The 72,089-nt window shown below is 46.1% G+C and overlaps 1 long non-coding RNA gene across 1 annotated transcript; it reads left to right on the forward strand.

Moving 5' to 3' along the window:
• The first annotated feature begins 38,857 nt into the window (after positions 1-38,857).
• LOC141117508 (uncharacterized) lies at positions 38,858-53,441 on the forward strand. Its single transcript, XR_012237167.1, has 3 exons — positions 38,858-39,102; positions 41,112-41,202; positions 52,965-53,441. It is a non-coding gene; the product is annotated as an uncharacterized lncRNA (long non-coding RNA).
• The last annotated feature ends 18,648 nt before the right edge of the window (positions 53,442-72,089 follow it).

Consider the following 72,089-nt stretch of genomic DNA (forward strand, 5'->3'; position numbering starts at 1 on the left):
GGTGAATGTGCCCTTGCAAAGGTCATTATGCCCCTCCATATCTTAACTGAAGATACCCCCGATACATACACTGACCCAGCACACAGTCAGAGGAGGAAGCGAGCAGCTCTCTCCGGAAGCTTTGACCCTCATGTATACATAGATGCCATAGGGGTCCCAAGGGGGGTACCTGATGAATTTAAAGCCAGGGACCAGGTAAAAGCTGGTTTTGAGTCACTGATCCCTATAATAACTGTCAATAAGAATGTAGATTGGATTAATTACATATACTATAACCAACAGAGATTCGTAAATTACACTAAAGACGCCCTCCAGGGAATTGCTGACCAGCTAGCCCCCACTTCCTACATGACATTCCAGAACCGGATGGCCTTAGACATGGTGTTAGCCGAGAAGGGGGGTGTCTGTAAAATGATAGAAAAAACAGGAACTTGCTGCACATACATTCCTGATAATACTGGCCCAAATGGTAAGGTTACTTTAGCTATAAAGAAATTAGAAGATCTGTCACTGGAGTTGAAGAAGAACTCAGGTATCACAGACCCATGGGACCAATATTTTAGCTGGATGAGTGGGTGGCAGAAGGTGCTCGCCCAGATAGGGGTAACGGTATTAATAATCCTGGTTCTTTTAGCCCTGATTGTATGCTGTATTCTACCTTTTGTAAAAAAGTTAATGAGCAAGGCTGTAGACAATAGCACACCTACATTTATCCACCAAGAAGAAGAGGACCTCCTTATGATGGAAGATGACAAACCCTTCACTCCTCTACAGTCACTCCCTGTCCATAATCTCACAGTGCTATAGGGTTATAGGGATAGATAGCGCCTGACTGCACCTCTCCAGCTGTATCGAGGAGGGAAGTGAACAGTTGCTGCCCAATTCTATATACAGCCACTAAAAGAGTTGCTGAGGAGAAGGGCCAGGCTAAAAAGTAGGACCTTTAGTATTAGGGACAGAAAAGAGAAAATAGTCATTTTAGGGGGGATTGTGAAGGAATGTGATGTAGATAATAATAATAGTAATCTGAAAATGTCTATTTTCTTATGTGCATACATATTTTTCTCCTTACTCATTATATAAGTATACAGATTTGCTCTGTTCCTATATTTTCTCAAGATGGCGATTACCCCCTGCATCCCACACACAGAAGAACGCGGAACTGGAGATAAGACCAAAGAGAGCCAAACCTCGTTATGAAAATTATGCATCTTCTTTTCTATCTTAACCAATGAGATGTACCTATTAGACTAACATAGCAATGACGTATTTGTGTGTATAAAACATTAACACCGCCTTGAATAAATTAGAAGTGTAACAGTAACAAACTGAGCGTGTCTCAGTGTGTTTACTTTTATATGCATGCATATCAACACTTTTCAAATTAGAGACAGCAGCAGATAACCTTGAGCTCGATTGGAGCTCTTAATCATTTCCATAACACTTCCTCAACAAGCAGTGATCTAGAGGGTGGTGCACCTCCAATCTTCTATGGATGCTGTGCCCGGGTTGGTAAGCTCCTCGCTTATCCTCGGACTGCACTCACACAGGACATGCAGCAGAGCTGCTCCTATCCGCGCTGCACACAGCTGAGATTCTTTGACAGACATTCTGCAGAGTGTGTAGCTGGCTGTTTGCAGTTCTGACTTATAGAATCCTCAGATCAGAAAGGCAACAGAGCTGCAATAGCCAGCTACACACTGTGCAGACTGAGGCTGTGTCTGTAAAAGAATCCAACCTCGGCCGTGTGCAGTTGGGAATAGCAGCACTGCTGAGAAGCCAACAATGACCCCATACTCTGCCCTATGCTCTGCTACCCCATCCTCTGCCCCGCTGACCCCTGTCCCACATAGCAAACAGAGACCCTACATAGCCCAGAATAGCCACTTTAGGGTAGGGGTGGATGGGGGAAGGGGCGTCCGATTTAAGTCTTGGCTAGGGCAGCACAAAACCAAAATTTTGGAGTCTTACCTGCCTGTACATGGGACTGCATATGAACAGCTCAGTCTATCATTTTGGCAATACCAAGATGAATAAACTCTTGCACATGCGCAGGAGTGAAGTTATCTTGACCTGGCAAATAAAACTTGGAAGCCAACCAGCCAGAGGTGTCTGTGGTTGGTGGGGAGCTCCTGGGACACTGCGGCGCTGTATTCCTGTCTACTTGGGTCATGCTGCCACCTTAATGTGAATAGACACTGAACAAAAAGTCAGGAATTTTGTACCCAAGCATATTTGCAGACTGGCCCTGCCCCTTCCATCATTTATCATCTATGTGTATTATGTGCTCCAAAATACATAAAGGTGGTTCTAAAGCCTAACATTTTTACCTAATTTGCATTGCTTGCATTAAGGTAAAAAATGTTTAGACATCAGTTTACTGGAGTCCTCATTCGATCTAGCACTGTGCATGTCTGCAGCTCTTCTCTCCCCTCACTCTTGGGTTTCGCTGGCTTTGCTGGGGCACCCGGGAGCCATTGGCTCCCAGTGTTGTCAATCAAAGTCAGTAATGAGAGAGTGGGGGCGGGGCCGAGTCTCGCTGTCTGTGTCAAAGGATGCAGCGGCAGGGCTCGGATGCGATCACACACAAGTGCCCCCATTGGAAGCAGCACTGGACAGAGGAAGGAGGGGCCAGCAGTGCTGGTGGGGGACCCGAAAGAAGGAGGAGGTTCTCCTGAGTCTTACTCCTTGTTGGCAGAGACTCAGCAGTGGGAGCCATTAGCTGTCAATCACAGCCTGTGGGGGGGTGGGGCTGAATCTACACTCTGTGTGTCCCATAGACACACACAGGTAGTTCGGGAGCGAGCACACATGACTGCCCTCAGAGGGGCCAGAAGCACCACCAGGGGACCCGAGAAGAGGAGGATCGGGGCAGCTCTGTGCAAAGCCATTGCACGGAGTAGGTAAGTATGACATGTTTGTTATTATAAAAAAAAAAAAAAAGCTGAACTTTTTATAATCACTTTCAGTTCTCCACCTCTGCTCACTATCAGCCACAGGAATAAGGGTATGCAGAATAAAATAAGAGGGCTCATTGCATAAAACTACGAAGATTTAACATTATAATTTAAAAAAAACATCTGCAAGTATGTGTACTCAAATTTTCAAATGCCTCCACAAAACCAGCACAACTAACACTAACTTAATCTTGTACAAAGAACTTCCACTTTCTGGTCCTGTAGAATGCACACCAGCTCCTTGCAGATCATGGCGGCAGCGTTCTTTGTACATGATTAAGTTTTTGTTATTTTGAGCTTGGCATTTGAAAACCATGTCACGTGCTATAAGGCCTGGTTCACACCTATGCAGGCTGCAGTTTGCAGTTTCCATATTCCAGGTGCATTTTGCATTTTCAATATTGAAGTCTATGGAACCAAAAACCATTAAAAAAGTCCCTGGCCCTTTCCATAAAATATAGAGATGTGAACGTGACCCATAGGAAACCATGTTAAATGGACTGTAGTGTGTTTCTGTAAAACTGAAAACGCGCTAAAAAATGCATAGCTATGAACCAGGCCTTAAAGTGCACTGCAACGCGTCGAAGACAAATATTAGCACATCAGCAGAACAGAACAATGTGGTAGAGAAAGGAAGATGAGTATATATAGCTGGGGAGAAGGAAGGGGGTCATTAAAGCATAAGCAAAGTCATCAAACCTAAATTAGGCCAAGGCCCCAACCCCTTCTTAAGTCACTGTACATTAAATTTTAACTTTTAAATATTTTTTTTAAACCATTTTATTTTAAACCTTCAGTCACCTGACCATTTTGATCACTTTCTTCCTACTTTTCCCTATTGTATGGCCGGTAGCAGCTCAATGGCATCATCACAGTTTGCACCTGTGCTGGGTTCACAACTCCTTGCACCTCTAGCTGCAAGATGCATCGCATCCTTCTTCCTTTGGGTGTGACTAGCGCTGCCATTAATGCCACTGGCCTGCCTAAAAAAAATTTTGCTACAGCAAATGCTAATGTAAGTTGGTGGTTTTTTTTTTTTTTTTTTTTTTTTTTACACCAGAATTTAATATCACTTTTAAGAGGTTATTCAGCCTGAGCCACCTCTCTTTAGCCCATGGCACAGTACTACGGTGAACGCTACATTCGCTTAAACGCTCCCTTATAGTGCTGGATAGCGATGAGCTTGGGCATCCTATGAACCCATCTCTAGCCACACTCATTCTCCTTTTCTTTTCTTTTTTTTGCTCCAGTGAGCTACAGGCTGGGTCATTCTCGCAGCAAAGAGGTGGTCTGCGGGTCAGGAATGACCCGACTCACCACTCAGAGTAATAAAGAGCAAGTTTGGCTAGAGATGACTTTGGGGGATGCCGTGATCGATTGATTACTTGGGAAGAAGTGAATTTACTCCCTAGATTATGGGTCGGTACTTGTCCTTTCCAATAATATATGTCTAGTAATCAAGCATAACGTGAAAGCTAGTGTAACTGTTGGCAAACATAATTGACTATGCAGAGTCCATACATATAGAATAAGAACACAACATCCATACAACAAATGCAAACAGTCCCACAAAAAGTAGATCTGGAAAAGTCCTACCATTCGTAGAGGATTGCCTTCTTCCTTGCTTGAGTTGAGCAGATTCATCCAGCTTTTCTGAGGGAACATCTCACCTTCCCCTCCAGGCTCTGAAGGAAGGTTTACTGGGTCCCTGGAATGTGTTGGCCTCACGTCCTGAACGTCTTTGAGTATTAATGGTTTGAAGTTGTACACAGAGAAGAGATGCAGAGCTTCATCTCAGATTTTCCACACGTAGCACACCCAAAGTGTGACACTGCTCTGGTTGGCCAGGTGCCGACCGAGGCTCCCTCAGTGTGACATGCAGATTCATACTGCCCTCCTACTGCGAAGTATCAATGCTGCACTGCTCAGAAAATCAGATGCCAGCATTCAGCTCCACTTGTCAGAGCCAGACGTGCCCCCTCAGTCCTGTTTGCTTATTGGTTGCAAGTGTGTGGCCCCACTTCTAGCCAAAGCTGCCCCGCTCATGCAATTTAGTTGTTTATCAGGTATGGGAGCATGATCCTGCCTCTCATAGACCTGGCCCTTATTTATCACAAGAACTGACCCCTTCGGTCCTATCTCCCATCCGTGACTGTAGAATATATAAAGATAGTGGGAAGAATTTAAAAAAAACAAACTGCTGCACCACTTTTGTGATAGATTGATGAAGCATTTGTGACCCTTTTGGTTCTGACAGTAACTGGTGCTGCAAATTCAGATTGCTGTGAAATGCTTCACTTTTACATTGTGACGCAAGGAATGCGCCAAATTAAAATATAGGCAGTTTGTATCCTATGAAAGTGGAGCTAATTTACACTAACTCTTCTGGCATACAGAGAGAATCGGGCTCAGACAGATTTTACTAAAGTGTCTGGTGCATTGTAAAATTGGCACAGTACAAGTTCTAGACGGGTAGAAGAATTTTGCACCACTTTTAGAACACACAAGCGACAGTTTTGCAAAATCTGTCTGTTCCAGACATCTGAATTCCAGGCAGTGGCGGAACTATAGGGGTCGCTGCAGTCGGACTTGCGACTGGGCCCTGCCATTCTGCCGCTGTGGGGGGGCCCAAGACCCGGCATTTCCCCCTGCACCTTTGGCTTGCCGTTTGGAATGCAGTGGGGGGAGGTGGGAGGCAGCGATCGGCAGCTCTATTGTTCCTGTGGGCGGTGGGATCTCCCTGCAGCTTGTAGTTCTTCCCGAGTGTATACAGTGGGGAGAAGAGGGGAGGGGCCTCTGACCCGGGCAGGTATCAGTTTCACTTTCAGTGAGTCGGCTCTGCTTGTACACTGCTGCTGATACATGCCAGGGTCAGAGGCCCCTCCCCTCTCCACTGTATACACTCAGGAGAAGAACTACAAGCCACATGGAGATTCCCCTGCCTGTGGACACCATAGAGCTGCTGATCGCCGCCTCCCACCTCCACCAGCCAGGTACATGGGAAACCTCTTGAAGGAGGGGGGGTAAGCAGTCTGGGGACCCTGATGTAGGGGGGGCTCTCTGGGGACCCTGATGTAAGGGGGGCTCTCTGGGGACCATGACGTAAGGAGGGGGCTGTCTGGGGACCCTGACGTAAGGAGGGGGCTGTCTGGGGACCCTGACGTAAGGAGGGGCTCTCTGGGGACCCTGATGTAAGGAGGGGGCTGTCTGAGGACCCTGATGTAAGGGGGGGCTCTCTGGGGACCCTGATGTAAGGAGGGGCTCTCTGTGGACCCTGATGTAAGGAGGGGCTCTCTGGGGACCCTGATGTATGGGGGGGGCTCTCTGGGGACCCTGATGTATGGGGGGGGCTCTCTGGGGACCCTGATGTATGGGGGGGGCTCTCTGGGGACCCTGATGTATGGGGGGGCTCTCTGGGGACCCTGATGTATGGGGGGCTCTCTGGGGACCCTGATGTATAGGGGGGCTCTCTGGGGACCCTGATGTATGGGGGGCTCTCTGGGGACCCTGATGTAAGGAGGGGCTCTCTGGGGACCCTGATGTAAGGAGGGGCTCTCTGGGGACCCTGATGTAAGGAGGGGCTCTCTGGGGACCCTGATGTATGTGGGGCTCTCTGGGGACCCTGATGTAAGGGGAGGCTCTCTGGGGACCCTGATGTAAGGGGAGGCTCTCTGGGACCCTGATGTAAGGGGAGGCTCTCTGGGGACTCTGATGTAAGGGGAGGTTCTCTGGGTACCCTGATGTAAGGGGAGGTTCTCTGGGGACCCTGATGTATGGGGGGGCTCTCTGGAGACCCTGATGTAAGGGGGGGCTCTCTGGGTACCCTGATGTAAGGGGAGGTTCTCTGGGTACCCTGATGTAAGGGGAGGTTCTCTGGGGACCCTGATGTAAGGGGGGGCTCTCTGGGGACCCTGATGTAAGGAGGGGGCTCTCTGGGGACCCTGATGTAAGGAGGGGGCTCTCTGGGGACCCTGATGTAAGAGGGGCTCTCTGGGGACCCTGATGTAAGAGGGGCTCTCTGGGGACCCTGATGTAAGGAGGGGGCTCTCTGGGGACCCTGATGTAAGGGGGCTCTCTGGGGACCCTGATCTATGGGGGGGGTCTCTGGGGACCCTGACTTAAAGAGGGGGCTCTCTGGGGACCCTGATGTAAGGGGAGGCTCTCTGGGGACCCTGATGTAAGGGGAGGCTCTCTGGGGACCCTGATGTAAGGAGGGGCTCTCTGGGGACCCTGATGTATGGGGGGGCTCTCTGGGGACCCTGATGTATGGGGGGCTCTCTGGGGACCCTGATGTAAGGGGGGCTCTCTGGGGACCCTGATGTAAGGAGGGGCTCTCTGGGGACCCTGATGTAAGGAGGGGCTCTCTGGGGACCCTGATGTAAGGAGGGGCTCTCTGGGGACCCTGATGTATGGGGGGGCTCTCTGGGGACCCTGATGTATGGGGGGGCTCTCTGGGGACCCTGATGTAAGGGGGGCTCTCTGGGGACCCTGATGTAAGGGGGGCTCTCTGGGGACCCTGATGTAAGGAGGGGCTCTCTGGGGACCCTGATGTAAGGAGGGGCTCTCTGGGGACCCTGATGTAAGGAGGGGCTCTCTGGGGACCCTGATGTAAGGAGGGGGCTCTCTGGGGACCCTGATGTAAGGGGAGGCTCTCTGGGGACCCTGAGGTAAGGAGGGGGCTCTCTGGGCACCCTGATCTATGGGGGGGCTCTCTGGGGACCCTGATGTAAGGGGAGGCTCTCTGGGGAACCTGATGTAAGGAGGGGCTCTCTGGGGACCCTGATGTAAGAGGGGCTCTCTGGGGACCCTGATGTAAGGAGGGGCTCTCTGGGGACCCTGATGTAAGGAGGGGGCTTTCTGGGGACCCTGATGTAAGGGGGCTCTCTGGGGACCCTGATGTATGGGGGGGCTCTCTGGGGACCCTGACGTAAAGAGGGGGCTCTCTGGGGACCCTGATGTAAGGGGAGGCTCTGGGGACCCTGATGTATGGGGGGGCTCTCTGGGGACCCTGATGTACGTGGGGCTCTCTGGGTACCCTGATGTAAAGGGGGGATCCCTGGGGACCCTAATGTAAGGAGGGAGGCTCTCTGGGGACCCTAATATAGGGGGAGGCTCTCTAAGGACCCTGATGTAAGGGGAGACTCTCTGGGGACCCTGATGTAAGGGGAGACTCTCTGGGGGCACTGATGTAAGGGGGGCTCCCTGGGGGCACTGATGTAAGGGGGGCTCCCTGGGGGCACTGATGTAAGGGGGGCTCCCTGGGGGCACTGATGTAAGGGGGGCTCCCTGGGGGCACTGATGTAAGGGGGGCTCCCTGGGGGCACTGATGTAAGGGGAGGCTCTCTGGGGACCCTAATGTAGGGGGGGGCTCTCTAGGGACCCTTATGTAAGGGTAAGCTTTCTAGGGACCCTAATGTAAGGGGAGGCTCTCTGGGGATCCTGATGTAATGAAGGGGCTCTGAGGACCCTAATATAAGTAGGGAGGCTCTCTTGGGACCCTGATGTAAGAGGAGGCTCTCTAGGGACCCTAATATAGGGGGGGCTCTCTGGGGACCCTGATGTAAGGAGGGCTCCCTGGGGACCCTGATGTAAGGGGGGTTCTCCGGGGACCCTGATGTAAGGGGAGGATCTCTGGGGACCATAATATAGGGGAGGCTCTCTAAGGACCCTGATGTAAGGGGAGGCTCTCTGGGGACCTTGATGTAAGGGGAGGCTCTCTGGGGTCCCTGTTGTAAGGAGGGGCTCCCTGGGAACCCTGATGTAAGTGGGGGATCTGCATTCAGATATGTAACTATATATATACATATATATTATATATATGTGTATATATATATATATATATATATATATATATATATATATATATATATATATATATATATATATATATATATATATATATATATATATATATACACACACACATATATATATTATATATATGTGTATGCCCGCCAAAGTGTATGACTTTCCTTACTTAGCTGCTATGGGCTCTAGCCCGCGATTTTTTGTAGACCTAGCAACGCCACTGGTGGGGGCCCTTCATGGTTTCTTGCATCGGGGCCCTGAAGATTCTAGTTACGCCTCTGATTCCAGGGAGTGTGTCATGTAATCAGTGTCTGACAGAACCAGAAGACCGCATAGGTGTTGTCTGAATGTGATGTCTAACATCAGCTCTTGTTCTCTCCAATCCCTAATTTAACTACTTAAGCATCGGGCCCATTTTTCAGATTTGGTGTTTACAAGTTAAAATCATTTTTTTTTGCTAGAAAATTACTTAGAACCCCCAAACATTATACAGGTGGTCCCCGGGTTACAAACAAGATGGGGTCTGTAGGTTTGTTCTTAAGTTAATTTTGTTTGTAAGTCGGAACAGGTAAATTTTTAAGTTTAGCTCCAGCCAAAAAAACGATTTTTAAGCTTTTTGGATAGCATAGAGAAGGGTAATAAAGGGAAAAACACGAATGGGAGAGATGTATGCGCTGCACACCCTGAAGCAATATATTGGCAAGAAATGGACAGTTTCCCCCGGTGGGGCTTTAGACAGCAATATCTTAAAATCAGGAATAATCTAGGATATATAACCAGTAAGTGCATTTATTTGAACAATAAGCAAATGTCATTTGCATTATAACATATAAAAATTGGCCAAGTGATACAATACATATTCCACAATATAAAGTTGACACATTTTCACAAAAGTGTATACAATACATATCCAATACATATCCGGACTGTTGACAGTATAAATCCCCAATGCGTTTCGACCTATGGACGGTCATCATCAGGGGGATAATTGGGTCTATAAAACACATTAAACAGCTTCAGAATTTAAGAACATATCATCATAAATCTCATTGTAGGGTTAAAATGGCGATATATTTACCGCTGGAAAGTAGAGGGAATAATCCCTTGGCCAAAACTGTTAAAAACCGTAAATAGATCCGGAGGGCCCCATGGTCGCCCCTGCCTCCCCAGAGTGCATGAGTCCAGCCCAAAGGGCTTACAAGGAGCCACATTGGTGCCCTCCAGGGGAAGGGGAGAGTCCGCACCTGCGACAAACACCCAATAAGTCATAGTGAATTAATTAGGTTTAAAACAGAGTGTATGGGCTAACTGCAATCATAATGATCAATATATATTCAGCTGGTATCCTAAAATCTCATAGACATAATTAAATATAATGTGGCAAAGCCATAATAAGGTAGAAGAAATTGTAGTATAGTTATAAGGTTATTTGAATAGTGTGGTGTGAAAATAAGTGGAGGAGAAGTGGTGTGGGGTACTGGGAATATAAAACCCTTAAGTGATAAAGTAAAATAGAATGGATGGCCAGCACAATGCTGGCTAAAGTGCCATGTCAAGGTGAATGAATGTGTGTATGGTGTCAGCCAATGTGTGATAAAATAAAAGTGAAAACAAATCAGAAAAAAAATATATAAATAAATAATTAAATAAAATCAAACAATCGAAAACACATGTGAGGGAAGTAGACCAATTATAAGAGTAGGAATATAAATATAATATTGTAGTTTACCTTATGCCACAATGTGGCTGGTGTAGTATAGAAAGTTTTACTTGTGTAAACCAAACTGCAATGAAGAAAAAGAGGTAAAGAGTTGGAGCCAAGAAGAATGTATGCAGTGCCATCCATTTCTTGCCAGCATTGAGAAGGGTTAACGCTCCTGTAACATTTGTTTTGCTGTCTGTGCCCCTGTTCAGAAGATTTCACCTCACTTTCTGTCCCAATAACAATTGGATTTTGAAAATGTTGGGTTGTTGTGGAAACAAGCCAACCATGGTGATAAAGCTTCAGTGGAGGTACCTTTTTTTTTCATAATAGCTCTTACAGGAGTGAATTTCCTTTCCTGGGGTAGATTTCCTCTCACTTCCTGTTGTCTCCCACCGTTTGTAAGTAGGAGTCATTTGTAAGTCGGATGTTTGTAACTAGGGGACCGCCTGTGTGTATGTATGTATGTATATATAATATAAATAAATAAATATTATATATATATATATATATATATATATATATATATATATATATATATTATATTTTTTTTTTTTTTTCAGACACCCTAGATGAAAAAAGTGATGGTCATTGCATTACTTTGTCACAACGTATTTTTGCAGGGGTCTTACAGGCAAATTCTTTTTTGGAAAAAACACAGTTTTAATTAAAAAATAAGACAGCGGTAAAGTAAGCCCAATTTTTTTTATATATTCTGAAAGATAATGTTACGCCGAGTAAATTGATACCCAACATGTGACGCTTCAACATTGCGCCCGCTCGTGGAATGGCGACAAACTTTGACACTTAAAAATCTCCATAGGTGACGTTTAAAAATGTTTACAGGTTACCAGTTTTGAGTTAGAGGAGGTCTTTTGCTAGAATTATTGCTCTTGCTCTAACGATCGCGGTGATACCTCACATGTGTGGTTTAAACACCGTTTTTATATGCAGGCGCTTTAAAAAAATTTTTTATTTTACTTTTTATTTTTTTTACACTGTCCTTTAAAAAAAAATAAAATTGGGGTCACTTTTATTCCTATTACAAGGAATGTAAACATCCCTTGTAATAGAAAAAAAAACATGACAGGACCTCTCTAATGTGAAATCTGGGGTCAAAAGACCATTGGGCGGAAGTAATGTTTGATGTCGCTTCTGCCATCCAATGGTGTTGAGCCGATCGGGGGCCATATTTCCCTCACTCGGCATCCAGCCTGTGAGGGGAGAGGACCACCCTAAACAATAGCACCCCTCACCGCTTCTCCACCCTAAACAATAACACACCTCTCCATCAGTGCCGCCTCAACAGCGCACATCAGTGAAGGAAAAAATTACTTATTTACAAAATTTACTGACAGTAACTAAGAAAAACTTTTATTTGTTTTAAAAATTTTCGGTCTTTTTTTTTTTTATAAAGTAAAAAATAAAAACCCAGCAGTGATTAACCCCTTCCCGACCGGCGCACGCCGATGTACATCGGCAGAATGGCACGGCTGGGCAAATGGACTTACAGGTACGTCCATTTGAATTCCCCGCCGTGCCATTGCGCGCGCCGGCCGGGAGCTTCATGAGTCGGGTCGCGGGTCCCGCGGACTCGATCGCCGCGGGGATACCCGCGATCGCCTCACGGAGAGGACAAACGGGGAGATGCTGATGTAAACAGCATCTCCCCGTTCTGCCTAGTGACAAGTGTCACTGATCACAGCTCCCTGTCATCGGGAGCAGTGATCAGAGTAATGACACTGCTAGCCCATCCCCCTACAGTTAGTAATCACTCCCCTAGGACATACTTAACCCATCCCCGCACCCTAGTGGTTAACCCCTTCACTGCCAGTGTCATTTACACAGTAATCAGTGCATTTTTAATCGCACTGATCGCTGTATAAATGACAATGGTCCCAAAAATGTGTCAAAAATGTCCGACATGTCCGCCATAACGTCGCAGTCACAAAAATCGCTGATCGCCGCCATTACTAGTAAAAAAAAAAAAATTATTAATAAAAATGCCATAAAACTATCCCCTATTTAGTAAACGCTATAACTTTTGCGCAAACCAATCAATAAACGCTTATTTCGATTTTTTTTACCAAAAATATGTAGAAGAATACGATCGGCCTAAACTGAGGAAAAAAAAATGTTTTTTTATATATTTTTGGGGGATATTTATTGTAGCAAAATGTAAAAAATAATGCTTTTTTTAAAAATTGTCACTCTTATTTTGTTTATAGCGCAAAAAATAAAAATCGCAGAGGCGATCAAATACCACCAAAAGAAAGCTCTATTTGTGGGAAAAAAAGGATGTCAATTTTGTTTGGGAGCCACGTCGCATGACCGTGCAATTGTCAGTTAAAGCGACGCAGTGCCGAATCGCAAAAAACGCTCTGGTCAGGAAGGGGGTAAAATCTTCCGGGGCTGAAGCGGTTAAATACCGCCAAAAGAAAGCTTTTTGTGTGAAGAAAATAATAAAAATTTCACATGGTTACTGTAACCATGTGTAGCGTGACTGTGCAATTGCCATTCAAAATGTGACAGTACTGAAAGCTGAAAAATGGCCTGGGCAGGAAGAGGGTGTAAGTGCCCTGTATTGAGGTGAGTAGACACTGAACAAAAAATCTGAAGTTTTCTACCCAAGTTTTTCCCTCACTCCCTTTATACCCGAGTCCTCATGTGATCCAGCGCAGTGCCCGTCATTGGCTTCCGCTGCTGTCAATCAAAGCCAGTGACTAGAGACTGGGCCGAGTCCCGCTGTCTGTGTCAGTGGATGCAGTAGTGGGGCTCGGTAGCGAACATGCATTAGTGACCCCAGGGGAAGCGGCTTCCCATGGGGGGTACTAGACAGAGGGGAGGAGCCAGCAGTGCTGTCAGGGGACCCGAGAAGAGGTTTGCAGCCACAGGTAAGTATAGACTTGTTTCTAATGGTAAAATCTAAGAAAAAAATAAAATAATCTTTGTCAATCCAATGTGTGCAAATTATCAATAGAAACTGAATAATTTTCCTGCAAATAAAATACAACGTGCAAAAAACAAGTGCTTAATGTCCTATAAATAAAGTGCAAACATGCAAAAAATGAACAGTATCTGTGTCTTTTGTCCTTTAATATCCTCCAGATGATAAATAATGTGAAAATGTACCAAAAAAGTGCCAAAAATTTAGTGCAAACTGAATATCTTTAAAAGATAGTTCTTCAGGCAATTAATATACTAATTGCACTTTTCTTCACCAATATTTAAGTGCTCCACATGATAAAGTGCCAGGTGCTCATTACATCCCCTAGGCTAGAATGACTTACCAAAAATTAAGGACCTTTTGATTAGAAAAAGATCTATAAGCGCTTGGGAATGTGATCGGTTATCAGCCTTCAAGTGGTTGGAAAGGCTGAAGATAAAAAAACCTTCAGAGTGCAGCCCCGCCCCCTAATACTTACCTGAGCCTGATCCAGTGATGTGCACGAGAGTAGAGGCTCTCTTGAGTCTCTCTCCTCATTGGCTCAGACAGTGCTGTCAATCACAGACGGTGAAAAGGGAGCAGGGGGCAGGGCTAAGCCATGCTCTGTATGTCCCATACACACAGAGCTGACCATGTGGATGACAGGTCCGTCTCCGCTCACGGTGCAGAGATGGACCTGTCAGAGTCCGGCTCTCCTCTATAGGGAGATCGCATGAAAACAGACTGCCTGTCCGTTTTCATCCGTTCCGGAAGACGGATGGAAAAAAGGGTCACCATCCACCTGGATTTGGCGGACAGGATCGGATATCAGCAGGTGTCAGCGGACATGTAACCACTGACATCCGCTGCCCCATAGGGGTGAATAGAGTGCGGTTGCGGCTGGTGCGCAAAATTTTTGGGGGGTTGCAAACAAACTGAAAAATTCTGCACAATTACCACCCCCCCACTCTGCATAATTACCCCCCCCCCTGTCTGCACAATCACCCCCCCAGTCTGCACAATTACCCCGCCCCGTCTGCACAATTACCACCCACTAGGTCTACACAATTACCACCCCCTCGTCTGCACAATTACCCCCTCCCCAGTCTGCACAATTACCACCCCCGTCTGCACAATTACCCCCCCCAGTCTGCATAATTAACCCCCATCTGCACAATTACCCCCCGTCTGCACAATTACCCCCGTCTGCACAATTACCCCCGTCTGCACAATTACCCCCCGTCTGCACAATTACCCCCCGTCTGCACAATTACCCCCCATCTGCACAATTACCCCCCATCTGCACAATTACCCCCCATCTGCACAATTACCCCCTCCCCAGTCTGCACAATTACCCCCTCCTGCACAATTACCCCCCCTCGTCTGCACTATTACCCCCCCCAGTCTTTACAATTACCCCCCAGTCTGCACAATTACCCCCATCTGCACAATTACCCCCCCAGTCTGCACAATTACCACCCCCTTCTGCACAATTACCCCCCTCAGTCTACACCCCCCATCATCAGCACAGACCCCCCAATCACTCACTGAGTGAGTGGGGAGAATGAGAGTGGGCAGAGCACTGCAGAGAAGCGCAGGGAAGGAAACCAACTAACAGTGAGGGAAGGGTCCACCGTCCAGGCCTCCAGCCTCCAGGGATTAGTGTGTGCGGAGCAGAGGGGTAGCTTGCGTGCCGCGGCCACATACAAACTGACTGAGTCAGCTAGTAGCTAGCTAGGAGGAGAGAGAGAGACGCCGTCTGTGACAACAGATGGCCTGCAGCGGTTTACATACCTTAGAAGCCGACAGCGAAGCTCAGGAGTCGATCAGGCTTTCTTCACTCCAGTCACAACATGCTGCCAAACACAGTGCGCCAGAAACCGGAAGTAACGCGGTGCCGAAAAAAAAGCACTGCCCACCGTCCTCCGCTCTCGGCCATCAAAATAAAAGAACAGGAGCTGCAATGGCAAATCACTGGAGATTTCAGAATGGGGGAGTGTTTGTAGGCGCATCACTTGCGCCCCGGACACTCCCTAAACGTGGGCAAATCAGCTTCCCAGCTTGCAATCAGCTGATTGCAGGCTGGGAAGCTTCCCATAGACCGCCACATGTCTGACTCCCGGTCACTCTTAAAGTGACAAGTTTTTTTTTTTTTTTTACAGATTGGGGGGGGGGGGGGGGCGCCCGAACCCCCTATGGACGGGCTGCTACTGGTGGAGTGTCTGCTCAGGTCTGCCTGAAAGACTGACAGGCAGACCTGATCGGAAAGCCCGTGTGAAAGGGCCCTTAGTAACATGGTACCAAAGCTGAGCTTATCCTTGAGAGAGCTTACAGTCTAAAGGCCTTGTCTCACATATATACATGCGCACACACTGACTCACAGGGTAGAGCCCCACCTGCCCACACAGACAGGTAAGGTGAGGGTGTAGAGACACTGACAGTGGCTGCTGTGCAGTTGAAGGATTTGGGGCTGCCACTCAGAACACTTATTGCGATTTTTTTTTTTTTTTACCAAAAATATGTAGAAGAATAAATATTGGCCTAAACTGATAAAAAAATTAGTTTTTTAACCACTTGCCCACTGGGCACATAAACCCCCTTCCTAACCAGACCAATTTTCAGCTTTCGGTGCTCTCACACTTTGAATGACAATTACTCAGTCATGCAACACTGTACCCATTTCAGATTTCGTCTTTTTTTTCCACACAAATTGAGCTTTCTTCTTTTGCTGGTATTTAATCACCGCTGTTTTTTTTATTTTTTGCGCTATAAATCAATGAAAATTTGGTAAAAAAAAAAATTCTTTGTTTCTGTTAAAATTTATTGCAGAGTATTGGCGAGTATTGGCAGAGTATTGCATAGTATTGCAAAGTATTACATAATATCGCAGAGTATTGCATAGTATGGCAGAGTAATGGCAGAGTATGGGCACTGAGCAGCGCTGTGGGCTGGATCTGTAGTGTCCACATTGCTGCAAACGATCTCTCCTTCTCTCCTCTCACACTGTACTGATTGGAGCGATCACGTGGTAAACGGCCGCTATCCGTGATGCGCAGGGTCCGGTCACAGATGTTCCCGGGTGCGCGCCCCAGAGGGCGTGCGGAAGCGTGATTCTGTGAGGACGTCCCAAGGACGTCCACCCAGAATAAGCCAACCGCGCTGTAGCTGTCTTTCGGCTATGGCCCGGTCGGCATGTGGTTAAAAACATTTGTGGGGATATTTATTACAGCAAAAAGTTTAAAAATTTTTTTTTTTTCAAAATTGTCGCTCTATTTTTGTTTATAGCACAAAAAATAGCGCCGCTTTATCGCTGACATCCGGGGGGACATACTAAACTGCATATTGGGATGATTGGATTATTGGCTGCAATACTGAGAACTCTCACTAGATGTCAGTGTACTATATACACATATATATGGTAATGACTCTGTTGTTTCTCAAAATATGTTATTCTTTCCTGCAGTGCTTGATACATGTTGTAAGAAGCAGTTGCTAATGTTTAACTCTTCACTTGCTGATATATATGCAGCTGTACAACAGGATACAGAAGTAATTTAAAAATTACATTTGACCTGTTTTTGATGGGAATATGGGTAGAATTATTATTTCTCATGGGTATTATTGGGGGAATATCATATTAACACCCGACAATGAACATATTTAACCCATTACTAATAATAATATGCATATAGTTTTTCTACATGGGGATTATGGGTGGAATATTGTAGTTAGACATACATAGAAATATATTAAACCTATTTCTGATGTAAATATGTATATCATTATTTTTCTACATGGGGATTATTGGTGGAATATTGTTTATAAATATACATAGCAACATATTAAACCTATTTCTGATATGAAAATGCATATAATTATATTTCTACATTGGGATTATTGGTGGAATATTGTTTATAAATATGCATAGCAACATATTAAACCTATTTCTGATATGAAAATGTATATAATTATTTTTCTACATGGGGATTATTGGTGGAATATTGTTTCTAAATATACATAGCAATATGTTAAACCTATTTCTGATATGAAAATGCGTATAATTATTTTTCTACATGGGGATTATTGGTGAAATATTGTTTCTAAATATACATAGCAACATATTAAACCCATTTATGATATGAATATGCATGTAATTATTTTTCTACATGGGGATTATTGGTGAAATATTGTTTATAAATATACATAGCAACATATTAAACCCATTTCTGATGAGAATATGCATACAATTATATTTCTACATGGGGATTATTGGTAACCGATCAGAGTGCGCCTGTCCACAGACTCGGTTGATCGGCTCACCTTCATAAAAATGAATCAGTCAGAAATAGGTTTAATATGTTGCTATGTATATTTATAAACAATATTCTACCAATAATACCCATGTAGAAATATAATTATATATGCATATTCTCATCAGAAATGGGTTTAATATGTTGCTTTGTATATTTATAAACAATATTCCACCAATAATCCCCATGTAGAAAAATAATTACATGCATATTCATATCTTAAATGGGTTAAATATGTTGCTATGTGTATTTATAAACAATATTCCACCAATAATACCCATGTAGAAATATAATTATATGCATATTCTCATCAGAAATGGGTTTAATATGTTGCTATGTATATTTATAAACAATATTCCACCAATAATTGCCATGTAGAAAAATAATTATATGCATTTTCATATCAGAAATAGGTTTAATATGTTGCTATGTATATTTATAAACAATATTCCACCAATAATCCCCATGTAGAAATATAATTATATGCATATTCTCATCAGAAATGGGTTTAATATGTTGCTATGTATATTTATAAACAATATTCCACCAATAATTGCCATGTAGAAAAATAATTATATGCATTTTCATATCAGAAATAGGTTTAATATGTTGCTATGTATATTTATAAAAAATATTCCACCAATAATCCCAATGTAGAAATATAATTATATGCATATTCTCATCAGAAATGGGTTTAATATGTTGCTATGTATATTTATAAACAATATTCCACCAATAATCCCAATGTAGAAATATAATTATATGCATATTCTCATCAGAAATGGGTTTAATATGTTGCTATGTATATTTATAAACAATATTCCACCAATAATCCCATGTAGAAAAATAATTATATGCATTTTCATATCAGAAATAGGTTTAATATCTTGCTATGTATATTTATAAACAATATTCCACCAATAATCCCAATGTAGAAATATAATTATATGCATATTCTCATCAGAAATGGGTTTAATATGTTGCTATGTATATTTATAAACAATATTCCACCAATAATCCCCATGCCGAAATATAATTACATGCATATTCTCATCAGAAATGGGTTTAATATGTTGCTATGTATATTTATAAACAATATTCCACCGATAATCCCAATGTAGAAAAATAATTATATGCATATTCATATCATAAATGGGTTAAATATGTTGCTATGTATATTTATAAACAATATTCCACCAATAATCCCCATGTAGAAATATAATTATATGCATATTCTCATCAGAAATGGGTTTAATATGTTGCTATGTATATTTATAAACAATATTCCACCAATAATCCCCATGTAGAAAAATAATTATATGCATATTCATATTAGAAATAGGTTTAATATGTTGCTATGTATAGTTATAAACACTATTCCACCAATAATCTCCATGTAGAAATATAATGATATGCATATTCTCATCAGAAATAGGTTTAATATGTTGCTATGTATATTTATAAACAATATTCCACCAATAATTCCAATGTAGAAATATAAATTATATGCATATTCTCATCAGAAATTGGTTTAATATGTTTGCTATGTATATTTATAAACAATATTCCACCAATAATCCCCATGTAGAAAAATAATCATATGCATTTTCATATCAGAAATAGGTTTAATATGTTGCTATGTATATTTATAAACAATATTCCACCAATAATCTCCATGTAGAAATAAAATTATATGCATATTCTCATCAGAAATAGGTTTAATATGTTGCTATGTCTATTTATAAACAATATTCCACCAATAATTCCAATGTAGAAATATAATTATATGCATATTCTCATCAGAAATTGGTTTAATATGTTGCTATGTATATTTATAAACAATATTCCACCAATAATCCCAATGTAGAAAAATAATTATATGCATATTCATATCATAAATGGGTTAAATATGTTGCTATGTATATTTATAAACAATATTCCACCAATAATCCCCATGTAGAAAAATAATTATATGCATTTTCATATCAGAAATAGGTTTAATATGTTGCTATGTATATTTATAAACAATATTCCACCAATAATCTCCATGTAGAAATATAATTACATGCATATTCTCATCAGAAATAGGTTTAACATGTTGCTATGTCTATTTATAAACAATATTCCACCAATAATCCCAATGTAGAAATATAATTATATGCATATTCTCATCAGAAATGGGTTTAATATGTTGCTATGTATATTTATAAACAATATTCCACCAATAATCCCCATGTAGAAAAATAATTACATGCATATTCATATCATAAATGGGTTAAATATGTTGCTATGTATATTTATAAACAATATTCCACCAATAATCCCCATGTAAAAGTATAATTATATGCATATTCTCATCAGAAATGGGTCTTATATGTTGCTATGTATATTTATAAACAATATTCCACCAATAATCCCCATGTAGAAAATTAATTATATACATATTTATATCAGAAATAGATTTAATATATTCCTATGTATGTCTAACTACAATATTCCACCCACAATCCCCATGTAGAAAAAGTATATGCATATTATTATTAGTAATTGGTTAAATATGTTCATTATCGGGTGTTAACATGATATTCCTCCAATAATCCCTATGAGAAATAATAATTCTTCCCATAATCCCATCAAAAACAGGTCAAATGTAATTTTACATTACTTCTGTATCCTGTTGTACAGCTGCATATATATCAGCAAGTGAAGAGTTAAACATTAGCAACTGCTGCTTGCAACATTGTATCAAGCACTGCAGGAAAGAATAACATATTTTGTGAAACAATTACCATATATATGTGTATATAGTACACTGACATCTAGTGAGAGTTCTGAGTATTGCAACCAATAATCCAATCATCCCATCATCCCAATATGCAGTTTAGTACGTCCCCGGACGGGGCAGCTCAGTGTGAAAGGGGTCTTAGTGGTTAATATACAGTAACACACTGACGATTGGAAGAAGCCAATAATAATAGATGGATGCTAATAATAGTATAAATACATAATTATGAACATCATTGTAATCTATTATTATTCGCTTCTATTATTATTTATCAATAGCTTCTATTATTATCATTTATTAGCTAGTCTTATATTGATCATTATTAATAGAGAATACGCGCTGCCCAGGCGTGTTCATGTTGGTGAGGGGTGGATTTGTACATGTTGGGTGCGGATTTTTTAAAAGATAGGCACGTCCCGCAAGTGTCCAGGAAAAATAGCAGAATTAATTTGGTTTTGCAGCACTGCCCATCATTTAAAAATCCGCCCCTCACCGACATGAACACGCCTCGCCAGCGCCAGGCACAATCTGACAGAAAAATGTCTTCCATCGGCCATTGTGCGCAGGCGCCGTCACAACAGCTGATCGTAAAATCAGCTGTTGTGCTATTCCGTACGGCGCAGGCGCCGTACATCCCGGTCACTTCTTGCTAGCAGGCACTATCCGACAGAACACCTGCCTAGACCCGCCCATGGTTTCCTCCGATCCTGTAGTAAAAATGTCCGACTCCGCTTCAGTTAATGCCCGCCCCTCTCTCTCCCCCTAGTGACAATCTCCGCCCTCTTAAAGTCCAGCGGTGATTCTGTAGTAAGAAATGAAGGTGGGCGTGACAGAGAACAGCCGAATCGCACTCCTCCTTTAGCTGGGCGATCGCAGACTGATCCTCCCCCGAGTGACGCAGTAAGGTAATGTCCTTCCGCCGTGCGCTCGCAGTTGATTGGCTGTCTCTCACAGTCTCCAGAGAAGACTCCGCCCCCTCTCTTTAGCTATCAGCTTTGAACTTGCGGCTCTGCTATTAATCAGTAGCCGTGGCCTATGTACTCCTGATTGACAGCTTCGGCATCCCGGCTCCTCCCCCACATTCTCCAGCCGGAGATAGTCACAGTACCTACAGGTAATCCTTATTATAGGATTACCTGTAGGTATAAATGGGTAAAACAGTTCACAACCACTTTAATAGAGAATACAGATAATGACAGGGCCTTTTCCATGGTGGATATTAAAAATAAATGATTAGATTGGGGGAGTTACCGCTCTTCACTACACTGGTGACATCGGTGGGTGGCGCAGCTGGTCTAGATCCGCCCATGATTTCCTCTGATACTGTAGTAAAAATGTCCGACTCGGCTTCAGTTAATGCCCGCCCCTCTCTAAATACCCTAGTGACAATCTCCGCCCTCTTAGAGTCCAGCGGTGATTCTGTAGGAAGACATTAAGGTGGGTGTGACGGAGAACAGCCGAATGGTCCTCCTCCTCTAGCTGGGCGATCGCAGACTGATTCTCTCTCCGAGTGACGCAGTAAAGTAATGCCCTTCTGCCGCGCGCTCGCACTTGATTGGCTGTCTCTCCCACTGTCTCCAGAGTAGGCTCCGCCCCTTAATCCAGCTATCAGATCGCGGCTCTGCTATTGGTCAGTAGGCGTGGCCTGTGTACTCTTTATTGACAGCTTTGATGGCCCTGTCTCCTCCCTCCACATTCTCCGCTCAGGGCTGTGAGGACAGCAGCAGGGCTTTATAATACATACAGAGCCTCCGAATCTCCTTCCTATCGCCTAATCCACTCCTCTCCTAGGGAAGACGGCACTACAGCTGTGTCTCGTATCCCCTCTACTGGACCTGACCCTCCCCTGTGTCCTCCCGCCGATGTGCCTCCCCTCCTCGGGCTCCTCTGTGGGCGGTGCCGGGTGAGTAGTGTGTCATTTACTGAGCCAGGCTACCCTTCCCCCCCCACCTCTGATAACTTTCTAATGCTGCTGCAGAACTTATTAGAGGGGGAGGGGCGGGTCTGCTGGGTGCTGTAGTGCAGGGCAGTGAGTGGCAGCTGTGGGATTCCTAAACATCCCTCTCCACCCCTAAACTATACCCCCCCCCCCTCCCAGTGGCGTCTCCAGCTTTCAAATTTAGGGGGGGCACATGGGGGGACAGGGACAAAAGTAGGGGGGCAACTATAAAATGCATATATCTATATATAGATATATATATATATATATATATATATATATATCTCTCTATATCCTGGGGCCCTTTACTACGACCCCACAACGGGCCCTTTCACATGTTCTGCAGTGAGCTCCCTTCCTACTGTATTGGGGTCCCCCAGGGTGGCAGAAAACAAGATATATATGTCACCAGCATATCAAGAAAATATAAGGATCCAAAGCAGTGGGAGAACTATCAGGGTTGCAAAGGTTGTCTTGCCTCCGGGCCCTGGTGTTCTGCCACTGTGGGGTTCCCCAGCCTCCTCTTGCTGTCCTGCCCCTGCTATTGACAGCTCTGGTCTGGCATCTCTTGGAATTTACAGGCTGGTCCTCCTGTCCTAAGGACGGGAGAAATCAGTCTGTTTTTTCAGTAACTGAAAGTCCTGGTGGAGTCCTTCCTGCAACTCGCTCTTCTCCCTGCCAATGAGGATGCAGGTGAAGGAGCAGATCAGGCGGCCGTGGTTGTGTGAACGCTCACATTATGCAGTGTCAGCGAGCAGGGGAGGGGGGAGGAATCACCCGCAGGAGCTGACTGGGGACTCTCTCCCTCTTAGACATTGATTTTTTGTAAAAAAAAAAAAAAAAATTTTATTTTTTTTGGGGGGGCACATGGTGGGGCACAGCATAATGTTGGGGGAGTCAGGGCCCCCTCTGGCCCCCCCCTAGGGTCGCCATTGCCCCCTCCACCCTAAACATCCCTCTCCACCCCTAAACTATACCCCCCCTCTCCACCCTAAACAATAATTCCCCTCCCCACCTCTTGACCCTAAACAATAACACCACTCACCACCTCTCCACCCTGAACAAATAAACCCCCCTCCCTGCCTCTTCACCCTCAACACTAACCCCGTGTTTAATAATGGGGGCAGTATGGAGGAGGGGGTCCTGTGTAATTATGGGGGGGACTGTTTAATGGAGATAACATGGTGAAGGGGGTCCGGTGTAATGATAGGGGGGCAAAATTGCACAGGGGGCCAAATAAAATGACTTTCCAGGGTCCAACCAATATTAAAGATGTCACTAAGTGCATTCAGTGGTCAGTGAGGGGCCCCATGAGAGGTTCCTGTCGGCGGTTGATGCATTGGCCCTGGGAGAGGAGGAAGGACTTGTGCTGGCTGGGATGAGAAGGGTGATGAAAGCCACAGTCCACATCATGGAGGGCCACAGTCCACATCTCCACTGTGGGGAAAAGCAAGTCTGTGCCAAGAAGAGAGCCGGAGGTGGCAGAGTGTACAGAGCAGCAGTCTGCCTTGTGTGCAGCTCAGTGATCACCAGCAGATTAGTGTGTGCTTCATTCTAGAACAGGCTCAGTGTGACAGTGACTGCTCATGTACTACGTGTTCTACCCTATACATAACACCGATCTCTATACACTGAGTGCTATTATCTATCTCAGTGTACAGATACCAGTGTTACATATAGGGAATAGCACTCAGTGTATAGATATCGGTAATTTATGCACTCCGCACTCCTCTCCTGCACATACTACCCACCTCCATACACTCCGCACTCCTCTCCTGCACATACTACCCACCTCCATACACTCTGCACTCCTCTCCTGCACATACTACCCACCTCCATACACTCTGCACTCCTCTCCTGCACATACTACCCACCTCCATACACTCCGCACTCCTCTCCTGCACATACTACCCACCTCCATACACTCCGCACTCCTCTCCTGCACATACTACCCACCTCCATATACTCTGCCCTTTATATTCCCCATTTAACATTACTTACATAGTGCAGAAGGTGGTAATCTCAGACTCTAGCCACACGCTCTTCAAGCCACACCCACGACTTAAGCGCATTTTAAAGCACGCCCACTTATTGCCGCAGCATGTGCCACTTTTTTCCTTTTTGCTCTACACAATAGGGCCCACTTTTGATCTTGCACACAGGCCCGCTGATTTCATGATACGCCCCTGGTGCATTCTGTGCGATTCCCGGTGTAAACTGGCATTTATATATGTTTTCAGAGAGCACCTAGTATGTGAGTCAGAGCTGGGGCCTTTTTATTTTCATAATTTAAAAATTGTCAGCAGACATTTATAGACTGACATTCTTTTTGTTCTATAATCCTGTAGCCTCTCTGATGTCTGTCACTGTCGGAACATTTCAAAATGTAGAAAGTGTAATTATACCTGTTGTGTTTGGATTGTTTTTTGTTGTTCAATGAACATTTCTGTGGGCATTTTTTTTTGTTTGTTTTTGTTTCAATAAACATTTCTGTCCTCAAAGTCTGGTCTTATTTTCTTGTCTTGTGACATTTATTTTCAGGTTTGGTAGACACTGAATTCTAAGGACTTCTCTCTGGCCGTAGTTCCCATAGGAATTACTTTACCCCCAATTCAGACATTTTTTGCACCCATGTAAGTAATAGTAACCACTTGCTGACCGCGCCTCTTTCCATGCTGAGCTGATCTCCTATGTATAACGCTGAGGGTGTAAATGTATACTCCTGTCGAAATAGGATTTTGGTTTTCATACAATATCTCTCTGGTGTAGTTTTTCCTTTGTTCTAATTATTACTTAGAGTGACCCTACACTGTACAATCCTTCGGGCAGCATACCCGAGTTGAGCATCTAGAAACTTGGGTGTAGTTTTAGCTATATATGGCTTCCCTAGAGGGAAATGAGTGCTGGATAAGCTCCTAATCATACACAGATTTTCCAGTGCAATCAGGTGAGCATTCCCTCTCCAGCTGATCCTACATATGTGGGCCAGCTCACACCAGATGCAGTCCACTGCATTTTTTTTCTACATCAAAAATGCATTGACAGTTGGTTATATGGGTTCCAAATGGCATAGTTCACACAAGTGCAGTCAAAAAAAAATAGCGCATGCATTTTTTTTTTCTGCACTGGAAATGTGGCAAAACTCCTCACAGGAATGCATTACAGCAGAAAATAAACCTGTAAATCTTACAGAACACAAGAGTGGAAAAATGTCCTGGAATGCACTCAAAAACACATGCAGAGTGCATTTTTAATTTATAACTATAAGCAAAAATGCATCCGGAGTGCGTTTGTGTGGTGTGAACCAGCCCTCAAGGACAAGCAAGTGTCCTACAAGCCATCATCCTCAGTGGGACATCTACCTGTCAGATTCATTTTCCTGTACACATAAGCAGCCTGTTGCGCAGTTCCATGGCTTGATCATATTTATATTTTGTTAATCAGCTGTAAAAAGTATCGATTTCTTGCAGCTTTAACCTGTTCTAAGCATAAATAACATAAACGTGAAAAGGAGTTTTTAACTTTTAGGCTGGGTTCACACTAGTGCGATGGCAGACATAACGTGCGATGCAAATTCAGCCATACAGATTGTATGGCTATAATTGCAGGGCCCTTTTTTTTTTTTTTTTTTTGTCCGCACTGGAATCGGATCGCATGGATGTTTACATCCATGGGATCCGATTCCTGTACTATTTCACAGTTCGTACTGTAATCTGCAAACCCATTTGGGGTGTCATTAACTCTACATTGACACTCCCAGTGGTTCGCAGATGTCAATGTAAACCGGTGTATGATGCGGGAACCTGCGCAGGAATCGCAGGGTTTCCTGCATTGCAGCAGTGTGAAGCGGGAATTCGAGTAATACTAAGGTGGTGGCAAATTAGCAAATAATAAAAGAAGGTGTGTTAGTAATTTTGATTTGTGAACCCATTTGTTCACACTGGTGCAACGTGACTTTAATGAATGGGATCTGATTTTTGATTCAACTGAGAAAATAAAAAATGGCATGGGGTTCCCCCCCCAAAATCCATACCAGACCCCTAATCTGAGCATGCAGCCTGGCAGGCCAGGAAAGGGTGAAACGAGCGAACGCCCCTCTCCTCCTCCTGAACCATACCAGCCCCCCATGTTAGCTCCAAAATTAATCATGATGTCAGCTGCTGAGTCCAATAACCCTTTCACTGCCAGGTCCGTTCGCTGTACAGACCTACAGAAATGCCTGCAGGTACGGACCTCTTTTCTCCCTCTCCTATAAGCTCATGGTCACTTCAATTATCTCAAACTTATATCAGAATTATTCAGCAGACTCTGCTGAACAATTCTATAACTCTGATTAGTGGATTGCAATCTGCTGATCAGAGTTATTAACCTCATGTGACCACCGCCCCACCCATGCTGCTGCTTTCCTGTTCCCAGCCTCTCCACCCCCCTCTGCTAACTTTCACCTAAAACTGCTCCCCTCCTTTCCTATCCCCTTCACCCCCAGCGCCGATGATCCCCCTGCAGCTACCATCATAAACCGGCATCCCTCCTCTGCCGCTCTCGTTAGCTTCAGGAACTGCATGGGGCTTGGGGGGGATCCAGACCTGTTCCCCCCCGCCAGTCAGATCACCCCCTGTACTGCCCCGGCACCCTCAATCCATTCCTGGTGAGAGCAGCATCCCTCCCTCCCACTGCCTGCAGCTGCTGGCCGCACTGAACTCCAGCAATCTGTCATGCTGAGAGCTCAGAGGAGGAGGGTGGGGGTGAAGTTGGGGCTTGGTAAACGCACTCGGCCTCTCCACGGTGACGCTCCCCCTCCCGCACTCACCCCTCCAAGGTGATGGTCTTACCCGGCACTCACCCCTCCTCGGCTTCTCCTTCTGGCCAACCTGATCAACCTCCTGTCCTGGTTGGCCGGAAGACAATAGCGAGTATTGATTCACTATTGTCACAAGTGGGTGGGTTCAGGGCATGATGCTCTGCGCCTCAAGCCCAACCTTTTTCAAGCCAATTAGAGTCTCAGGCTCTAATCATGTAGCTTGTGCAGGGGGGCAGCGCCCCTAATGGACCGGCCTCTCCTGGTAAGAATTGAGTCTCGCTGGCTTTGCTGGGGCACCCGGGAGCCACTGGCTTCCAGTGCTGTCAATTAAAGTTAATGCTGTCTGTGTCAATAGATGCAGCGGCAGGGCTCGGATGTGAGCATGCACAAGTGCCCCATTGGAAGCGGCACTGGATAGAGTGGAGGGGCCAGCAGCACCGGTGGGGGACCCGAAAGGAGGAGGAGGTTCTCCTGAGTCTGTCTGCTCATTGGCTGAGATAGAGCAGTGGGAGCCATTAGCTGTCAATCAGCTTGTGGGGTGGTGGGGCTGAATCTACACTCTGTGTGTCCCATAGACACACACAGGTAGCTCGGGAGCGAGCACACATGACTGCCCTCAGAGGGGCCAGAAGCACCACCAGAGGACCCGAGAAGAGGAGGATCGCAGCTGCCCTGTGCAAAGCCATTGCACAGAGTAGGTAAGTATGACATGGTTTTTTTTTTTTTAATAACAAAGCTGAATTTAATAACCACTTTCAGTTTTCTACCTCCGCTCACTATCAACAGCAGAAATAAGGGTATGCAGAATAAAATAAGAGGGCTAATTGCCTAAAACCACAAAGATTTAACATTATAATTATAAAAAAACATCTGCAAGTATGCATACTCAAATTTTCAAATGCCTCCACAAAACCAGCACAACTAACACTAACTTAATCTTGTACAAAGAACTTCCACTTTCTGGTCCTGTAGAATGCACACCAGCTCCTTGCAGATCATGGCGGCAGCGTTCTTTGTACATGATTAAATTTGTGTTACTTTAAGCTTGGCATTTGAAAAACAAGTCACGCGCTATAAGGCCTGGTTCACACCTATGCAGGTTGCAGTTTGCATTTTCAATGTGTTTTTGGTCCATTGAAGTCTATGGAACCAAAAACCAGAAAAAAGTCCCTGGCCCTTTCCATAAAATGTAGAGATGTGAACGTGACCCATAGGAAACCATGTTAAATGGACTGTAGTGTGTTTCTGTAAACCTGAAAACGCACTAAAAAATGCATAGGTGTGAACTAGGCCTTAAAGCGCACTGCAACGTGTGTCGAAGACAAATATTAGCACATCAGCAGAACAGAACAATGTGGTAGAGAAAGAAAGGCTAGTGTCTATATAGCTGGGGAGAAGGAAGGGGGTCATTAAAGCATAAGCAAAGTCATCAAACCGAAATTAAGCCAAGGCCCCACCCCCTTCTCAAATCACTGTACATGAAATTTGAATTTTAAATATTTTTTTAAACGTTCAGTCACCTGACCATTTTGATCGCTTTCTTCCTACTTTTCCCTATTGTATGGCCGGTAGCAGTTCAATGGCATCATCACAGTTTGCACCTGTGCTGGGACCACAACTCCTTGCACCTCTAGCTGCAAGATGCATTGCACCCTTCTTCCTTTGGGTGTGACTAGCGCTGCCATTAATGCCATTGGCCTGCCTAAACAAAATGTTGCTACAGCGAATGCTAATGTAACTTGGTGGGTGTTTTTTTTTTTTTTTTAACAGAATTTATTATCACTTTTAAAGAGGTTATTCAGCCTGAGCCAGCTCTCTTTAGCCCATGGCATAGTACTACGGTGAACGCTACATTTGCGTACACGCTCCCTTATAGTGCTGGATAGAGATGAGATTGGGCATCCTCTGAACCCATCTCTAGCCACACTCATTCTCCTTTTCTTTTTTTGCTCCAGTGAGCTGCAGGGTGGGTCATTCTCACAGCAAAGAGGTGGGCTGTGGGTCAGGAATGACCCGACTCACCACTCGGTAATAAAGAGCAAGTTTGGCTAGAGATGACTTCAGAGGATGCCGTGATCGATTGATTACCTGGGAAGAACTGAACTCACTCCCTAGATTATGGGTCGGTACTTGATTTTTCCACACGTAGCACACCCAAAGTGTGACACTGCTCTGGTTGGCCAGGTGCCTCAGTGTGACATGCAGATTTATACTGCCCTCCCACTGCAAAGTATCAATGCTGCTCTGCTCAGCAAATCAGATGCCAGCATGCAGCCCCACTTGTCAGAGCCAGACGTGCCCCCTCAGTCCTGTTTGTTTATCAGTTGCAAGTGTGCGGCCCCACTTCTAGCCAAATCTGCCCCGCTCATGCAATTTAGTTGTTTATCAGGTGTTTTTTTGTTTTTTTTTTTTTTTTTTTCCCCAGACACCCTAGAGAATAAAGTGGTGATTGTTGCATTGCTTTGTCACACCGTATTTGTGCAGAGGTCTTACAAGCAAATTCTTTTTTTGGAAAAAATACACTTTTCTTTTTTAATTAAAAAATAAGACATTGGTAAAGTTAGCCCAATTTTTTTTTTTTTTTTTTAAATCTGAAAGATAATGTTACGCCGAGTAAATTGATACCCAATATGTGACGCTTCAATATTGCGCCCACTTGCGGAATGGCGACAAACTTAAGACACTTAAAAATCTCCATAGGCGACGTTTAAACATTTCTACAGGTTACCAGTTTTGAGTTGGAGGAGGTCTTTTGCTAGAATTATTGCTCTCGCTCTATCGATTGCGGCGATACCTCACATGTGTGGTTTAAACACAGTTTTCATATGCGGGCACTTTAAAAATGTTTCTTTATTTTATTTTATTTTTTACACTGTCCTTTAAAAAAAATAAAAAATTTGGGGTCACTTTTATTCCTATTACAAGGAATGTAAACATCCCATAATAGGAAAAAAAAGCATGACAGGACCTCTTTAATGTGAGATCTGGGGTCAAAAAGACCTCAGATTTCACATTTACACTAAAATGCAATTAAAAGAAAAAAATTCCCCCTTTCAGACTGTTGGGCGGAATTAAAGGGGTTGTAAAGGTAAAAATTTTTTCACCTTAATGCATTCTATGCATTAAGGTGAAAAAACTTTTGACAGTACCGCCGCCCCCAGGCCCCCCGTTTTACTTACCTGACGCCTCGAATCTTCGCTCCTCGTCCTCGTCAGCTTCATTGCAGCTCAGCCTGGTCGCTGATTGGCTGCAGTGGATGGATTGAAAGCAGCGCAGCCATTGGCTCGCGCTGCTGTCAATCACATCCGATGACGCGGCGCGCCGGGGGGCGGGGCCGAGTGATACAGCCGGCGGCTATAGCCGCCGGCTGTATCACGGGAGCGCGCCCGCAAGCACTCACCACCGTGCGAGGGAGCTCGCATGAAGGTGGTAAATGCTTGCGGGGAGGAGCTGAAACAGCCGCCGAGGGACCCCAGAAGACCAGGTTCGGGGCCACTCTGTGCAGAACGAGCTGCACAGTGAAGGTAAGTATAACATGTTTGTTATTTAAAAAAAAAAAAAAAAAAAATAACTTTACAACCCCTTTAATGTTTGACGTCGCTTCCGCCATCCAATGGTGTGGAACCTCACTGGCTTTTCTGTGGCACTGGGATCTTGCTGGCTTTGTTGTGGCACTGGGAGCCATTGGCTTCCGCTGTTGTCAATCAAAGCCAGTGACTAGTGGCTGAGCTTGAGTCCCGCTGTCTGTGTCAGTGGATGCAGTAGTGGGGCCCGGTAGCGAACATGCATTAGTGACCCTAGGGGAAGCGGCTTCCCATGGGGGACACTGGACAGAAGGGAGGAGCCAGGAGCGCTGTCAGGGGACCCGAGAAGATGTTTGCGACCACTCTGTGCAATTCAATTGTACAAAGCAGGTAAGTATAGACTTGTTTCTAATGGTAAAATTAAAAAAAAAATAATAATCTTTGTCAATCCAATGTGTGCAAATTATCAATAGAGACTGAATAATTTTCCTTCAAATAAAATACAACGTGCAAAAAACAAGTGCTTAACCACTTAAGGACCGAGCCTCTTTCTGAGATTTGTTGTTTTACAAGTTAAAAACAGGGGTTTTTTTTGCTAGAAAATTACTTAGAATCCCCAAACATTGTACTTTTTTTTTTTTTTTTTTTCTAACACCCTAGAGAATAAAATGGCGGTCGTTGCAATACTTTCTGTCACACCGTATTTGTGCAGCAGTCTTACAAGCGCACTTTTTTGGAAAAAATACTTTTTTGAATTAAATAAGACAACAGTAAAGTTAGCCCAATTTTTTTTTAATATAGTGAAAGATAATGTTACGCCAAGTAAATTGATACCCAACATGTCACGCTTCAAAATTGCACCCGCTCTTGGAATGGCAACAAACTTTCTCTAGTCATCTTCCAGGACGGCACACCTGAGAGAGATGAGAGGCTCCTCCCTACAGGAAACACAATCAATCGACAGCTGTTTTAAGTCCCCACCCTTCCCCTTGATCCTCAGTTTGTAGAGAAGTACCTCCTGAACCTGGTTTATAAGGGAAATCATTCCTCATAGGCACTCACCTTCTAGTGGTCTACAATTTTCCCTCCTCCAACGGGCGGGAAGTAGGCCTGCCATCCTGGAAGATATCCTAGAAAATCAGTTACCGGTAAGTAACTGTCAATTTTTACCCTTAAAAATCTCCATAGGTGACGTTTACAAAAATTCTACAGGTTGCATGTTTTAAGTTACAGAGGAGATTTATTGCTCTACTGATCGGGGCGATACCTCACATGTGTGGTTTGAACACTGTTTTTATATGCGGCCGCTACTCATGTATGTGTTCGCTTCTGCACTCGAGCTCGTCGGGACAGGGCGCGTTTAAATTTTTTTTTTCTTATTTATTTTACCTTTTTATTTTTTATTTTTACCAAAAAAAAAAGTAACTTTTATTCCTATTACAAGGAATGTAAACATCCCTTGTAATAGAAAAAAGCATGACAGGACCTCTTAAATATGAGATCTGGGGTCAAAAAGACCTCAGATCTCATATTTAGACTAAAATGCAATAAAAAAAAATTGTCATTTAAAAAAAAATGGCCCTTTAAGAGCTGTGGGCGGAAGTGACGTTTTGACGTCGCTTCTGCCCAGCAATTGTATGGAGACGGGTGGGGGCCATCTTCCCCTTACTCGTCTCCATACCCAGCTACTGACAGGACACGATCGCCTCCGCCGCTGCTGACGGCTCTAGTAAGCACCGGAGGGCACCGAATCGTGGCGGGAGGGGGGCCCCTCTCCCATCACCGATAAAAGTGATCTCGCCGCAGCGGACCGCCCGCTGAAGAAGGGGACACCGGGGTCATGGCAGCTAGCTGCTGCCATAATAACAATCTCCTCCTTCAAACAGCCAACGTAAAACTGTGGCAGGTGGTCCGTAAGTGGTTAATGTCCTATAAATAAAGTGCAAACATGCAAAATATGAATAGTATCTGTGCCTTTTGTTCTTCAATATCTTCCAGAGTGCAGCCCCGCCCCCTAATACTTACCTGAGCCTGATACAGTGATGTGCACGAGAGTAGAGGCTCTCTTGAGTCTCTCTCCTCATTGGCTCAGACACAGCAGCGGGAGCCATTGGCTCCCAATGTCAATCACAGCCCACAGTGAGAAGGGAGCGGGGGGCCGGGTTAAGCCATGCTCTGTATGTCCCATACACACACAAACACAGAGCTGAGCATGTGGATGACAGGTCCGTCTCCGCTCACGGTGCAGAGATGGACCTGTCAGAGTCCCGCTTTCCTGTATGGGGAGATCAGATGAAAACAGACTGCCTGTCCGTTTTCATCCATTCCGGAAGATGGATGGAAAATAGGGTCACCATCCGCCTGGATTTGGCGGACAGGATCGGGTGTCAGCGGACATGTCACCACTGCCGCATAGGGGTGAATGGAGTGCAGTGTGGCTGGTGCTCAAAATTTTTGGGGGGGGCCTAAACAAACTGAAAAATTCTGCACAATTACCACCCCCCCACTCTGCACAATTACCCCCCCAAGTCTGCACAATTGCCACCCCCCCCAGTCTGCACAATTACCCCCCCCTGTCTGCACCCCCCATCATCAGCACAGATCCCCCCAGTCACTCACTGAGTAAGTGGAGAGAATGAGAGGGGGCAGAGCACTGCGGAAAAGCACAGGTAAGGGAACCAACTGACAGTGAGGGAAGGGTCCACCGTCCAGGCCTCCAGCCTCCAGGGATTAGTGTGTGCGGAGCAGAGGGGCAGCTCGCGTGCCACGGCCACATACAAACTGACTGAGTCAGTCAGCTAGAAGCTAGCTAGAGGGAGAGAGAGAGACACCGTCTGTGACAACAGACGGCCCGCGGCAGTTTACATACCTTAGAAGCTGCCAGCGAAGCTCAGGAATAGGGATGAGCCGAACACCCCCCTGTTCGCTTCGCACCAGAATATGCGAACAGGAAAAAAGTTCGCTCAAACACGCGAACACAGTTAAAGTCTATGGGACACGAACATGAATAATCAAAAGTGCTAATTTTAAAGGCTTATATGCAAGTTATTGTCATAAAAAGTGTTTGGGGACCCGGATCCTGCCCCAGGGGACATGGATCAATGCAAAAAAAAGTTTTAAAAACGGCCGTTTTTTCAGGAGCAGTGATTTTAATAATGCTTAAAGTCAAACAATAAAAGTGTAATATCCCTTTAAATTTCGTACCTGGGGGGTGTCTATAGTATGCCTGTAAAGGGGCGCATGCTTCCCGTGTTTAGAACAGTCTGACAGCAAAATGACATTTAGAAGGAAAAAACCCATTTAAAACTACCCGCGGCTATTGCATTGCCGACAATACACATAGAAGTTCATTGATAAAAATGGCATGGGAATTCCCCACAGGGAAACCCCGAACCAAAATTTAAAAAAAAAAATGACGTGGGAGTCCCCCTTAATTCCATACCAGGCCCTTCAGGTCTGGTATGGATATTAAGGGGAACCCCGCGCCAAAAAAAACCAAAAAAAAACGGCGTGGGGTCCCCCCAAAAATCCATACCAGACCTTTATCCGAGCACGCAACCTGGCAGGCCGCAGGAAAAGAGCGGGGGACAAGAGTGCGGCCCCCCCTCCTGAACCGTACCAGGCCACATGCCCTCAACATTGGGAGGGTGCTTTGGGGTAGCCCCCCAAAACACCTTGTCCCCATGTTGATGAGGACAAGGGCCTCATCCCCATAACCCTGGCCGGTGGTTGTGGGGGTCTGCGGGCGGGGGGCTTATCGGAATCTGGAAGCCCCCTTTAACAAGGGGACCCCTAGATCCCGGCCCCCCCCCCCCCTGTGTGAAATGGTAAGGGGGTACTTACCCCTACCATTTCACTAAAAAACTGTCAAAAGTGTTAAAAATGACAAGAGACAGTTTTTGACAATTCCTTTATTTAAATGCTTCTTCTTTCTTCTATCTTCCTTCATCTACTTCTTCTTCTGGTTCTTCTGGCTCTTCTGGTTCTTCCTCCGGCGTTCTCGTCCAGCATCTCCTCCACGGCATCTTCTATCTTCTTCTCCTCGGGCCGCTCCGCACCCATGGCATGGGGGGGAGGCTCCCGCTCTTCTCTTCATCTTCTTCTTCAGAGAACGCCGGAGGAAGAGCCAGAAGAACCAGAAGAAGAAGAAGATGAAGGAAGATAGAAGAAAGAAGAAGCATTTAAATAAAGGAATTGTCAAAAACTGTCTCTTGTCATTTTTAACACTTTTGACAGTTTTTTAGTGAAATAGTAGGAAGTACCCCCTTACCATTTCACACAGGGGGGGAGGGCGGGATCTGGGGGTCCCCTTGTTAAAGGGGGCTTCCAGATTCCGATAAGCCCCCCGCCCGCAGACCCCCACAACCACCGGCCAGGGTTGTGGGGATGAGGCCCTTGTCCTCATCAACATGGGGACAAGGTGTTTTGGGGGGCAACCCCAAAGCACCCTCCCAATGTTGAGGGCATGTGGCCTGGTACGGTTCAGGAGGGGGGGGCCGCACTCTCGTCCCCCCCTCTTTTCCTGCGGCCTGCCAGGTTGCATGCTCGGATAAGGGTCTGGTATGGATCTTTGGGGGGACCCCACGTCGTTTTTTTTTTTTTGGCACGGGGTTCCCCTTAAAATCCATACCAGGCCCTTCAGGTCTGGTATGGAATTTAGGGGAAACCCCACGTCATTTTTTTTTTTTTTAATTTTGGCCGGGGTTCCCATTAATATCCATACCAGACCTGAAGGGCCTGGTATGGAATTTAGGGGGACTCCCACGTCATTTTTTTTTTAAATTTTGGTTCGGGGTTTCCCTGTGGGGAATTCCCATGCCGTTTTTATCAATGAACTTCTATGTGTATTGTCGGCAATGCAATAGCCGCGGGTAGTTTTAAATGGGTTTTTTCCTTCCAAATGTCATTTTGCTGTCAGACTGTTCTAAACACGGGAAACATGCGCCCCTTTACAGGCATACTATAGACACCCCCCAGGTACGAAATTTAAAGGGATATTACACTTTTATTGTTTGACTTTAAGCATTATTAAAATCACTGCTCCTGAAAAAACGGCCGTTTTTAAAACTTTTTTTTTGCATTGATCCATGTCCCCTGGGGCAGGACCCAGGTCCCCAAACACTTTTTATGACAATAACTTGCATATAAGCCTTTAAAATTAGCACTTTTGATTTCTCCCATAGACTTTTAAAGGGTGTTCTGAGGCATTCGAATTTGCCGCGAACACCCCAAATTGTTCGCTGTTCGGCGAACTTGCAACCAGCTAATGTTCGAGTCGAACATGAGTTCGACTCGAACTCGAAGCTCATCCCTACTCAGGAGTCGTCAGGCTTTCTTCATTACAGTCACCACGCGCCGCCAAACACAGTAACGCGGTGCCGCGAAAAGCACCGCCCACCGTCCTCCGCTCTTGGCCATTAAAGTAAAAGAACAGGAGCTACAATGACAAATCACTGGAGATTTGAGAATGGGGGAGTGTTTGCGAGCACATCGCTTGTGCCCCGGACACTCCCTAATTGTGGGCACATCAACTTCCCAGCTTGCAATCGGCTTCCCATAGCCTGCCGCATGTCCGACTCCTGGTCACTTTTTTTACAGATTGGGGGGGCAGTGCCCGAGCAAACCTTATGGACGGGCTGCTGCCACTGATGGAGTGTCCGCTCAGGTCTGCTTTGAAAGACTGACAGGCAGACCTGATCGGAAAGCCCCTGTGAAAGGGCCCTTAGTAACATGGTACCGAAGCTGAGCTTATCCTTGAGAGAGCTTACAGTCTAAAGGCCTTGTCTCACATATATACATGCGCACACACTGACTCACAGGGTAGAGCCCCACCTGCCCACACAGACAGGCAAAGTGAGGGTGTAGAGACACTGACAGTGGCTGCTGTGCAGTCGAAGGATCTGGGGCTGCCGCTCAGACCGCTTATTGTGATTTTTTTTTTTTTTACCAAAAATATGTAGAAGAATAAATATTGGCCTAAACTGATAAAGAAATTAGTTGTTTAACCACTGGGCACTTAAACCCCCTTCCTAACCAGACCAATTTTCAGCTTTCGGTGCTCTCACAGTTTGAATAACAATTACTCAGTCATGCAACACTGTACCCTGGGTTTTTTATTTTTTGCGCTATAAATCAAAAAAGACTGAAAATTTGGTAAAAAAAAAATTCTTTGTTTCTGTTAAAATTTATTGCAGAGTATGGGCACTGAGCAGCACTGTGGGCTGGATCTGTAGTGCCCACATCGCTGCAAACGATCTCTCCCTCTCTCCTCTCCCACTGTACCGATCAATACAGAGAGGGGAGGGAAGAACATGACATGACGCCGGTTTGTTTGCAAGTGATGCTCCGTCCATTTGATGGAGCGATCGCGTGGTAAACGGCCGCCATCAGCCAGGATGTTCCCGGATGCGCACCCCAGGGGGAGCATGGGAGTGTGATTCTGTGAGGACGTCCCATGGACGTCCACCCAGAATAAGCCGACTGCGCTGTAGCCGTCTTTTTTTTTTTTCAAAATTGTCGCTCTTTTTTTGTTTATAGCGCAAAAAATAGCGCTGCTTTATCGCTGACGTCCGGGGCAGCTCAGTGTGAAAGGGGTCTTAGTGGTTAATATACAGTAACACACTGACGATTGGAAGAAGCCAATAATAATAGATGGATGCTAATAATAGTATAAATACATAATTATAAACATCATTGTAATCTATTATTATTCGCTTCTATTATTATTTATCAATAGCTTCTATTATTATCATTTATTAGCTAGTCTTATATTGATCATTATTAATAGAGAATACGCGCTGCCCAGGCGTGTTCATGTTGGTGAGGGGTGGATTTGTACATGTTGGGTGCGGATTTTTTAAAAGCTAGGCACGTCCCGCAAGTGTCCAGGAAAAATAGCAGAATTAATTTGGTTTTGCAGCACTGCCCATCATTTAAAAATCCGCCCCTCACCGACATGAACACGCCTCGCCAGCGCCAGGCACAATCTGACAGAAAAATGTCTTCCATCGGCCATTGTGCGCAGGCGCCGTCACAACAGCTGATCGTAAAATCAGCTGTTGTGCTATTCCGTACGGCGCAGGCGCCGTACATCCCGGTCACTTCTTGCTAGCAGGCACTATCCGACGGAACACCTGCCTAGACCCGCCCATGGTTTCCTCCGATCCTGTAGTAAAAATGTCCGACTCGGCTTCAGTTAATGCCCGCCCCCTAGTGACAATCTCCGCCCTCTTAGAGTCCAGCAGTGATTCTGTAGTAAGAAATGAAGGTGGGCGTGACAGAGAACAGCCGAATCTCACTCCTCCTCTAGCTGGGCGATCGCAGACTGATCCTCCCCCGAGTGACGCAGTAAGGTAATGTCCTTCCGCCGTGCGCTCGCAGTTGATTGGCTGTCTCTCACAGTCTCCAGAGAAGACTCCGCCCCCTCTCTTTAGCTATCAGCTTTGAACTTGCGGCTCTGCTATTAATCAGTAGCCGTGGCCTACGTACTCCTGATTGACAGCTTCGGCACCCCGGCTCCTCCCCCACATTCTCCAGCCGGAGATAGTCACAGTACCTACAGGTAATCCTTATTATAGGGTTACCTGTAGGTATAAATGGGTAAAACAGTTCACAACCACTTTAATAGAGAATACAGATAATGACAGGGCCTTTTCCATGGTGGATATTAAAAATAAATGATTAGATTGGGGGGGTTACCGCTCTTCACTACACTGGTGACATCGGTGGGTGGCGCAGCTGGTCTAGATCCGCCCATGATTTCCTCCGATACTGTAGTAAAAATGTCCGACTCGGCTTCAGTTAATGCCCGCCCCTCTCTAAATACCCTAGTGACAATCTCCGCCCTCTTAGAGTCCAGCGGTGATTCTGTAGGAAGACATTAAGGTGGGTGTGACGGAGAACAGCCGAATGGTCCTCCTCCTCTAGCTGGGCGATCGCAGACTGATTCTCTCTCCGAGTGACGCAGTAAAGTAATGCCCTTCTGCCGCGCGCTCGCACTTGATTGGCTGTCTCTCCCACTGTCTCCAGAGTAGGCTCCGCCCCTTAATCCAGCTATCAGATCGCGGCTCTGCTATTGGTCAGTAGGCGTGGCCTGTGTACTCTTTATTGACAGCTTTGATGGCCCTGTCTCCTCCCTCCACATTCTCCGCTCAGGGCTGTGAGGACAGCAGCAGGGCTTTATAATACATACAGAGCCTCCGAATCTCCTTCCTATGTCCTAATCCACTCCTCTCCTAGGGAAGACGGCACTACAGCTGTGTCTCGTATCCCCTCTACTGGACCTGACCCTCCCCTGTGTCCTCCCGCCGATGTGCCTCCCCTCCTCGGGCTCCTCTGTGGGCGGTGCCGGGTGAGTAGTGTGTCATTTACTGAGCCAGGCTACCCTCCCCCCCCACCTCTGATAACTTTCTAATGCTGCTGCAGAACTTATTAGAGGGGGAGGGGCGGGTCTGCTGGGTGCTGTAGTGCAGGGCAGTGAGTGGCAGCTGTGGGATTCCTAAACATCCCTCTCCACCCCTAAACTATACCCCCCCTCCACCCTAAACATCCCTCTCCACCCTAAACAATAACCCCCCCTCCACCCTAAACTATACCCCACCTCTCCAACCTAAACAATAACCCCCCTCCCTGCCTCTTCACCCTCAACACTAACCCCGTGTTTAATAATGGGGGCAGTATGGAGGAGGGGGTCCTGTTTAATTATGGGGGGGGGGGCATTTAATAATGGAGATAGCATGGTGGTGGGGGCAAAATTGCAAAGGGGGCCCAATAAAATGACTTTCCAGGGTCCAATCAATATTAAAGATGTCACTAAGTGCATTCAGTGATCAGTGAGGGGCCCCATGAGAGGTTCCTGTCGGCAGTTGATGCATTGGCCCTGGGAGAGGAGGAAGGACTTGTGCTGGCTGGGATGAGAAGGATGATGGAACCAGCGAATGAGGGCAACCCTTCCTGTTACTTCTCCTCCTGAATGGTTCTACATACGGACACACACCCCCTACTGTGCCCCTCTGTGTTCATGGAGGGCCACAGTCCACATCTCCGCTGTTGGGAACAGCAAGTCTGTGCCAAGAAGAGAGCCGGAGGTGGCAGAGTGTACAGAGGAGCAGTCTGCCTTGTGTGCAGCTCCGTGATCACCAGCAGATTAGTGTGTGCTTCATTCTAGAACAGGCTCAGTGTGACAGTGACTGCTCATGTACTACGTGTTCTACCCTATACATAACACCGATCTCTATACACTGAGTGCTATTACCTATCTCAGTGTATAGATACCAGTGTTACATATAGGGAATAGCACTCAGTGTATAGATATCAGTAATGTATGCACTCCACACCTGCACATACTACCCACCTCCATGCACTCCTCTCCTGCACATACTACCCACTACCATATACTCTGCCCTTTACATTCCCCATTTAACCTTACTTACATAGTGCAGAAGGTGGTAATCTCAGACTCGAGCCACACCCATGACTTATGCACAATTTAAAGCACGCCCACTTCTTGCTGCAGCATGCGCCATATTTTTTTGGCTCTACAATAGGGCCCACTTTTGTACACAGGCCCGCTGATTTCATGATACGCCCCTGGTGCATTCTGTGCGATTCCCGGTGTAAACTGGCATTTATATATGTTTTCAGAGAGCACCTAGTATGTGAGTCAGAGCTGGGGCCTTTTTATTTTCATAATTTAAAAATTGTCAGCAGACATTTATAGACTGACATTCTTTTTGTTCTATAATCCTGTAGCCTCTCTGATGTCTGTCACTGTCGGAACATTTCAAAATGTTGAAAGTGTAAGGCTCCTTTCACACTGAGGTGCTTTGCAGGCACTAAAGTGCTAAAAATGGCGCCTGCAATGCGCCCCGAAAAAGTTGCTCAATGCACTCCAATGTGAAAGCCCCGAGGGCTTTCACACTGGAGTGGTGCGCATGCAGGGCGGTCTAAAGTCCTGCAAGCCGCATCTTTGGAGCGCTGTAGGAGCGGTGTATTTACCGCTCCTAAAGCGCCCCTTCCCATTGAAAACAATGGGGCAGCACTGCAAACCCGCCCGTGATGCTGCAGCAGCGTTTTGCGTGCGGTTTTAACCCTTTTTCGGCTGCTAGCGGGGGGTTAAAACCGCCCCGCTAGCACCGCTAAAACGATGGTAAAGCAGGCGCTATATTTAGCGCCACTGTACCGCCAGCGCCCGCACACCTCAGTGTGAAAGTAGCCTTATTATCCTGTTATGTGTTTGGATTGTTTTGTTATTCAAAGAACATTTCTGTGGGGGGGGGTTTTTGTTTGTTTTTATTTCAATAAACATTTCTGTCCACAAAGTCTGGTCTTATTTTCTTGTCTTGTGACATTTATTTTCAGGTTTGGTAGACACTGAATTCTAAGGACTTCTCTCTGGCCGTAGTTCCCATAGGAATTACTTTATGCCCAATTCAGACATTTTTGCACCCATGTAAGTAATAGTAACCACTTGCTGACCGCGCCTCTTTCCATGCTGAGCTGATCTGATGTCCTATGTATACCGCTGAGGGTGTAAATGTATACTCCTGTCTAAATAGGATTTCGGTTTTCATACAATATCTCTCTGGTGTAATTTTTCGTTTGTCCTAATTATTACGGAGTGACCCTACACTGTACAATCTTTCGGGTAGCATACCCGATTTGGGCATCTAGAAACTTGGGTGTAGTTTTAGCTGGATGAGCTCCTAATCATACACAGATTTTCCAGACTTCCATTTTTGACTTTGGGGACGCAATAGTGGAAACATAGCCTTAACCTGTTCTAAGCATAAATAACATAAACGTGAAAAGGAGTTTTGAACTTTTAGGCTGGGTTCACACTAGTGTGATGGCAGACATCACATTGCTGTGCATGTCACATGCGACGTCTGTGCGATGCAAATTCAGCCATACAAGTTGTATGGCTATAATCACATCGCATAGGCCTCAGAATGGTGCAGGGCCCTTTTCTTATTTTTTGTCCGCACTGGAATCGGATCACGTGGGTGTTTACATCCATGCAATCTGATTCCGGTACTATTTTACAGTTCGTACTACAATCTGCAAACCCATTTGGGGGTCTCATTAACTTTACATTGACATCTGCGAACCGCTGGGAGTGTCGATGTAAACCGGTGTATGATGCGGGAACCTGCACAGGAATCGCAGGGTTTCCCGCATTGCAGCAGTGTGAAGCGGGAATTCGAGTAATACTAAGGTGGTGGCAAATTAGCAAATAATAAAGGATGTGTTAGTAATTTTGATTTGTGCACCTTTAGGCCCGGTTCACACTGGTGCGACATGAAAGTCGTGCGACTGTCTCAGACAGTCTTCGGTCCAACATTAATCCGACTTCCATGTGACTTTAATGAATGGGATCTAATTTTTTGATCCAACTGAGAAAATAAAAAATGGCATGGGGTTCCCCCCCAAAATCCATATCAGACCCCTAATCTGAGCATGCAGCCTGGCAGGCCAGGAAAGAGTGAAACGAGCAAACGCCCCCCCCTCCTGAACCATACAAGCCCCTCATGGTAGCTCCAAAATCAATCTCGATGTCAGCTGCCGAGTCCATTAACCCTTTCACTGCCAGGTCCGTACGCTGTACAGACCTACAGAAGTGCCTGCAGGTACAGACCATTTCTTCCTCTCCTATTAGCTTGTGGTCACTTCAATTATCTCAAACTTATATCAGAATTGTTCAGCAGACTCTGCTGAACAGTTCTATAACTCTGATTAGTGGATTACAATCTGCTGATCAGAGTTATTAACCTCATGTGACCACCACCCCACCCATGCTGCCACTTTCCTGTTCCCAGCCTCTCCACCTCCCTCTGCTAACTTTCACCTAAAACTGCTCCCCTCCTTTCATATCCCCTTCACCCCCAGTCCAGTGCTGATTACCCCCCCTCCACACCCGCTCTAATCCCCTACAGCTACCATCATAATCCGGCATCCCTCCTCTGCTGCTCTCGCCAGCTTCAGGTGCTGCTTGGGGGGGGGATCCAGACGTGTTGCCCCCCCCGCCAGTCAGATCACCCCCCTGTACTGCCCCTGCACCCCCAATCCATTCCTGGTGAGAGAAGCATCCCTCCCGCTGCCTGCAGCTGCTGGCCGCACTGAACTGCAGCAATCTGTCATGCTGAGAGCTCGTGGGGGGAGGGTGGGGCGAAGTTGGGGCTTTGTAAACGAACTCAGCCTCTCCACGGTGACACTCCCCCTCCCGCACTCACCCCTCCAAGGTGATGGTCTTACCCTGCACTCACCCCTCCTCGGCTTTTCCTTCCGGCCAACCTGATCAACTTCCTGTCCTGGTTGGCCGTGAGAAGAAGCCGGAATACCATAGCAAATATTAATTCACTATTGTCACAGTGGGTGGGTTCGAGGCGCAATGCTCTGCGCCTCCAGCCCAACCTTTTTTAAGCCAATTAGAGTCTCAGGCTCTAATAATGTGGCTTGTGCAGGGGGGCAGCGCCCCTAATGGACTGGCCTCTCCTGGTAAGACCTGAGTCCCTGAGTCTCGCTGGCTTTGCTGGGGCACCCAGGAGCCACTGGCTTCCAGTGCTGTCAATCAAAGTCAGTGACGAGAGAGTGGGGAGCATGGCCGAGTCCCGCTGTCTTTGTCAATAGATGCAGCGGCAGGGCTCGGATGTGAGCACGCACAAGTGCCCCCATTGGAAGTGGCACTGGACAGAGGGGAGGGGCCAGCAGCACCGATGGGGTACCCGAAAGGAGGAGGAGGTTCTCCTGAATTTGTCTCCTCATTGGCTGAGATACAGCAGTGGGAGCCATTAGTTGTCAATCACAGCCTGTGGGTGGGGCTGAGCTACACTCTGTGTCCCAAAGACACACACAGGTAGCTCGGGAGCGAGCACACATGACTGCCCTCAGAGGGGACAGAAGCACCACCAGAGGACTTGAGAAGAGGAGGATCACGGCTGCTCTGTGCAAAGCTATTGCACAGAGTAGGTAAGTATGACATGGGTTTATTTTTTTTTTTTATAACAAAGCTGAACTTTTATAACCACTTTCAGTTTTCCACCTCTGCTCACTATCAACAACAGGAATACGGGTATGCAGAATAAAATATGAGGGCTCACTGCATAAAACCACAAACATTTAACATTATAATTATAAAAGAACATCTGCAAGTACAGGCATACCCCGCTTTAAGTAGACTCACTTTACATACACTCGCGAGTAAGGACATATCCGTGAGTGTATGTAAAGTGTCTCTCAAGCAAAAGCTGCATCTGAGTAATCCGTGCCCGGATAGTTCAGCAGCTGAGTAATCTGTGCACGGATAGTTCAGATTCCCCACTACTTGGAAACACACTCCTTGACCCCCCCCACTACAGCCCCTGACACCCCCAATACAGGCCCTGACAACCCAGAAGTGAAAAAAGGTATTGCTTCACTTTAAGTACATTTTTGTTTTACATACATGCTCTGGTCCCATTGTGTGCTTAAAAGTGGGGTATGCCTGTATGCATGCTCAAATTTTCAAATGCCTCCACAAAACCAGCACAACTAACACTAACTTTATCTTGTACAAAGAACTTCTGCTTAGTTTCTGGTCCAGTAGAATGCACCCCAGCTTCTTGCAGATCATGGCGGCAGCGTTCTTGGTACATGATTAAGTTTGTGTTACTTTAAGCTTGGCATTTGAAGTCACGTGCTATAAGGCCCGATTCACACCTATGCAGGTTGCAGTTTGCATATTCCAGGTGCATTTTGCATTTTCAATATACATTTTTGGTCCATTGAAGTCTATAGAACCAAAAACCAGAAATAAGTCCCTGGCCCTTTCCATAAAATGTAGAGATGTGAACGTGACCCATAGGAAACCATGTTAAATGGACTGTAGTGTGTTTCTGTAAAACTGAAAATGCACTAAAAAATGCATAGGTGTGAACCAGGCCTTAAAGCGCACTGCAACGTGTGTCGAAGACAAATATTAGCACATCAGCAGAACAGAACAATGTGGTAGAGAAAGAAAGGTGAGTGTTTATATAGCTGGGGAAAAGGAAGGGGGTCATTAAAGCATAAGCAAAGTCATCAAACCGAAATTAAGCCAAGGCCCCACCCCCTTCTCAAATCACTGTACATGAAATTTTAACTTTTAAATATTTTTTAAAAACCTTTTTATTTTAAACGTTCAGTCTCCTGACCATTTTGATTGCTTTCTTCCTACTTTTCCCTATTGTATGGCCGGTAGCGGGCTCAATGGCATCATCACAGTTTGCATTTGTGCTGGGACCACAACTCCTTGCACCTCTAGCTGCAAGATGCATCGCACCCTTCTTCCTTTGGGTGTGACTAGCGCTGCCATTAATGCCATTGGCCTGCCTAAACAAAATGTTGCTACAGCGAATGCTAATGTAAGTTGGTGGGTGTTTTTTTTTGTTTTTTTTTACACCAGAATTTAATATCACTTTAAAGAGGTTATTCAGCCTGAGCCAGCTTTCTTTAGCCCATGGCACAGTACTACGGTGAACGCTACATTTGCTTATATGCTCCCTTATAGTGCTGGATAGAGATGAGATTGGGCATCCTCTGAACCCATCTCTAGCCACACTCATTCTCCTTTTCTTTTTTTTTGATCCAGCGAGCTGCAGGGTGGGTCATTCTCACAGCAAAGAGGGGTGGGCTGCAGGTCAGAAATGACCCTCTTGTTGACTAAATGGCCACCCAGGTGCTCTCTCCTCCACCGGCCACCCAGGGGCCCTATCCTTCTCCCCCAGCCGCCCAGGGGCTCTCTCCTTCTCCACCGGCCAAACAGGGGCTCTCTCCTTCTCCACTGGCCACCTAGGAGCCCTCTCCTTCCACGTCCACCCAGAAGCAATCTCCTCCCACGTCCACCCAGGGGCCCTCTCCTTCTCCCTAAGCCACCAGTGACCACAAAGCGGGTCACACATGCGCTCTGCCCTCGGCAATCCCGGTACCCATCGTCCTGGGACGCTATGATGATGGTGTACAAGTCTCCAGTGTGAGGGCTACAGGTAAACTCTTATTTATTAAATTTTATACCTTTTCGTATGGAGAGCACTATGTCCTGTTATTTTTGTTTCTAACATGATATATATCAACCGATGAGACTGAATTTGGGATACTGCCTGTGGACCCCTATCTCCATAATCTACCCTGTGGAAGGGAATGCGTGAGTGACCTTGCTGTTAACGCAGAAGGTCCACTCAATAAGGTGAGCAGCCTCTAGACCCTTGGGTGTCCTTTTATGAAACTGAGATCAGCAGCGATCCCGAGTCTCACCGCTGATCTCAGCTCATTACCAGTTTATGAAACTGAGATAATCAGCGGAGAACATGTTCTCCGCTGATTATCTCAGCACAGTGAGAATTTGTAACTGACTTCACAGAAACGGCCAGTTTATGAAGGTGCGATCTCAGCACCTCACTGGCGATCTGTGACAGAATTCTCACTTTCTGATTCACCATTTCAGAAGTGGAGAATCAGAGTGAGAAGCCTGAAACTGGTGAAATTTATAGTGTGTATATATGTATATATATATATATATATATATATATATATATGTATGTATGTATGTGTATATATATATATATATATATGTGTGTGTGTGTGTGTATATATATATATATATATATATATATATATATATATATATAGATAGATAAATAGATATTTATTGATATGTATAGACTATATCTATCTATAGATATATCTATATATAGATACATCTATTATATATATTTTTACATATATATATATATATATATATATATAGATATAGATAGCTATATAGCGCTATATACAGTATTTATATAGATATAGGTATATATTTTATTTTTAGATGTTCATGTCTCTGGCTGGGTTCACACTTGTGCGATGCGTGAACCAGCGTGATTCCTAAGTGGGTTTTCACATCGCACCTACATTGACATCTGCGCACCACTGCGGGTGTCAATGTAAAGTTAATGATACCCCCAGATCATTTCACAGATCGCAGTGCGAACTATGTAATGGTGCAGGAATCGGATCACATGGGTGTTCACACCCATGCGATCCGATTCCAGTGCGGACCAAATAAAAGGTCCTGTACCATTTTGGTGCAAATGCAATATGATTTAGGGCCAGTTCCCACTGCTGCGGTGTCCAAGATCGGATGTGATTCGCACCGCACTGCAGTGCAAAATCACATCCGATCTCTGTGCATACAGATAGTATTGCTAAATTTGCATTGCACTCGGACCAAACTCTTAAGGACCTTTTTTTTGGTCCACAGCAGAATCGGATCGCATGGGTGTTCACACCCATGCGATTCTATTACTGTCCGAGTTTGCAGATCACACTGCGATATGCGAACTGATTTGGGGGTGTTGACTTTTAGGCCCAGTTCACACTTGTGCGATGCCGGACATCGCACAGGCATCGCATGTAATTCGCAGCACACTGCCATTCACATTACATGCGATGTCTGTGCGTTGCGATATCAGCTGTACAGGTAGTATGGCTGATATCGCACTGCATTCAGTGCAAACACGCACAGGACCCTTTTTTCTGTTCGGACCAGAATCGGATCGCATGTCCGGACTGTCAGTTCGCAGTGCGATATGCAAGCTGAACTGGGGGTGTCCTTAACAATGTATTGACACTCCCCAGCGATTCGCATATGGCAGTGTGAACTGACATGCGAGTCGGTGCGATGCGGGAACCCGCAGTGGATTCGCAGTGTTCTCGCATTGCACCAGTTTATCAATTTTTATGTTTATCAATTATGAAATATATTTTAATTTATTAATAAATATTTATACTTGTATACTTTATTAAAATAATTTTTTTAATGATTATAAATGTATTTTGCATTTATATGAATGGTGTATAGCTGCATTACATATGTGCATTACATTCATTTACTATACACCATTCACATTTAAATAGGGACATGTATGATCTTTAAATATTGATAAAAACAATGTTTTTTTTATAATTAGGTTAATGTATATTGTGTAGGGGGAATTTAACTTTATTATTTTATTAATATGTTGGGGAATAATGTGTGCTGATTTGTGTTACACTTTGTATTTTATGGTTCCTCATACTGTAATCCCACTACATCACACGAGATTACAGTGAGAGGAGCCATTCTCAGGAGTTCTCGGCGTTTGTAGATCGCTCCTCAACTCAACATGAGAAGCGATCTACACACTTTCATAAACAGGCACTCAGAGGAGAGCGATCTCCTCTGAGAATGCCTGAGAACTGAAAAGTGGTATTTTACCGCACTTTCATAAAAGGACACCTTGGTGGAGGTTCACATTGGTGGTGATACAACGAATACAATCTTATCCTATCCTTGCCAACTGAGGGATCCCCCTTCTGCAAGTGGGCAGCTTTTGATCTCCTCGGACTAAGATATACTTTTTGGGACTTTGCCTCATGCGTTTTATTCATGTACGTTTAATATGTACATTTTATGTGTATACATCTGACCTGTATTGAGTGCTGCACTGCTATATTTTGTGTATGTCTTTTTAGGTTTTGTATAGTGTCAAGCTGCTGAGTTTTAGTAATTAGGTTTTGTGCTGTCTGTTTCTTCTGTTTAAGTACAAGTAAACTCGCACTCAGCTTCTTTGGCCCCTGATTGGAGGAAAAGCAGCAGAGGCGATCCAGCCCCCAGCACTTGACAGAGATCAAAGACCAGTGGTGGCCCGTGCATAGTGGGTGCCCCTGTCACCCCTGCCGCCCTCCCTATTCATATGCCAGGGCCCTTTCAGGACGCCGGACACATGAATTACTATGGCGGGGATAGGCGTGGGGGTGTGTATTTTGAAGCACGTGATTAGAGCCAGAGGCTCCAATAGGCTTCAAAATAGGGTGGGCTTGGAGCGCAGAGCACTGCGTCCCGATCCCACCCTGTTGTGTGGCATAGCAAATGAATTTTCGCTATTTTCACACTAATGTTCCTCCCTGCCAATCAGCAGGCAGGTCAGTGAGACCTGTCTCCCGATTGGCTAAAGCATTAGGTGATCCTATTGGATGCTACAGAAGAGGAGGAGGAAGCCCCATCACTCAGTAAGTGCCACCAGAGTGGCCGCACACGTGACGGGGTTAGTGAAGTGACAGCCGAGCCGGGGGACGCTGGCTGCTTTTGATGGGCATAAATGTTTGCATATGATGGGCACAAGTGGCTGCATTTGACAGGCACAAATTTGATGGGCATGGCTTCATATGATGGGCACAAATGGTTGCATATGATGGGCACAAGTGGCTGCATTTGACAGGCACAAATGGCTGCATTTGATGGGCACAAATTTGATGGGCACAAATGGCTGCATATGATGGGCACAGTGGCTGCATATGATGGGGCACAAGTGGCTGCATATGATGGGCACAGTGGCTGCGTATGATGGGCACAAGTGGCTGCATTTGACGGGCACAAATGGCTGCATATGATTGGGCACAAGTGGCTGCATATGATGGGGCACAAGTGGCTGCATATGATGGGCACAGTGGCTGCATATGATGGGCACAAGTGGCTGCATTTGACGGGCACAAATGGCTGCATATGATTGGGCACAAGTGGCTGCATATGATGGGCACAGTGGCTGCATTTGACAGGCACAAATGGCTGCATATGATTGGGCACAAGTGGCTGCATATGATGGGGCACAAGTGGCTGCATATGATGGGCACAGTGGCTGCATATGATGGGCACAAGTGGCTGCATTTGACGGGCACAAATGGCTGCATATGATTGGGCACAAGTGGCTGCATATGATGGGGCACAGTGGCTGCATATGACGGGCACAAGTGGCTGCATTTGACAGGCACAAATGGCTGCATATGATTGGGCACAAGTGGCTGCATATGATGGGCACAGTGGCTGCATATGATGGGCACAAGTGGCTGCATTTGACAGGCACAAATGGCTACATTTGACGGGCACAAATTTGATGGGCACAAATGGCTGCATATGATGGGCACAAGATGCTGCGTATGATGGGGCACAAGTGGCTGCATATGATGGGACACAAATGGCTGCGTAGGATGGGGCACAGGTGGCTGCATTTGATGGGCACAAATGGCTGCATATGATGGGCACAAATGGCTGCGCATGCGCAGTGGAGGCCTGCGATCAGCTATTTTGTGACGTAGCCACACCGTAAGTGATGTGATCGAGCTTCTGCATGGGTCGAGGTTTTTTTTTTTACAACACCGGGTCCAGCTCTCTATTGTCCCCCCCACACATCCCCACACTGGACCCGCCTCACTGGTAAGGTGACATCACTGCTAATGACAATTACTATCTCTCCAACAGATGTATGATGAAAAGGCTGTGGGTGTAGTCTGACTAATCCACTGTAGGGCACTGTGCCGGTGTCTTGTCGAATACAGTCCCCTATCCAAAAGTGTCCGCCCTGTACTGCGCAGGCGCAGTACGGAGGACAAACGAGACGCCGAAAGTCTCCGAAGTTCAACAGCTGATCGTCAGCTGTACACGGCGCCTGCGCTTTTATTCTTACTCTGTGTCCAGGTTCATTCCCTGCTATCCAAGTGGACATAGAGTAAGAATAAATAGTTGCCGAGCGCAGCGAGGCCGTGCCCGAAGCGTGGCGAGCGAGCCCGCGAGGGGCCCTCTTGCAAAGCCATCACTAACAAGTGCCCGAGCGCCGTGTACAGCTGATGGTCAGCTGATCAACTTCGGGCATTTTCGACATCTCCTTCTCCTCCGTACTGCGCAGGCGCTGCGCAGTACGGGGTGGACACTATATGATAGGAGGACAGTTCTCGGCAGAACACCGGTTCTGTCAAAAGAGCCATGAGAAGACACGCCCTCTCCCTGGCAGGTTACAGTCTAATGTAAAATGGCGCCGCTAAGCCGTCGTGTACTTGCTATGACGTCATCCACCCGCCCCCTCCGCCAATCAGAGGAAGCGCAAGTCCAAACCAAACCTTCCCCCCACGGGGCGCGCGCTGGCTGTGAGGCCGCTCAGCCCTGACGTACAGAGACAGGAGAGGAGTACGGACAGAAAGCTGAAGAGGGGATTCGGGTTGCTCCTCCCTCCAGCCTGCAGGTGGCAATAGAGAGCGCCGCTGTGCAGCCGTTCTCCCTCAGTATCTATCCCCTTGTCACATGACTGGTGGGAGGAAGATGTTTCACAGTGTGTGCGCAAGTACAAAGGAGGGAGGGGACACAACTTACCCCACACCTTCCCTCTCTACTCCTCCGACCCCCCCACAGACACCCTTTCTATTCTTCTCTTCCTTAGACCCCCCCCAGGCACCCCCTCTCTTCCTCCCCCTCCCCCCTTTCTTCCTCACCTCTTCTCACCCCCCCTCTTCTCTTTCTCATCCCACCTCCCCCCTCTTTTCCTCACCCCACCTGTTGAACGTTGTCATAAATGTTGTCATGCATTTGGACACATTTCTCCAGTCTGTGACCAGCAAGCTGCAAGGCTGATAGTAAGCCAAATTGAAGTACTTATAGTAGTTGCATTTTAATCACTTGCCACAAAATCACATACTTACGTACGTCATTCTGCTACAAGTGGTTGTACCAGAGTGATGCCTCACCCCGGTACTGTTTTTTTAGAGCCACCGCAGTCAACTTTCTTGTGATAACAATCGATGCAGCTAAGGAGCTGCATCGATTGTCGATTGTTATTACAAGCAGCGGGAGCGGACGTTACCCCCCCCCCCCCCCAATTTAAGTACTAAGTACCGTAGTTTGTCGTCATTCCACGATTGTGCGCAATTTCAAGGCATAACATGTTCGGAATCTATTTAATTGGCGTAACATCATCTTTCAAAAATTGGGCTAACATTACTGTTTTTAATTTTTTTTTTTTAAATTCATTGAAATGTATTTTTTCCCCCAAAATTGCGTTTGAAAGACCGCTGCACAAATACAGTGCGACATAAAATATTGCAACAACCACCATTTTATTCTCTAGGGTCTCTAATATATATATATAAAATATATGTTTGGGGGTTCCAAGTTATTTTCTAGCAAAAAATACTGATTTTAACTTGTAAGCAACGAGTGTCACGAAAAAGGCCTGGTCTTGAAGTGGTTAAATCCATGTAGTGTTTTTTGAATACATAAGTGCTTTTGCAGCCTGAGCAGTGGTGCTGCTTTGTCCCTCTGCATGATGGGTCGTCACACACAGCTTACTCTGCAGACTCTCTACTTCTCCCTGCCAGAGCTGCTGGGCTAGAGAAGAGGAGAAAGGGGACTCCGTGGTTGCTGGATTGCGGTCCCACCTAACATTAAGACAGCAGGAGGACAAGGATTGGATGCAGAATATCCTGGGAAGGGAAATCCCACCCAGGGAGCTGCTGGGAACTGCAGGGATTTGTGGGGGATGTAGTCCCCATCTGGAGACTTTAAACTGGGAGATTTGGTGGTACTACAAGTCCCAGAAGGAAGTTGTGCCAGATGGAGGAAAAAAGAAGCCTGGGCTTGGGGGGGGGGGAGTGGGACATGACACAACCCCAATCTCTGTAAAGAGCCAATGATGTGGCTCTTTAAACATGTGATTGGCTGTGTCCTATCACAGCCGATCACATGTAAATACGGAAGTGTTGTCGTATCAGCTCTTATCGCCTCATACTGACAGAGTGTGAGGAGAGGAGAGCCGATCAGCATCTCCTCGCAGGGGAGACCTGTACATATCCTCAGGGCACTGATTATCAGTGTAGCCCCAGCAGTGTTCATCAGTGACACCAATCAGAGCCACCTATCGGTGCTCATCATAAGGATGAGCTCAGGCGTGTTCGCAAACAGCACGTGCAGAGCCCGCCAGGAAGACGGCACTGGGGAGTGCTAATCACAAGCATTTCCCGGTCTCTGCAGCCGCACATCGGGACAATGTCTCACTGCTTGTGATTAGTACTCCGCAGTGCCGACTTCCTGGAAGGCTCTGCATGTGCTGTTTGTGAACATTCCTGAGCTCATCCTTACTCATCAGTGCTGCATATTGGTGCCACCTAATCAGTGCCTATCATTCTTTTTCTGTCTGTATGTAAACTGCACAGTACCACTTCTCTTGTCCCTTGTGCTGGGTATAATTCTCAGTATCTGTTCTTATTCTGCATGTATGGAATCAGCACAGTACCACTTCTCTTGTTCTTGTACGCTTGATGTAATTCTCTATAATGCTGTAATTCTTTCTGGACTCTACAAAACATTGGTGTGGCACTAACTGCTTTCTTATGTTTTTGGATTTCTTCCAGGACCCTCATGGAAGGATTGCTGTGCCATATGAGACATGAGACCATCCCCTCTGAAGCTAGTTGGCATGATTACCTGAATGGGCAACATTTGACATTAAAAACAGAAGATCTACTACATCTTACACAAGTACATAGATTCTGAGCTGTCTAGTTTTGGGAAATGGTGGGTCACGTTACAGGGTCATCAGTATGGTGGTGGGGTGCATATATTGTAGTGTGCCCCTTATGATGGGAATGGATGGAAAATCATACATTGCAGGTTGTTGGGTACAGGTGCGGATGGAAGAGGCTGTCAGAGTTTGTAGGGTGATCTTAAGAAAGGTAAGGGGGGTGATCATCACGGATTGTATTATATACTTATAGTGATGACAGGCCTTTACCATTCTTGATAGCCTCAGTAATCTAAAAATGTTTACTTAATTGTATTACTGTCTTTTGCAAAACTAATAAAAACGATTGAAGCAGAAAAAGACCAAGTAGTCCATCTTTTTTTTTTTTTTTGGTTAAGTTTATTGTCTGAGTATAGATCTAGGTTTGTCCCTAGCATGTTTGAAGCCTTTTACTGTTGACGGTCTCACTACCTCTGCTGGTAGTTTTTTTCCAAGCGTCAACTACCCTTTCAGTAAAATAATAGTTTCTAAGATTAGTTCTGAACTTTCATCCAGATAGTTTAAGGTCATGTTCCCATGTTCTTGATTTTGGTTTTATATTGAAAAAAACTGCCCTTTTGAACCTTGTTCACCCCCTCGATGTATTTCAGCGGTTCTCAACCCTGTCCTCAAGTACCCCCAACAGGCCATGTTTGCAGGTTTTCCTTTATCTTGCACAGGTGCTTTAAATCAGAGTCAACGGCTTGGTATTTTGGACAGCTATTTTATCTAAGATAAATTCCCAAAACATGGCCTGTTGGGGGTACTTGAGGACAGGGTTGAGAATCACTGATGTATTTAATAGTTTAAGGCCAGCTTCACATATGTGTTGGTTTCCCTCATCCAATTCGCATGCCTTACGAGTGTGACCAGTTCACACAGGTCTGTGGCGGCCGGGGGGTGGATTGCAAAAGGGTCCTGTGCGTATTTTGGTCAAGTTCAGGTCAAATTCAAGCAAAAATTTGCACCTAAATCGGTGAACAGGAAATGACCCGCAGCCGCACATATGTGAATCTGGCCTCAGTCAGGTCTCTCCTTTCCTCCAGACTGTTCATATTAAAGCGGAGGTTCACACAAAAATTGATCCTCCGCTTTTCGGAACCCTTCCGTCCTCCGGTGTCACATTTGGCACCTTTCAGGGGGGAGGGGTGCAGATACCTGTCTAAGACAGGTATTTGCACCCACTTCCGGCATAGACTCCCACGGGAGTCTATGCCTCTTCCCGTCCCCACCGCGTTGTCTGCTGGGACACACACGGGTCCCAGAGACAGCGGGGACCAGTTAGGAAGCGACTCGCGCATGCGCAGTAGGGAACCGGGAAGTGAAGCCGCAGCGCTTCACTTCCTGATTCCCTTAGAGAGAATGGCGGCGGCAGCACCCGAGGAACGATTCGGTCTCGGGTGCCAACATCGCTGGAAACTGGGACAGGTGAGTGTCCTTATTTTAAAAGTCAGCAGCTGCAGTATTTGTAGCTGCTGACTTTTAATTTTTTTTTTTTGCTGGACTCCCTCTTTAAGTTCCTGAATTTGCTGTCAATATGTTTTATCCCCCAAACCTTTCACCATTTTTGTTACCGGTCTCTGGACTCGTTCTATCTTATCGATAGCTTACAGTCGGCATGTTTGCGGATGGTCAGGAGGAGGAGCAGGAGTCACAGACGGCCCAGGATTTAGGATGGAGTTGGAGTCTCAGATTGCCATGCCAGATGGTCCACAGTGACCTCCTGAGTGCCTTGTGAAGTCACCTGAGGGACGGGGGGGGGGGGAGTTCACTGTTTAATGACAATGAAGCCTCTTGTACTCACAATAAACCAAACTGATCTTCTCTGCTAAAGACCAATTTATCCAGTTGAACTTTCTATTTAGGATTAACTATACCCCCAGCGTTTGCATCACATCAACCCTACCGTCTCCCCTATCGGCAGCAGATATCAGACTGAGATGGGCACCTTTTTATCACATAGTGTGTAGTTGTCCTTAAAGCGGAGTTCCAGGCATTTGTGTGTTTATTAAAAGGCAGCAGCTACAAAAAGTGTAGCTGCTGACTTTTAAAAAACATGCACTTACCTGTCCCACGATCCAGCGATGCACTCACCCCAGCAGTTTTCTTCCTCTCTCGGCGGTGCCGGCATCACTACTATGGGCACTCGGCTGTGACAGCTTGCAGGTTCACAACCGGGTGCCCACTGCGCATGCCTTGTCTTGTGTCCCAGAACACTTTGGGAAGGGGAAGGATAACTTCCACTTCCGATCGCTTAAGGCGAACGGAAGTGGCTGCATGTTCCTGTCAAAATCGAGGCACCACTCCTCCCCAAAAGCTCAGTTTCACCATCAAGAGCTGGGGAGGAGGTCTTAAAGCGGAAGTTCCACTTTTGGGTGGAACTCTGCTTTAAATCCCAAATTGGGGGAACGGCAGTGGTCACCTTTGAGCCACAGGAAGCAGGTCCAAGAAACAGAATCCATTGATCTGCTTCTTACCTGTGGTTCCTGCAGCAGGGCGGTACCTTGCCAGGATCCAGGTCTAATAAACAGCCAGTTCACTAATGAGTCAGCTGTGTTCTGGGCTTTAAGTAATCACCAGACCAAGGCTCTCAGTTGGAGACGACTCCACCCTGCAGACAGGTTGTCTGGGCATGGGAGTCAGTAGGGCTTCACCTAGGAGTGAGAGGTGGGAGCCAGTGTAGCACAAGGCTACTTGCTGTACGCACGGAGTGTAAGGCCTGAGCTGGAGAACTGTGTTTACAAGCCAGGAGGGCTGAAAATCGTTTCCTTTGGTAGCAGGACTGAAATACTGAATCTTCTGTGTTTTTTTTTTTAACTTTCTTTTAAATAAATGTGGGCAAAACCAGCCCTGAAATGGATAAAACCGAGTGGTGGTGTCCATAAAGCTCTACACTTGGAGTGAACCTCTGACACTCCCCTTAGGGTTGCACCAATACCGGTATCGGTGCTGATACTAAGCATTTGCACGAGTATCAGTACTCGAGCAAATGCACCGATAAGAGGAGAGAAAAACTCTGCGCCAGATAAAGTGGGAAATAATTTAAATAAATTGACAAGCTGCTCCCCAGTTTGAACAAATAGTGATCAAAATGTATGTGGGTAAATAGGGGGCGCTAATAATTAATAATGAACAAATAAAATGTTATTATATGCTGGGTGACTACATATAAAAACTTCTCACAAAGAAGCGCAGTAAAAGTGGAAAAAATTAGATGAAAATATACAAAAAAAATTGATAGAAAACTGAATAAAAAATATGGTGAAGGGTTAGTGTGTGGGTGTGGCGCAGTCCTAATTCATAGAAATACTTGGTAAATCGTGTGTAGTCAAATCCCATATGTAAAGTCGCATATAAAGTATAAACCAAAATTGCAAATAAAAAATTCAACGAGAATAAAACCAAACATAAAACAGCAAAGTGACCCCCTTTGGAGTGTGTAGGTGTAACGTGGTCCTAGTTTAAAAAATACTTTGTAAATCGTGTGTAGCCAAATCCCACATGTAAAAGCGCATGTAAATTATAAACAAAATCGCATATAGCAAATTTAACGGCTAGGTTGGCCCCCTTTGAATTGGGGGAGGGGGAAGGGGAACAGGGGATGAAATCAAAAAATGACTTTAGCCAAAGCTATTCCATCCGCATAAAAACCCCATATAGTGATTGACAAACATAACATTGCTGAATAATTACATAGGTTAAATTGTGACTAGTGCTCAGTGCAATTTAAGTGAAAAACTTGACATCTTTGTAAAACAAGGCAGGTATTTGTATAAATCTTGGTGACCAGGTGCTCGTGTCTTGTGATCATGCGGACACTCACCAGCTTCTTTAACCCCTGCGGGGGTAATGCGCAGTCACAGTGTATGCCACTGTGCGGCAATCCACAGGCAGTTTCTGGGTCACGGTGACGTTTTAGGCAGCTTCTTTAACCCCTGCGGGGGTAATGCGCAGTCACAGTGTATGCCACTGTGCGGCAATCCACAGGCTGTTTCTGGGTCACGGTGACGTTTTAGGCATAAGAGAAGAAAGAGGAGATTCCATAGCGTAAAACCATAAAACACTCTTTATTGAACGCAGATGACAGAATGGTACTCACATTTAAGCAGTTTATAATAGGCAACCAAATGTCATCAAAACAGGAGAGCGTCAGATTTAGGTTGGTGATCCTCTGGGAGATGATGCAAAAGCGTCAGAATAGGCCACGGCGTGGCCTATTCTGACGCTTTTGCATCATCTCCCAGAGGATCACCAACCTAAATCTGACGCTCTCCTGTTTTGATGACATTTGGTTAGAAGTGGTAAAGAAGTGGAAACTATTTTTAAAAAATTCTGGCCCATCCTGCTCAAAGATAAAGATCTCCAGTCTTCCCTGCCCAATAAACCCAAGTTCATCTATAGAAGGGCCTCAGAAACCGTGTTGCCCACAATGTACCAGACCCTCCGAGAAAACCATCCACCTTTCTGGATGGATCTGGCTTCCACTATTGCACTAGGTGCAAAGCTTGCAATATAACCAGGAAGCCAGGTACAACCAAGAAAATATCTCAGTTTAAATCTTTGGTGATAAAACAAGAATTCACAATCAAACCCCTCATTATATGCGATTCTGACCATGTTACATATGTTCTGGAATGCCCATGTTCCCTACAATACGTGGGCAGGACTACACGACAATTAAAAATTAGAATTAACGAGCACCTTACAAATATAAAAAATGGTTACCCTAACCACAGCATCTCCAGACACTTTAAACTCTTCCATAATAGTGACCCAAAATGTTCTACGGCATTGATAAAATATCTAAACACTGGAGGGGTACTCAAATGAAAAGATCTATATCCCAAAATGAAACATACTGGCTTTACAAATTACATACCATGCAACCCCATGGAATGAACATCGACATAGATCTAAACTGTTTTCTGAAAAATGATTAACAACTTGTACTACTCACAAATGTTACTTATTCCTTATTCCCACAATTTTGTTTGATCTGGATACAACTACCCTGTACCCATGGCCCTAAGACAGTCTCATCAACTTTCCTTACAACACATACATGTATATCTGTTGTCTAGTACTCCTCACAGCTTAACATAAGTCTTTTTAACATTTTTTGTGTTTTTTATTACAACCCTATGGTAATTTATGAGATTATCCCATTGTAATCAAAACCTAATGGTATAATTTTTAACAACTCAAGAATGTAAACGGAGACTGTGGCTGCACGCTTACCAAGGTTTATTTTCAAATTCCTCAAGTATTTTTTTAGTGGTTTTGTTTTTTTAATTATTTTTGGATATGATCCACTAGGGGGAGCATTATCTAGTGCTTTACTACCATTGCTAGTTTCAAGATAAAAACGTTATCGTTACGAGCGGCACTTCTATACCACGCCTTCATATCCGCCCCTTTTTTACTATATATTTCCGTATCCTAGTGACCAACGTACACTTCCCTGAAGACGGTCATACGAAACGTAAGTCGGAGCGGTACGTGGTCACGTGATCTCCTCCTACATTCGGTTTCTCTGGTTGCCACACACGCCGGGTGGAACGCACGCCGATCCTCGAGGCGGTGCAACGGGATTCTCATACTAATTCATACCCAGACAAGCGAGCAGCCCCAGTGCCGGGTAGGCACCTACTAATGTAAGCGGCCATTTGGCTTTTAATTTGCTTTTCTACTATTTTAATAAACGGTTTTACACTATGGAAGATCTTATTGTCTTTCACATATCCCATGTCTGAATACCGGGGACAGAGAAGTTTTTTGCCTATTACCATCCAGCCTCCAGCCGTCCAATGTAAGCAGGCACAACCCTGCACAAGCGCTAATGATTCTCTTTTTAATTAAAGGAGTCATTGGTATATGGTCAGAGGCGGCTCTCTAATTAGGCAAATTAGGCGGTCGCCTTAGGCCTCGCCCCCAGAGGGGCCTCGCAGCCGCCTAATTTGCTCATACCGCAGCCTCGATGATTCGCCGGGACCGTGCTGCAATATGATCCATTCTCGAATTAGAGTAACGCAATGCCCGCGGCTTGTGCGGGGTGTCTTCGTTCGTCCTGCACGCCATGAGCTCCACTCCACTGTGCATTGCAGCTGGCCCGGCATCTCTCCCCAGCTGCCTGACACACACACACAGTACAGTGAGTGCACTGCGGAGCAGTGTGAACTGAACCCGCCCCTCCTCCTCCTGTGCTGTAATGTTTTCCTGTGCACAGAGGTCAAAGGAGGAGGAGGGAAGGAGGCACACCACCTGTACCGAGAGGCGAGCGCACTGGTCTGAGATCTGTGTAATCTAAAAGTCAGTTTGACAGAGGAGGGGAGGGGGCATGAATTAGTGGGTGAGTGAGGGAGGGGGGACAAGCAAGGAGTTCACTTGGAGTGATTTGGGGGAGAGGATATCCATCCATCCCCCAGATCCAATCCCAGCTCCATCCATCCCCAATACCATCCCAGCTCCATCCACCCCCATCCCATCCCGGCTCCATCCACTTCACCCCAATCTCATCCCAGCTCTATTCATCCCCCCATACCAACCCAGCTCCATCCATCCCCCATACCAACCCGGCTCCATCCACCCCCCATCCCACCCCGGCTCTATCCACCCCACCCCAATCCCATCCCGGTTCCATCCATTTCCCCGATCCCAACCCGGCTCCATCCACCCCAATCCCATCCCGGCTCCATCCATCCACCGATCCCATCCTAGCTCCATCCACCCCCCATACCATCACGGCTCCATCCAACCCCGAATCCATCCAACCCCACCCCAATCCCATTCCGGCTTCATCCATTCCCTTCAATCCCATCCCGGCTCCATCCACCCCACCCCAATCCCATCCCGGCTCCAGCCATCCACCCGATCCAATCCCAGCTCCATACATTCCCCCATACCATCCTGGCTCCATCCACCCCACCCCATTCCCATCCCGGCTCCATCCATTCCCCCCGATCCCATCCCAGCTTCATCCATCCCCCTGATCCCATCCCAGCTCCCTCCATCCCCCCGATTCCATCCCGGCGCCCTCCATCCCCCGATTCCATCCCGACTCCCTCCATCCCCCGATTCCATCCCGGCTCCCTCCATCCCCCGATTCCATCCCAGCTCCCTCCATCCCCCGATTCCATCCCGGCTCCCTCTATCCCCCGATCCCATCCCGGCTACCTCCATTCCCGCGATCCCATCCCTGCTCCATCTACCACCCTGATCCCATCCCAGCTCTATCCATCCCCTGATTCCATTCTGGCTCCATCCATTCCCCCGATCCCATTCCAACTCTATTCCCCTTCCCCCTCAATCCCATCCCTGCTCCATCCATTGTGGCAGGTTAAGGGGGAAGAGCCGCACCAACGCACTAACCTGCTAAGTGCCGGGGGGTGACACCACGTTCTGCCGCACCAGGTGACACCCATCCTAGTGACGCCACTGTGTGCTAGGGGGCACTTTAGGACTTGTGCTACAAGGGGGCTTGCTTATGAAATCCACCCCCCCAGCACATGTCTTCTCCCCTCCCAAAGCCCCCCTAGCAAATATCCTCCCCCAATGAAACAGATGCTGTCTGCCACAAAGGGGGTGGCTCTAGGCACCCCACAAGAGATGTGGCTGTATTTGATGGGCACAGTGGCTGCATTTGATGGGCAAAGTGGCTGCATTTGATGGGCGCAGTGGCTGCATTTGATGGGCACAGTGGCTGCATTTGATGGGCACAATGGCTGCATTTGATGGGCACAATGGCTGCATTTGATGGGAAAAGGGCTGCATTTGATGGGAAAAGGGCTGCACTTGATGGCACAGTGGCTGCATTTGATGGGAACAGTGGCTGCAACTGATGGCACAGCGGCTGCATTTGATGGGCGCAGTGGCTGCTATTGAGGGCACAGTGGCTGCATTTGATGGGCACAGTGGCTGCATTTGATGTGCACAGTGGCTGCACTTGATGGCACAGTGGCTGCACTTGATGGGCACAATGGCTTCACTTGATGGCCACAGTGGCTGCACTTGATGGGCACAGTGGCTGCATTTGATGGGCACAGTGGCTGCAATTTATGGTTTTTTTTTTTTTAGAATTTTTCAGTTTGTTTGCACCCCTCCCCCCTCCAAGAATTGTGAGCACCAGCTGCCACTGACCACCTCCTGTATCAAGTCTGCAGTCTCTGATCATCTCTTTTACTATGTCTACAGTCTCTGATCATCTCCTGTAGTATGTCAACATAGTCTCTGCCCATCTCTTGTATCATGTCTGCAGCCTCTGACCATCTCTTGTATCATCTGCACTCTCTGACCATCTCCTGTATCAAGTTTGCAGTCTCTGATCATCTCTTTTACTATGTCTACAGTCTCTAATCATCTCCTGTAGTATGTCAGCATAGTCTCTGCCCATCTCTTGTATCATGTCTGCAGTCTCTGATCATCTCTTGTATCATGTCTGCAGTCTCTGACCATCTACTGTATCATGTCTGCGACTCTCTCAATCTGCGGAAGGTGCTCCAGAGCCCCCTCCACATTAGAGTTCCCATTTTAAATGCAAGTTGGAACTCTGTGATGTAAAGGGGAATGCAGTGGACTCTGATATAAAGGTAATCTTTGGTCACCAGAGCCCTCCCCCTCCCTTACATTAGAGTTCCCCTTTACACCAAAGTCTGCAGGTTCCCCCTTAGATCATGATCTGCAGCATTCCCCTTTATATTAGAGTTCCCTTGCACTGTAAGGGGGAATCCTGCAGACTCTGATATATGGGGGAACTCTGTGCTGGCTGGGTTATATTAACCTGACCTTCATGTAAATGGAGAAATATGCGTGTAATATATAATATATATGTAATATATATATTTCATTAAAGAATTGGTTTAGAAAATTCTATAAACGTTGAACTCATAGTTCATAGAATTTAAAACTCTTAATATATGCAATTTATACAGTTAATTTTAATCGCTTGAATTATTTTTCCCATTATGGATGTGAGTGGGGCCTCATGTCTCATATTTGCCTAAGGCCTCACAAAGCCTAGAGCCGCCTCTGTATATGGCAAGCAGATATCTATTTACTTCTGCAAAGTGCACACTTTTCTCTTGGTGAAGGAATCTCTACCTGTCTTCATTGAGGAATCAATCCATCCTGGAAGATTTTTTTGCTTCATTTTTTGTTCTACTTTTTGCTCCACAATTTATTGAGCTAATCTAACACTGGGACTTTATCACTATTACTTATTATTGTGTGTCACATTTTTTTATTCAGTTTTCTATCTATATTTTTTTGCATATTTTCATCTAATTTTTTCCACTTTTACTGCGCTTCTTTGCGAGAAGTTTTTATATGTAGTCACCCAGCATATAATAACATTTTATTTGTTTCATTATTAATTATTAGCGCCCCCTATTTACCCACATACAAATGCACCGATACCTTCAGGTTTAGTTCTTTCATCTGTCAGCGGGATTTCCCCGCTGACAGGTGAAATGTATATAAAGGAATGCAGGCAGTCATCGGTTAAGGAGCGGGGCCGCCGTGCCTTTAACAACTAATGACGTTTCAGCAGTCTGTGGGATTTCCCATCCCCGAAGTGAACCCGCCCCCTCCTACTTAGCTCTATTTGTTGTGTCCTCCTCGGGCTCCTACCAGGTGACTGATCTGCCTGGTGAGTAATGTGTCCTGCTTCCCCCCCACCTCGGCTGCAAAACTTCTTGGAGGGGGAGTGCAGGTCTGCTGGGTGTTTTAAGTGCATTGATTGGCAGCTGTGTGGTTCCCAAATACCCCCCTTCCCCTCCCCCCTCCCTTCCTGCATATACAAACAATAACCCCCTAAACAATTCCTGGGGGTTGCAGGATTGTCACATTAACATCAACTTCCATGAAAAGCCAAGAACAAAACTAAACATATGTGTCCAAATACTTTAGTAAAAGAGTTTACACTGGTACAGAATGTTTTCATATAACATAATAAATTATAAAATGACTTACAGCATTTCAAAACATACACCAGTGGCAGGAATAGTGCCCCATTATTGGTGTCCAATGGGAGGTATAGTGCCCCATTATTGGTGTCCAATGGGAGGAATAGTGCCCCATTATTGGTGTCCAATGGGAGGAATAGTGCCCCATTATTGGTGTCCAATGGGAGGAATAGTGCCCCATTATTGGTGTACAATGGGAGGTATAGTGCCCCACTATTAGTGTCCAATGGGAGGAATAGTGCCCGGAGGGCCAGATAAAGGCAAGGAAAGGGCCGCAGTTTGGAGACCACTGCCTTAGAGAAAGACCCCTCTCACTGCTTCTAAAAAGAGATCCTGTGACTAAGCAGGCACTCGGATTGCTTTTATTGAAAAGAAAATCATCGACTGAAAATCTTGACACCTGCATCTATATCCCCGGTAAACCAACCCATAACGTTCCGTAGCGTAAATGTCTGTTATTCCCATATTACCATATTTTTGGGTCGCTGGCCATACACTGTGCTCTGTGCTGTTACTGAAATCAATGTGTTCTTATAATGCACTGGGTGGTCTGTGTTCTCTTCCTGCACCATTCCTGACCCTCTTACATCGGGATTGCTGTTTTTATATTCCCATATTTTTGAATTGCAATCCAGTACGGCCTCAGAAAAAAAAATACCCCTCAGTACACATGCGTCGGTTTCCTGCCCGACGCATGTACAGTTCGGTCCCAGAAAATCCAACTTCTAGTACGCATAAATATAAGTAATGACATGTATGAACAAAAAGTGACTAAAGTCCAAAAAAATTTATACATTGGTGACCCAAAACAAGGTTATTAAATAAGAGTCCATAAATTGATGATCAGTGATAATTTCTTCAAAAGTGATGAGAATGAAAACACCCCAAGGAAAAGTGACCAAAGTAGAAGTGCCTCCACCACAGCAAACACTGCCGCTTACCAGATGATATTGGTCCCTTAATTACAGGGGACCGCAATCAGCAGATGACTGTTACCCCAGCCCGGGATCATAAAGGAATTTGGTGACCCAAAACAAGGTGTCACACAGCAAGTACACACGGAGGCTAACCGACGCTTCTCTTTCAGCTTACCTTGGATCACTGCATCTGAGATCTTTGCGCCTCGTCTGTTGAAGAGGTTTCATCTGGAGTTTGCCTTTAAGCCAGGGCCCAGGCGGGGGAGGGGAGGCCTCATAAGAGGGGGGGTACTGTCATGGTTATGCAATAGAGTTTTCTCTGTCAGCTTACCTGTCTCCATGTGTTCATCTCTAAAGACCAGCTGCCTCTCACCTGACAGGGTTTTATAACCTCTCCTCTAAGCATGGCCCCACCCCAGGCCCTATCAGGGAACCCTATATTAACCTGTGCACTGCAAGCCAGCAGTGCTGATCAACCATTGTGTGTTAGCCTCCGTGTGTACTTGCTGTGTTTCCTACGTCTGATTCCTGTTACCGACTTTGGCCTGTTCTCGACTCTCCCTGTCTGCTTGTTACCCTGACTTTTGGCGTGTTATGTTTATCCTTGTCTGCTAGTAGCCCTGACCTTTGGCTTACCCCTTACTTCCCTGTCGTTCCAGCCTGCTGCCTCCTTCCTCTTCTCCTGTAGTCTACAGTGAGCGTGAGCTGCGAGACCCTGGGGGCCGCGACCTGGAGCCAGTCTGCAGCACAGTCCATCCTCACCACTAGAGGCTCTGGTGAACACCCACTGGCTCTTAGACTCCGCGCCCTGGGGAATCTATGCTCTAGCTGGGATCCATGTTAGTTATCCTGTAGACCTGCTTCCTGAACCTTCCAGGGTTCAATCCGGATTAGTCAGTCCTAGGGTCCACTACCTTAGTGGTGCACTTCTGACTCCTACAGAGTGCATCTGTCACCTGGTCCCAGGTGACCTGACACCTTGTTTTGGGTCACCTATATATACATTTTTTTGGGAAAATTAGTCACTTTTTGTTCATACATGTCATTACTTATATTTATGTTTTGATTATTTATTATGCAGTAATGTATCGTGTTTGGTTTGAATTCACCTTCTTCACCAATTCATTCTATTTTTAATACTTTAAATATCTGTCACTGGTGCTCAGATATCCAGCATAATCCTACTACATCCCCCCCATATATTCCTATTATACACTCCCCCCATATATTCATACTATACACCCCCCCATATATTCCTACTATACACCCCCCCATATATACCTACTATACACCCCCCATATATTCCTACTATACACCCCCTCTATATATTTTTACTATATACCCCCCATATATTCCTCTTATACACCCCCCATATATTCCTATTATACACCCCCCATATATTCTTACTATACACCCCCCCATATATTCTTACTATACCCCCCCCATATATTCTTACTATACACCCCCCATATATTCTTACTATACACACCCCATATATTCTTACTATACACACCCCATATATTCTTACTATACCCCCCCCCATATATTCTTACTATACACCCCCCATATAATCCTACTATACACCCCCCCATATATCCCTACTCTACACCCCCATATATATTACTACTATACACCCCCCATATATTTCTACTATACACCCCCATATATTCCTACTATAACCCCCCCCCATATATTCTTACTATACACCCCACATATAATCCTACTTTCAGCCCCCATATATTCCTACATTCAGTCCCCATATATTCCTACATTCAGCCCCCATATATTCCTACATTCAGCCCCCATATATTTCTACTATACACCCCCCTCCATATATTTCTACTATACACCCCTCCCCATATATTCCTACTATACACCCCCCAAACTGTTCTACTATACACCCCCTATATTTCTACTATGCACCCCCCAGGTATTCCTACTATAAACTCCCCATATATTCCTATTATACACCCCCCCCCCCCTGTATTGCTACTATACACTACCCCATATATTCCTACTATATTATGCGGCCTTAGGTAAACAGTTTTCTGTGCTGAGAACATGCGTCCTACACACTCCCAGAACAGGCACCGGCGGGGACCAGAGAGCTCCCGATGCTTAGTTGTGATCAGGAGCTTTCCAATTATGTAACCGCTGTGACAGCCAATCACAGCGGTCACATGATCCAAAAGATTGCCTCTGCCTCCCAGCATTTAGAAGCTTTTGAAGAACTTGGGAGGAGGCGGGAAGGGGTTAATTTCATGCATTACATTTACACCCACATGTTGATTTGCATTTATTTTTGAGAGCTCAAGGAACCCTAAAATCCGGGTGCTCTGATATATAAACCATGCATGATATGCGACCAGCTCCTGTGGTTGTTCTCTGGTCTTCTGTTTCTTACTATGAACTAATCACTGTGAAGGATGTTCTCACCAACCATCGCAAATAGAAATGAACCCGCGGTTCGAGACAAACGTATGTTCGACTCGGGTGTTCGTCTGTTCTAAAACGAACTGAACATATGGGGTGTCCGCGGGAAATTCGAGCGCCACAGAACTCCCCACAACGCACTGTGAGATTGCAGTGCATTAGCGTCTGATGATTGGCAAAAGCATGCACCTGACCTGCACGCTTTGGCCAATCACAGCGCGCTCTGCTGAGAGAGCCATAATTGGCCAAAGGCAAGAATCCAATGGCAAGAATCCCCCCCCTTCAGTAACACTGTACACAGAATCCCCCCCCCTCCTCCAATAACACTGTACATAGAATTCCCTCCCCCCCAATAACACTGTCCATAGAATTCCCTCCCCCCCAATAACACTGTACACAGAATCCCCCCCCCCCCCCAATAACACTGTACACAGAATCCCCCCTCCCCAATAACACTGTACACAGAATCCCCCCCTCCAATAACACTGTACACAGACTGCCCCCCCCCCATAACATTGTACACAGAATCCCCCCCCCCCCATTAACACTGTGCACATGAACCCCCCCCCCCGGGTAATAATGTCTGGGTTGCATGTACACAGGGGGTGTGAGGATTGGGCCCACCACAAGAGGGCACAGTGAGTGTTACACTCCACCATAGCAACGAACAGAAGTGGGGGGTAACATCTTCAGTTTCTCAGCCAGCATCGGCCGATCCTCCCCTGCTCTCCCCATTGTAGAATAATGAAAGCTCTAAATAATATGACAGCGGGAGTGTCCGCACTGTGTTCACTGAGACCGCATAGATACCAAATAAGGGTTTGACGCATGCCCAGTAGTGATGGCTTTTTCAGGCCCCTATTGCGCATGCGTCACATTCCGATAAACGCATGCGCAGTAGGTCGTCCAATTTTCGGGTCCCTACTGCACATGCGTTGATTCCCTACTTACGCATGGGCAGTAGGATGACTGGTTTTCGGGTCTCTACTGCGCATGCGTCGACCAGGAATTTACGCATGTACAGTAAGGTGAAGGATTTTCCGGTTCTCTGCTGTGCATGCATAGCCCGGGGTTTGACGCATGTGCGGTAGAATGACGGTTTTTTTGTGTCTCTGTGCATGCATCGATTGAGATCGACACATGTGTACTAGGAACATGGATTTTTTTGGGACCTTCTGTGTATGCAGTACATGGTATTCTGTGCACTGTATACACTATATACCGGATTGTATACACTATATACTGGACTGTATACACTATATACAGGGACACTTTTTTGCCTGTAGGTGGAGTCTTTTTATAATTAGGGGCATTCGTTTGTAGGCGTGGTATAGCGGGAAATTGAAAAATGTGCATGGTTTAAATGAAATATTGGGGCGTGGTTTAAAGGGGTCTGGCTCAAAGGGTGTGTGCTTAGAGTCTGAGAGGAACGAGGGATGGAAGGAGAAAGAGGGAGGGGGGAGAGAGAGAGAAAGGGAGGGAGGAAAGGAGAGAGAGAGAGAGAAGGAAAGAAAGAGGGATGGAGGGACAGCAGGCCCAGATCCTACACCACAATAGCAACATGTGTATTCCAGAAAGTTTAACAATCAGCAGATAAAGATATTCCAAACACCTGGTGCTGGCACTTCAATCTTCCCGACACCATGGTTGTTATGGTCAGGATGATTGAAGTGCATTATTTCTATTAGTACATTGTAATATAAAAAAAGAAATCATTCAACTCATCATAATGCAGAATTAGTTGGAGCCCTGAGCGTGTCACCTGCCACGCCTGCCACCAGATGCCATCAGGTGCCCCCAGCAGAGTCCGTCTTTACATCAGGTGCTCCCAGCAGAGTCCCTCCTTACATCAGGTGTCCCCAGCGGAGCCGCTCCTTACATCAGTGTCCCCAGCAGCGGAGCGCCTCCTTACATCAGTGCCCCCTCAGTGGAACCCCTCTTTATATCAGTGTCCCCATCAGCGGAGCCCCTCCTTACATCAGTGTCCCCATCAGCGGAGCCCCTCCTTACATCAATGTCCCCATCAGCGGAGCTCCTCCTTACATCAGTGTCCCCATCAGCGGAGCCCCTCCTTACATTAGTGTCCCCATCAGCGGAGCCCCTCCTTACATCAGTGTCCCCTTCAGCGGAGCCCCTCCTTACATCAGTGTCCCCATCAGCGGAGCCCCTCCTTACATCAGTGTCCCCATCAGCGGAGCCCCTCCTTACATCAGTGTCCCTTTCAGCGGAGCCCCTCCTTACATCAGTGTCCCCTTCAGAGGAGCTCCTCCTTACATCAGTGTCCCCTTCAGAGGAGCTCCTCCTCACATCAGTGTCCCCATCAGCGGAGCCCCTCCTTACATCAGTTTCACCATCAGAGGAGCCCCTTCTTACATCAGTTTCACCATCAGAGGAGCCCCTTCTTACATCAGTGTCCACTTCAGAGGAGCCCCTCCTTACATCAGTGTCCTCAGCAGCGGAGCCCCTCCTTACATCAGTGTCCCCATCAGCGGAGCCCCTCCTTACATCAGTGTCCCCATCAGCGGAGCCCCTCCTTACATCAGTTTCACCATCAGAGGAGCCCCTTCTTACATCGGTGTCTATCCCCTCTCGTCAGACATAGGGTGGAGGTTTGGGTGCAGCTACAGTTCCGGGCTTTCTCCGTGTGTTCAGTGGAGAGGGGGGGGCCTCCGATTCGCGCAACCAATCAGCTTTTGTGTACAAGACAATTGTCTACTTGTACACTGAAGAGAGAATCTGATTGGCTGCCCCTCCCTTCTCTACTCAACACACGGGGAAATAGTCCTCACGGTGGCGGACATCTTTTTGTAGCTCGCCGGCCATTTTTGCCAAAAACGTTCCCAATTTCACGGGACAAAGGCAAAATCACAGGAATTGAAATCGGGACGAGGGTCCCAAAATCGGGATTGTCCTGGGAAAATCTGAACTGTTGGCAAGTATGCCATGAGCGCTCTACTCTGGTCTCTGGCCTAATAATGCTTCCCTCAGCCTCCTGCTGGTCACCTGCCAAATTGACCAGAGATTGGCTGGGAACATATTAAAGTTATATTTAAGGCAAGGTTTTTAAAAAAAAACAAAAAGCAAACATGTTATACTTACCTGCTCTGTGCAGAGAGCAGCCCAGATCCTCCTCTTCTTGGGTCCCCGCCAGCGCTCCTGGCCCCTCCCTCCTGCCGAGTGCAGGCTCACTCCTGAGCCACTGCTTTGCCTGTCCATTTAGACACAGAGCCACGGCTCGGCCCCACCCCCTTTCTCTTCTCATTGGCTTACTGGCCAATGAGTAGGGAGAGTCCCCAGAGAGCCAAGGCTCTCCGGCACATTGCTGGATCGAGATGGGGCTCAGGTAGCTGAAAAGGGATGCTGCTGCACACAGGTTTTTTTGTACCTTTATGCATAGAATGGATGAAGGTAAAAAACATTGATTCTTTAGAACCACTTTACCATTCAGGCTGGGGTGACCATTCTCCCATCCACCATGTCCCAGGGTCCCCTGGGAGACAGGGGTAAGTAATCCAGCCCTTACCTATAGAGCCCAGATCAGACCTAACTAATCAAATAATGCTCTCCCTGCTTGAAGGGAGGCCAAAAACTAAATTCAACAGAACAGTGGCTATATGGGGCAATGCACATGTAAATCAAGAGTTCTGGGTCAGAGATCCTACAAAGATAAGCTCTGGTTTAACATATGTGCAAAAAACAGTGGCAGCCCATCCATAGGGGGCGCTCGGGTGCCGCCCCCTCCAAGCTGAAAAAAATAAAAAAAGAAATGTCACTTTAAGTGTTCCTGGGCACCGGCCATGTGGCAGTCTATGGGAAGCTTCACAGCCTGCAATCAGCTGATTGCAGGCTGGGAAGCTGATTTGCCCGTGTTTAGGGCGTGTGCAGGGCGCAAGCTGTGTGCCCGCACACACTCCCACTCTACTTTGATTGGTCAGTATGCCTACAGTGGTGGCTAGGATTGGCACGATGGGGACCGGAGGAGAGGACAGTGGGCGGTACTATTTGCGTCACTGTGGGGGACAGGACACCGGAGGAGAGTGGGCGTGGGCGGTGCTATATACATCACTTCCTGTTTCTAGGCTCAGATTCTGAGAGAGCGGGGCCATTGAAGGTAAGTGCTGGCCGTCTGCTCTCCTGAAACCCGGGCTGCGGCATATGCTCTAGCCAGTTACCTCCAGCCCCCCGCCAGCACCAGCAGCACCCCTCCCCCACCCTGGAGCTGAGTCCGCTCTCTCCGCTCTCCAGAATCCCGCCAGCAGTGCACACTCTCCGATCGCCAACACCTGTGACCTTTCCCCGCCCCCGACGGCTCCCGTGACTTCAGTGGTAATGACTGCTGCTGGACACACAAAGGACAGTCAGTCACCCAGAGACAGGTGAGAGCCTAGGGGGCATGAGGGGTGTAGGTGTCCAGGGGGCATGAAGGGTGGTAGGTGCCCAGGGGTCCAGTGGTAGGTGCCCAGGGGGCATGAGAGGTAGTATGTTTCCAGGGCTGGAAGCTAGCAGAGTATAGGGAGCCAGGGTCAGCAAGTGCAATGTTCTGTAGACTTGCCAGTATAAAGGGCAATGTTCTTCAAATATCCATTATATGGAGCAATGTGCTGCAGAGTTATCACTTTAGCTGCCTGGCTGGTGAGATACTCTGCAGAATACAGTATATCACAATGCGTTTGTTCACATTGCAATGAATGTTCTGCAGGTATGCCACTACAGAGAGCAATTTTTTACAGATATGCCACTATACAGAGCAATGTTCTGCAGATATGCCGTTATACAGAGCGATGACCTGCAAAAATGCCATTATACAGAGAAATGTTCTGCAGATATGCTGTTATAGGGAGAAATGTTCTGCAGACATGCTATTATACGGAGCAATGTTCTGCAGACATGCCATTATACGGAGCAATGTTCTGCAGATATACCATTATACAGAGCAATGTTCTGCAGATATACCATTATACAGAGCAATGTTCTGCAGACATGCCATTATACAGAGCAATGTTCTGCAGACATGCCATTATACGGAGCAATGTTCTGTAGACATGCCCTTATACAGAGCAATGTTCTGCAGACATGCCATTATACAGAGCAATGTTCTGCAGACATGCCATTATACAGAGCAATGTTCTGCAGATATGCCAATTTACAGAGCAATGTTCTGCAGATATGCCATTATACGGAGCAATGTTCTGCAGATATGCCATTATACGGAGCAATGTTCTGCAGACATGCCATTATACGGAGCATTGTTCTGCAGACAGGCTATGATACAGAGCAATGTTCTGCAGATCCTTCACTGTATCTGCCTGGCTGATGAGATACTCTGCAGCATACAACATATCACAATAAGTCTGCTCATTGCAGTGTTCTTTATATATGCCATCGTACAGTGCAATGTTGAAGATTAGGATGGCGGGTGTAATATATGGGGATAGGGATGACGGGTGTATAATATGGGGATAGGGATGATGATTATTGGTGTATAATGTGGGGATGATGACGATGGGTGTAATATACCAATGAGAAATGCTATATACCTGGCTAATGCCTCGTACACACGATTCCAACAACAAAATCCATGTTTTTTTTTCCGACGGTTGTTGGCTCAAACTTGTCTTGCATACACACGGTCACACAACGTTGGTTGGAAATTCCGAACGTCAAGAA

This window comes from Aquarana catesbeiana, linkage group LG13 (assembly GCF_042186555.1).
Source record: "Aquarana catesbeiana isolate 2022-GZ linkage group LG13, ASM4218655v1, whole genome shotgun sequence".
Taxonomy (NCBI): domain Eukaryota; kingdom Metazoa; phylum Chordata; class Amphibia; order Anura; family Ranidae; genus Aquarana; species Aquarana catesbeiana.